The 72,089-nt window shown below is 44.3% G+C and overlaps 1 long non-coding RNA gene across 1 annotated transcript; it reads left to right on the forward strand.

The window, feature by feature from the left end:
* The first annotated feature begins 7,724 nt into the window (after positions 1-7,724).
* On the forward strand, positions 7,725-25,380 carry LOC118501916. Its single transcript, XR_004904569.1, has 3 exons — positions 7,725-7,979; positions 20,782-20,786; positions 25,371-25,380. It is a non-coding gene; the product is annotated as an uncharacterized LOC118501916 (long non-coding RNA).
* The last annotated feature ends 46,709 nt before the right edge of the window (positions 25,381-72,089 follow it).

Consider the following 72,089-nt stretch of genomic DNA (forward strand, 5'->3'; position numbering starts at 1 on the left):
CAGTGCAGCCCTACAGAGCCTTTGTGGTCTTGATGATGAGTTGCCTGAACACAGTAGGTCAACATCCATTCAATTTGGACAGCCCCGCATACAGTGGAAGCCACTGGGGATTAGAGGTCCAGAGCAGGGCCTTGGAGATGCACAGAAGACTTGAAATCCTAGCTCTTTTCTACACAATAGTTACGTGACTCTGTGTAAATTATTTCATCTCTCAGCCCTTCAGTTTTCCTCTCTATAAAGCAGGGATGAAAACAATGTACCTACCACACACGTTGTAATAAAGCTTACATACCTGGAAGAATATAAAGGCTTGGGAGCACATGGCATGTGCTTAATAAGCATTAGTTACAGTATCTAAGTTAGCATTTAAGTATGATAAGAGGAGGAAAAATTGGAAGAAGTAGTGGCTAGGTACTTTGGTCTTGTTGGAAGCTGAGAAAGTATATTTGAAAATGATTTTTAAAAAAGAGAAAACAAAAACCCTTCAGAACATGAAAAGGAGTGAGACCCAAGGCTGTTATGGTTACAGATTATGTGCAAGAAGAAGTTTCCTGATCTATAGCAATACAGTGAAATGTGTTTTTTTATGAACATTTAAAAATTTCTGTGATTGAATCAGTCATCCATTAAATTTTACATTAAGAAAAGCCTTATAGAAAAGATAATCATCTGGACAACTAAAGTGGGGATTTAAAAAACTATTAATCTGATTCTAATATCGCTAAAATCATACTTTAGAGGAAAGTAGACTAGTCTATGTAAATCAAATTTTATATGTAAAAAATCGGGTATTCCTAACAAATCAGCAAAATTGTCTATGTAAAATATAATATGGCTTTCATACACAAGCATATCTAAAGAGCTATTCCAAAAGAAAAATGTTTGCTTTTTATATTCACCCCAAGGTAGCAGTAATGTTATTAGTTCCATTTGAGATTTATTTCCATATTCATTATATGTCTGATGCAAATAAGTCCATTTTCTCATTACCATATTAGGATTTGTACAAACCAAGAGTATTATGGAATTTGAGGCATTGCAAATTGTTGAGCGCCAACCCTGATGTTCAAGTTTTAAAACTGAGGACAAATTTATACATATATATTCATGGTTCTACAGCCAGAAGTCCAAAACCAAGGAGAAATTTGCCTATTCTTTCTCATTTATTTACTGATTCAATTATTTACTTACATCAGTGTGGACTCATGGATGTTTATTTGCTATTTAGATTATTAGATTTCCACTTACATCTCCTTGGCCTTATGGGTCATATCACGTGCCCAGCCCTCTACCAATGGCAGGTAAAAAGATCCACAACAGATTCTTACTGATCATGATTCTCCACAGGGCTACACGCATGCCCATCCCCCACCCTACCCCCCCAAAAGAAACTTAAGAAGAGGCATGAACAGTTTGCTGTTTACACACGACTAACAGATAATCTATTTTTGTTTTAATATGAAATGACTTCAAGACACTAGTGTTCCAAATCTATCAAGCGGAAACACCAGATTAATTTATCATCACATTTGAAAATAAATTTCTTATGGTCTTGACACATCTAGGCAGCTGAAAAAACAAAAGCACACTTTTTACATTGAAGCAAGTTTTTTTTTCCTTTTCTTCTTAAGCGAAAAGGCTTAAAAGGAAAGCTGTATATTTCAGGAGTTTGCCGAATTCCTGAGTTTGTACATATTCCAGTAAAGATTCCCAGAAAACAAATTCACAGGGCAAATTGCCCGTCTTCTTCACGTGTCGTCCTCACTGGGCCACAGTCCCCAGGTATTGGATCGAACAGAACACGGTTTCGGGGGCTGCTGAGAAGGACCCCTGCAGCCGTGCTTAAGGGCCCTAACCAGGTGACTCTGAGTAAGGTAGATTATCCTGGATCACCTGGATGGGCTTAATTGAATCAGCTGAAAGAACTTAAAAAGCACAGCTGAAGTGTCACAAATAGAGAAGAAATTGTTCCCTGTGGACCTACTACCACCCATGACCACATTCAAGCCTTTCCACGATCGTCCTCATTCCCTACCTGATGGATTTGGGACTTGTTTAGCCAGCCCCCACAGTCGAGTAAGGCAGTTCCTTGTAATAAATACCCCTGCCTGCCTACTCCCTCCTTCCTATCTGTCTGTCTGTCTATGTACCTGCCCATCCACCTACCCATCCATCCATCCATCCACCTACCCATCTATCCATCCACCTACCCATCCATCCACCTACCCATCCATCCACCCACCTACCCATCCATCCATCTACCTACCCATACAACCATCCACCTACCCATCCAACCATCCACCTACCCATCTATCCACCCACCTACCCATCCATCCACACACCTACCCATCCCTCAGTGCATCCACCCACCCCACTGATTCTACTTCTCCAATTGAACTCTGACTGGTATACACTTAGAGACAAAAAAGTTCAGACCTTCTGCTTAATATTATAATAATCCTTCACCTTACTATTTATTTAATATTTTTCCTCTTCAAATTGTATCAACTCTTACAGATAAAGAATTAAATGGACCATTGTCTGTTCAGTCAGCATTCAATGCGCTTTACATGAGTCACATTCTCGAGAAGGAAATTTCTCCTGAGCCCGGCTGAATTAGAAGGGAATCACTGAGATGGGGGGAAATTAGGGCAGAGCACAGATGCGCTCTCAAGATGAAAAATAATACATGTTGACTTTTGACAAAGTAAATATATCGAAAACATCTGCTGGTCTGGGGGTGCTCTGAGTGCTCCCCGGGAGTGTTGACACAGAGCTGGAAATAAACAGGAATCCAGAGCTGACTGACTCCAGCTCTTGCCTTTCAACAGGGGCCAGATCTTCCCATTCCTTCGCCGCGAGATGCTCCAACCTTTTCCCTCTCCGTCACAGTTCTCCGATCCTCATTGCCCACCTGGATAATAATGAATACACTGCAGAAATTCTCCATTCCCATGAACCCACCTCAGGCGAGCTCCTCAGGCAATAATGTCAAGAAGTTGTCATCAAAGCTGCGCAGGGTTTGAAGACAGAACCCCTGAGTTTGGGTCCAGTCCAGCCTCAGTCAGAGCATTCTTCTCCCTTCCCTCCATTTTTGTCACGATACTCACAAGCTCCCTACGTTCAACAGCATTTGTTTACTCCTCTGGTTCATCGTCTCTCCCCAGGCACCTTCTGGGGGTCACTGCTGGGCTCCAGGAAGCAGCTCAGTACCCGGCGCACCGTGGCTGCTCACTGCATATTGACGGAACAATCCTCGCTCTTGCCGAATCTGCCGTGCGGACAGAGTCCCACACTGCCTAATTTACCAGACTGTTACGAGAGGAAATACTAATGCTTGTGACGCTCTGCAATATCCTAGTCGACCTGAATTCAGAGACTTTCCATAGGGATTCCAACATCTGCTTCCTCCCCAGCAGAGTACACAGGAGATAGGGAAATAGCGGGCAGAAATAAAGCAATCATCGACTCCACTCGTTCTCAGGATTTACTCCTCTGTCGCCTATAACTCTTAGTTCTTTACCTACAACACTGCCTTGCACTGGAATCCGTCGAAAAGTTTGCTTCACACTGGTGAGGTGCTAAGTAGCGGGGACTCAGGAAGAGTCTTGCTGCTCATCATCTGGTCGGGTCAGACAACCACTCGACAAAGAGGGTAACCGAAGCCCGGCGTCCGCTGCAGGCGGGGAGTCTTAAAGGTCAGTGAGGCCTTTGTTCCCATAACTAGTAATAATATCGAGACATTTGTCTTCAGACGTAACCCAAATACCTTATGCTGCACTTTGCACTTTATCCTTACGACTCTTTCGCAATAGAAATGGAAGAAAACGGATCTCCCTTCTACAACAAAACACTGAAGAGAGCTTGCCAGCAAGTTCTTCTGAATATTCCACTTTGAGCCGCGAGACCAAGGAACAGCAGTGTACAAGGCTTCGCTCTCCAGCACGTGACACCGAGAAGGAACGATCGGCATTACATAAGAAACACCCCAAACGAAGTCCTCAGGGACACACGAGAATGTTAAGAGCAGTCCTCCCTGGGCCACGGGGAGTTTGTGTTGATGTGGATATATTTATATTTCCCACAGCGAGCATTCATTATTCATACATGCACAAATTAATTTTTAAAGGGTTTTTTTTTCCCTTTAAAATGGCATTTTAAATCTTGGAATAATAGAAATTGTGCCAATGTCTGCAAAGTCTTATTACCATTAACTAAATAAAATGGGAGAAAAGATAAAAAAAAAACAAACAGGAGTTTGAAACATGAAAAATAGGTAACCACAGGCCACATTAAAAAAAAATGCAGTCAAAAGTTCCGATACAGAGCAAAACATTTCGCTCCTTCCCTTGGCCCTGTGTGGGAAAAACCGGGTTGGATCTGAAGTTCCCCGGGGAAGCCCCTGAAAAGTGACACCAACATCCTCAAATTACTATTCTGATCCTGAGTCCCGAGCAGACCGGCAGCGAGCTGCGAGAAAACCTTAGCGAACAGGCCGTGAATGCAAATGGCCAGCTGGAAAGGAACTGAAATGTGCAATCTTCCTACCGAGCTCATAAGGAGCAGCACAGCCCAGGCCGGTTGCCGCGACTGAACTGCCGCTTGGAGGAAAGGCCGTTAGCCGCCAGCTCTCTGAGTGGGAATGGGGACTGTACTTGGTTGCTTCTGGGTTTTGCCAAGAGCTGGATTCAAGTTGGTGAGCGCTTTGGGGCACGCTCCCAAGGGCACAACCCCAGTCCCGAGTCTGTCCCGTGTAATCATTCACACCCTCTGGACTTTATCTTTTCTGCAGAAACTTGTCATAAACTCTTGATAAGATTTGGAGGTGGGGAGACAAGGGGGAGGGGATTTCAAGGGAATTTCAGGGGAAGAAGGGAAGGGTTTGCAGGTACACGTATAAAGGACACACGGACAAAAACTAGGGGCAGGTGGAGATGGGAGGGAGGTGGGGAGGGCTGGGTGGGCGGGCAGGGATGGGAGTAAAAGATAGAAAATTGTACTTGAACAACAATTGAAATAAAATTTTAAATAAATAAAATAAAGAGATTTGGAGGTGGAATGAGGAAGGCAAAAGACATCTACTGTGCTCTTGAAGAGACCCCACGATCAAGGGTATAGCTCTATCCATCAGTGCTCTCCTCCTGGATAACTGAGGGCGAGCAGTAAGAGGAGGGTTTGGAGAGCCAGGCGGTGACACCGGGAAACTGAATCCATGACTTAAGGAAAGCAAAGCAAAATAGCACATTGAATGCTAATTTGAATACATGGTATAATTGATGGTGCATTTTCTTCACTTTCTGAAGCCTAAAAAAGCTGCCAAGAGTTACATCACCCTTGCTTGGCCTTTCAAATCAAAATCGTTGCTTCTCTTTAAAATCACGTATTCCCCACACAGATGTGGGTTCTCCCGACAATCATTCACTAAAGACCAACCTAAGTTACTCACTTTTCCGTTCAGCCATTCAGTCCTATTATTGGTCCACCTTTCGATGAGGTTTGGGGTTTTTGTTTGTTTGTTTGTTTATAGGAAACAAAAACCACTGAAATATTTTGCCATCTCTGACCAGTCCAAACACACACAGAGAAGAAGGGGAAGACCAGTCACCTTATAAAGCAGGCATTTTCCTTCAGGAGAGACTAACCCCACCTCTCACTGCCTTCTACTGAAGGAGGCATCACAGCTTGGGAGGGACGTAAAACTGTAGGGACCTGTCTTGCAACAACAGGGTCACAGAGGTGACAGCTGTCCCACATCCCCACTGTCCTGCTGGTGGGGTCCTGATTTCCAGGCCAGCGAGGGTTCTTCTCTGTGTCCAGTTGGCTATGTTTACAATTTTGTACCCCAAACCTTGAGTACCTGCCACAGTGTCACTTTAGGTGCCTGTCCCTCGCCACCACCTCTGGTCACCTTATTTCTTCAAGCTCAAGGCCCACATCCGCTCCACTTGTTCACGCCAGTCCGGGAGCACGGGAAGGAGGAGGTGTGAAAAGAGCGGTGCACGCAGGGTGCGGGGAGGCCCCTGCCCACACACCCTGACCCAGAGGGTCATCTGCATCCCTCCTCTCTGGCCGTTACTGAGTTCCAGATCCTTTGAAGACAAAATGGTGATTCCGTGAGGAACATCTCTCTCTGAGCTGCTCCCACAAATTAATCAAACCCAAGGAGGGGGGCATGGAAGCCTCTAATCTACAGCCAGGGGTCAGAAGTACAGGTAATAACCTGAACTTGTGATGGGCATCTGATTTGGAGGGAGTGGTTGGAACCTCCAAGCTGTATGTAGCCTGTTGGTCATTTACTACAGATAAGAGCCTGGACCGGTGGCTGGCTTCCGCAGAGTGTGCGTGGGGAGCAGAGGGCCCTGGCCCCGCAGGATCTGAGGCTGTCTCCGGGTAGACAGGGTTGGAATTGCGTGTGGTTCTCATATACCCTGCTGGCATCCTGAGGATGGTCGGTTGCTGTTGAGGGAAATGCCCCTCCTCCCTGAAAACAGGCCCAGGAACCCAGCCCACCCCCTTTCCTCTCTTGGCATCCTCAAGGGGCACTGGTCACTTGGTGCTCCTCTAGAGGAACACTTCGTAAAGTGAATCCCCGCCAGCAAGCCTGTTGTTAGCTTTTCCTGAAAGGCCCGTGCCCACTCCAGCCCCGATCCTCACCTGGCCACCTTCTCCTCTCCTCTCGCTGCGGGTCTCAGTTTGCGTATCACTTCTACAGAGCAGCGCCCCGCTCCGGCCCCGCGCCCCACCCCCCTGTCACGCCCCGAGTGATCCGGTCTCCCTGGCGTAGGCTCTCCCAGCACAAGACACATTTTAGTCACAGCGCTTGTTTCATCTATAATGAAATAACCTTTTCCACAGTTATCGATGTCCGCCTCCACCACAGACTCAATGGTAAGATCTGTGACATCAGTGTTGCTGGTATTATGTTGGTGAATTGCTAATTATTTAATGTTAGATTCACAGTCATTTCCGGGCTCACCGTTTCTGTGATAGGCTTTTTTGAGGCTAAGATATTCAAAGCTACAAGTTTAGATTTAAATCATATGTATAGTCTCTATTTCTCTATCTCTACACTTTAGAAGTATACCTAAAATAGTTCATGTATAGGTTTGAGATGAGGATGAGGTGAAAATAAAAATGTGGGGAATTGTAGGGGAATGGCATTTTTTCTTCAAAGGACATGTCAATCACTGACAAGGACAAGATCCTCCACCCACAGATGTCATCCTTGCACCTCTAGAAATAACGAAGTAGTATCCATTTTAATTCAAACGTCACTCTTATTGCTGGGAGCGCTCAAGAAGAGTTCATTAGTGACACCAAGGGTGACAAGCTTACGCATCCATCAGTACTTCTGCTAATAAATGAACTGATGGTATGAATCAGATTCACTGAAATCTCTGTTCCCCTTGAACTACACTGTAAAAAAAAATCTAAGTCAAGACGATGTGCTCCGTAGCGTTTCAGATGTAATAAAGCCTAAAGCTCTCCCGGCAAAATGAGAATTAGGTGCAGTGAGCTATGTTATTTAACCCAGAATGCTTTGGGGGCTAATAGCCCATGGCATACTGCGCATCAACGTGGCCCAAGAGAAAAGACACGGTTGAAATCCGAGGGCTGAGTCCGTTGCCACTTGCGACTGCCCCCGTCCCTGAGAGAGCCAGTGGAAGCACGTCCACCCACAGATGTCATAGATGTCCTCCCCGGGAAGCCACTTCGGTCCTCCCCTCCACTGGACACCCACCGCTTACTATTCTTGATTCCCTCATTTGTTGAGAACTTCGAGTGCACTCGATAAACTGCTCAGGACTGCCTTAGGCTCTGTGGAAAACTGCAGTATAAAATGAAATCGAGGGGGTTCAGCACACGCCTCCCCAAGACGGGCTACTTTGGATCATCTTGAGCTCAAGCAATCAAGACCCCATGAGCTCAGAAGCAAATGTTACCTCTCCCCTAAAGAATTTAAATGAGGGGCCTTGCCAGTAAGAGTCATTGCCAGAAATAACTTTTTAGAGGCCTCTCTGTTATGACAGGGAAAACACCTAATTAGGGAACATCTGCCCCTCTCATTGTCTTGCAAATGGCGTTCCTCCGCTCTGAACCCCCAGGGCATCCCATCTCAGGATGCCACATACACCTCACTGCAACTTTCCGTGCCCTGCACTGCCCACCCATGTGGGGTCTCTCACTCTCTCGTGAGTATAGGGGTTCCAAACATGTGCATGTAATTAAATTTGGCTGTTTTCTCTTGTTAGTCCATCCCATGCAGATTCCACTATTAAGCCGGCTGAAAGAGCAGACAAGGGTAAAGGAACATCTCTTCCTCCCTGACAAAGTGGAGCCGGAACTTTAAAATAATTAGCAAGGTGACATTTCATAACTTTCGCATACATCTATAAACAAGACTAATGGACAACTATTTTAAAAAGTGGAGAATCTTTTGATAGAGATCACATGGTGGGTTGAAAGTGAATTTCAAAATAAAAGAAAGGTCACTGCGAGATCGGTCTGAGAAATATTCTTAGCAGAGCATAAAAGAGGCTAGGATTTTACGTGCGCTCCTACCTACCGCGTGCTCGCCGGGGTGGGTCGAGGAGAGTTGAAGGGAACGAGCCGGCTGATGTTGAAAGCGCAGAGAGGGAATGTTGATGAGGTGGGGCCACACTGAGAAAGTTTCTACATACTGACATGAGAAAATCTGAACAACTTGGTAAGGGTGAAGGGAGGAGTACATTCTTAATGACAGTGACAATAAGAATGGTGCGACAAGGAAAGTGTCGATGGAGGGACAGATGTGCAAAGCCCAGGGTACCACAGGTCTCAAATGACGGGGGCCTGGATGAGCCTGCGGAGAATGAGAATACCCAGCACAGTGACGAGAGTGACACTGAGAAGTTGGAGTCTGGAATACAGCGACCGACGCGAGTGTGAGCAGGGAAAGGTGACCGGCCTTTACGAGAGTTGCAGTGGGGATGATGGTATCTCGGTCAACACACCTGGAAAAGTGGAAGGGGACGTGTTTGGGGACTACTCAAGTGTGGGGTACAGGGTTTTGCAGTAAAGAACAGAGATTTAAAGGGGAAAATGCCAAAATTTTAGACTCAAGAAGCCCTTTGGGTCCCGGAGTTCAAGTGCACAGGAGAACTCAGGAATCCTTTCTGAAATATTCCTAGCAGACGTGCAAATATTTTCTGCATTTAGAGACATTACCAAGAAGCCCTTTTGACATTGAATTAAAATGTACTCTCTCCTGTAAGTTGTACCTAAAATTTCCATTTCCACCTCTGGAGCAACACCAGACAAAACTATTCCATGTGATCATTTTTCAAACATATGTCAGTCATTAGCTCCCCCCTTAATTCCAGCTTTTCAAGAATAACCATCCCGCAGTTCCTTCAGGTACAGCTCTCTAACACAACTTGTAAAATAAACTTATTTATTGACAGAGATTTATAAGGCGTCACCACTCTCTCCCAGCTATGAGAACTGATTGCTACTTTAGTCTTATGGCTGGATTTTATAATACTCTCCTACAAAAAAAGGACAGGCAACTTGCTTTTCCCTGAGAGTAAAAAATATAAAAACTACACTCAAAACTAAAATATCTTATGTCTAATGAAAACTCAACACCAGCGAGTCTAAAGAATTTATGGTTGGGCTTCTAACTTCAACAGAAGAGTAAATTAAAAAGAATAAAATTCAATGTCCTTAAAGATTGTGATTTTTCTACTTGTATTCATGCTATGAATTTGGCAGGTCATAAAGATTTTAGAAAAATTATTGTTATTATTGTCTGAAAGTTTTAACAATGTATTTGCTTCTAAACCTTGAGGTGCATATACATGAAAATGAAAAGTCAATTTAACTCTCTATTATCTCCAAATGGAGACTGAACTTGAGGAAGCCCCCACACAACTAACAGATGTTGGCCTACCCAGATGACTTCTGTCTGCTCTGGCGTTATGCCTCAGAAAATAAATTATTATTATTTATAATCATAATAGTGTGTATTTACATAATAAGTTTCTCAGAGGAGTTGAAACCAAGTTTGCCTCCTCAACAGCACCTCTCGTTTACAAAAGTCAGAAAACCGGAGCTTTGTTGTTCCAAGAGGGAGAATGTGTTAGAAAAACAGGCCCATCAAAGCAAAGTCCCCGCAGGCTGCGAACCAAAGTGTCGCAGGTTCGATTCCCAGCCAGGGTACATGCCTGGGTTGCAGGCCATGACCCCCAGCAACTGCACATTGATGTTTCTCTCTCTCTCTCTCTTTCTCCCTCCCTTCCCTCTCTAAAAATAAATAAATAAAATCTTTAAAAAAAAAAACAAAGAAAGCAAAGTCCGGATTCCCTGTGCCAGCGGAAGAAGATCCTTGTGAATCTCATGAATCAACACACATGGTGTTTAATCTTTACAAAATAAAATCTCAGAAACTTAAACACAAGTGCCCAATGCTGTAAGCACCTACTATGTGACCAGTGTTAGACAATATGGAAAAAGGGGCCCAGCCTCAGGACCGAGCAGACAAGACACCAAAATAAGAAATAGCCTAGACTCTTCCAAGAGAGAATAGGACTTGTTTAGAGGAAGCAGCAACATCGCTAAATTACGGGATAGGAAATAAAAAGAGCTCTTGTTTATATCCTCTATTCTGCAACCAGCCTGAATGTAGTTATTTATCCTGCTTGTAAAATGCAATGAAACTGCACACAACCATCTACCCCAGAAGGATAGGTAAGGATTAATCACCTGTAGGTCTCTGGGGCTTCACAAATAGTGTTGTGCTATTCAAATTGCAGAACTTTCATTTTGCTACTATATCACATTCATGGCCTTTACACACCAGAGGCCACCTTGAATTACTACATCAACATGCATCCAATATCCCTCCTCTATATCTCCTAAGGGTTAAGCTGAAGACCAAGATAAAAATGATTCAATGATTCTACATTAAATTACACCAGGTTGAGATGCACAAGGACTCAATTTACTTTCGTAATACAAAATTAACCTTGTTGGTAGAAAATTACAGTATTATTTTATAATTATAGATATACCCTCTGTATTTATGAGACATTACAAAACACTCAACCTTCCTGATGTAGGTTAGCTAATTATTGAGTTTCTAGCAAGAGCAATTTCATTAAACCTGTATTTCCACATAAGTGTGACTAACACTTCTTCATCCTACCAGTCTTTATTACCATTGTTCATGACACATTAATGAAATTTCATACTCAAGTATGAATTTAGAGTTTAAAAATTTAGGTAAGTGTACCCCAGTGACTGTTGTTTATGGTATCAGGCTCTCAGTGTAGAAAGTGCCATAAATGATTTTATATTTACTTACTCATATATTTGTTTCATCTCTTTCTACTAGACTATAAGCCAGTTTGGGGCAAGGAAATTTATTTTTGTAATTCATGACTGTAACCATAGCTCCTAAAAAGGCACTTTGCACATGGGAAGCAAATTATAAATATTTATAACATGCTTGAATAATATTTGGATTGGAATGCAAGATATGACTTTCTCGGTATATTGTATTACTAGTGAGGGGAATGTTGTCAGTTTATAGTGGTCATGTTTTGACACTGGTTATATTCTGACTTATATGGGTTTTAAACAATTGAAAATGTAAAACCCAAATTTCCAACTAATAAAGCTGTAATTTACATGTCTTCCCCTTTGGTGATAATTTCTAAAGAGCCCAGCATTTTGCAGGCATACGACATTATGTAATATTCATTGAGAAATCGAGTCTTCCCAAAATAGATAGAATCAAGGCGTGGACTTGTTTTTAATTACAGCAGATTTGGAAAGATATAGGAATCATTCTTTCTCATACTTTAATTATAAATATGTATTTTAAGAAGAAACAGCTCAGTGCACAAATGTGCACAAAAATGCTTTAGTAAATAAAGATGGAACCTTGAAAGTCATCTTGTGAGTATAAGACTAAGAAAACAGTCAACACACATTTTTGATATATGCATTCTCTCTGACCATTACACTATCCTTCCTTAGGTTTTCTCAACCTGCAACTTTCTCTGTCTCTTTCTTCTCTGGAAAACATGCAAAAAACCATTTGCTTCCCACCTCCTTCCTCTGAGTGGAACTCATAGTAAATCTGAATTTTTTAAGTTTGATATCTAATATATACATCAAAGAAGTCCTTTATATAAAGTGGGAAAAAGCAAGACCACCATATTAAGACATAACCAGGGAACTGGGTAAGATGTTGGGAGACAATCCCCATCCTAACCTATGTATGTCCTGTAGCACGGGTGCACACTTCGATGTTAATTCAGGTGAGCTGCAATGCTAGCTATTTCCGTTAATTTCCACGAAGAATAGAAAACTAACAGAAGCTGGTAGAAAGGCAGGTGAAAGAAAGAAGCTTGACCTTGAAGAACTTAAAGTAAATTTGTAGGGGAAAAAAACATAGATCCAAGGGGTAAGAATAATTATAAATTAACACAGCAGTAAGTGCAAGCCGTACACTACTCATTGAATATGTAAACCCTTTGCGGGGGAACAAAGTCACTAATGGTTAATGATGGAGGTGGTCCCACAGGCTAGCGATTCTCACAGCAGAGTTAGCAGATTACAACAGATCAGGATCAGCCTCATTTCCCAGCCACCTGTGCCAAGTGGAGAAGCGGGGTTGCCGGCCACAAACTCCACGCGGAAACAGTGAATGAGTAAAGCCAGGGAAACGCCAGCTATCAGGCTGCAAGAGCTTTCCCATAAATGCATCGGCTTTGATCCTGAAGCACCTAAGAATTCAATCTCCCTCTGAAGACCAAAGGCGAGAGTTGGGGAACACATGGATGGCATTAATATTAAACACGTGTGGTGGGATCATCTGGCAGGATGGCTTCAGATAAGGAGGAGATTTTCCCAGAGGCAGCCGGGGAGCTTATCTTTTATATGTGAGAAAAGAGGACGCTAGGAATTGTGGGAGATCACCAACATAATGTATAGCATCAAAGAGGAGGGGATGAGTAATATCGGGGCTTGAGGTGGCATTTCAACAGGAAAATGTGTATATTCTATTCCAGGACAGACAAAGCCAGACTCCCTAGCCTTTTGTTTTTTACATAGGACTGAGAATAAACACAGTTGCTTATGATTGCTAGGACCTATTTCAAAATTCATAAGAAAGAAGAAAATAGTAATAAAATCGTTTATATAGTTAGCTAGCTGCTCTTGCCATTTAAACAGCCTGTAAGTCAAATTATCAACTTTTTATTCTTAAATTGTAAAACGTAAGCTCCTAGAAAGCAAAGACTGGAAATATTTATAAAGCTACCATAAAATTATAAAGAGGAGAAAATTTGAAAGAATATCCTTACATTTCCCTGATATGATAATGAAATTTTTAGTGCAAAAAAGATAAAGTTGGAATGTATGATAAATGAAAACATAAAATGAACAGAAAACTCTATACGTAAAAATGGCATCGCGTTCTTGGTTTCTTCTCTATTTTATATAAAAATCTACTGTGTTTCTAAGTAGACATAAGTGAAATAGCGTTAAACATTAATCGTTAAATATAAATTTCAACTGTAGGATGAGTTCAGCAATGAGTGCCCTTGACTTCCCATTATCTTTTCCTGCCACTAAATAAAAATGCATTCTTTTTTATTACTATTCAATTCACGTCGAACATCAGAGTGGGTCTGCGTTGCTTTGTGATCACAGGATTTAATCAAACTGTAAGAAAACAAGCAACAGATTTGTTTTTCCTTCTGGAAGTTAAATCACATGTGGAGAGAAAGAGTTGCATTTTTTTTTCTTTCTACCCTCCACAGTTCAGTTGTAACTTAATTTATTGATTCTACTTCATGGTGTTTCATCCTTGATGAAGCACCTCTCTCGGGGGCTTCGCGCCTGGAAAACCAAAACAAAATCAAGAACTAAAATTAGGAACCACCACTAAAGATAAAAATAAGAAAATTCAAAAGTGAACAAGCATTGTCGAGAGGCATAAAGCAGACACGATTGAGCTTGTGCACTTGTTTTTTTCCAGAGAACTTAAAGTAAAAGGGCCCTTCCTCTCCACTGTAACAGCTGTGTTTCTCAGTGGCGGTGTTTGCTGGCTGCTGGTCCAATATGGTGGACAGAGAAAACTCCCAGTCATATCTGTCTCTGATAATGCCATCCGGGAGTGGGTGTAGGCTAAGGCAGTGCTCCCCAAACCTTCAATCGCAGCTGCTTCCCAGCTACCTGGGGTCTTGTGAAACAGACCGCTGGGCCTGCCCACCTCAGAGTTCTCTATTCATAGATCTTTCAGAAGAGGAAGGGGGAAGTTCTCAGATTTTGTTTTCCAGTAAATTCCTAGAGACCACCCTCGATTAACACTGGACCAAGGCAACTGGGACAAAGGAGACTAAAGAACCAAACCATGTAAAGATTTAGGCTTCTCAGAATCCAACTGAATTGAAGAATTCTAACCCAGGAATTTAATTGCTGACGAACATGCTATGCAGAGGGTGTAAATATTTTCAGATCCTTCTAGAAACTACCTAATAAATGCTTCCCACATGGCGTGTCTAAGATTAATCCCATGCACCTAAGAACCAACATCATCACCGCAAAGAACTCAGGGTCCAGAAGCAGGAACAAGGCTGAATAACGCACCTGTCTATATCACCACCCGCACACTCCTCTCCTCGTGGTGGACTTCTTCAACACACACACACGTGTGCGTGTCCACCGAGGGGCACCCTCGGCCCGGCCCAGGAGGAATAACTGCAGGGCAGACACAAGGACACAAATGAAGGTCCACACACCGTATGTCTAAAGAGTTACAAGTTACAAATCCACCCACAAAAACCCCATTAAATAAAATATATTCTATCCATCTACCTTGACCAATACGCTGTCCTAACAACTGGTTCTAATTTAGACTATGTAGACGCAGGCTTTCATGCCTAAATACTGAAGCCTTGAGAAGAAGTAGTCCCCAGCCTACAAGAGACTCTCCTTCTCTCTCCAGCCTCAGCTCTGGGTAGTTGTCTATACCCCACAAAAACAACTGCCAACCCCCGGGTCCCCCCATGTGGACACTGTGGCGTGGTCCATCTCAGCAGGACAGTCCCTGGAAGATGCCTGCACAGGTCCTGAGTAACAAACAGCTCAGGGACCAAAGTCTACTCTAGAAGGGGGAATGTGGGCTCTAGGTGGGGAGTGTCCTTGATCCCTGCAGATTCTCACGCAATCAGAAGGATGTGGAAAGAGAACAGTCAGAGTGCGCCCTCGAAAGAACAGACTCCCAGGAAATACGATGCTCCTCTTCAGAGACCTAGGATGCTCACTGATGACACAGTTTTTCATCAAAACCTCGGAGTTCAGTCATTGTGAATTCACAAGTAACTGACCTAACAAAGCATAACGTGGCTTTCCTCCTAAAGACATTTGTGCTTGTACAAACTAGTAAATACTGCTGAGAAACAACAGAGATGCCTAAGGGAAGCCTGGGAAAGCCGAGACTGTCAGCCCTGAGGGCCAAAGGCTTTGGCAAGGTAGAAGGAGTCTTTGGATTGTTCATGGATTTGTGTTAGATAGATGCGTGTGACCCTTGAGATGGTACTTTCAAAGAATGATTAAGAGCTCAATTCATATTCTGTAACTCAAAACCCTTTTTGCTTCTGAAACTAATTAAATCAGAAGTTAACTTACTGAAACTAAAACAACAGGGCTGTCCACCAGGTGCCAAGTCCCACCACACTCCCCGATCAGTACCTTTCCTAGGTGTGTATCCACAGTAATTGGAGTAGTTACAGGGTAGCGGGGCAGCTAATGGCCAAAGTGCCCACCCTTGTAGGCCTGGGTGCATGTATGTGCGTGGGGGAGTGGGTGGGGGTCATAGAGCTGGAACTTTGAAAGCAGTGAAGGTGACAACAGAAAGGATTTTGGAAATTCCATTTTATCCTGGTGGGTGGACCCAAAGCTCTGTATGATTTCAAGTGGGTGTCGGCCTTCCCGCATTCTTCAGGGGGCACCTGAGGACTGAGCCCTGGAGGAAAAGCAGCAGCCACGCACCACCCGAATAATCAGTGCAGCGACCCCGGCCGGTGGTACAGACCACGCTATAGAACGGAGGTCGCTTCTTCTAAGACAAGCACCAGCTTTACCAAATGCACTTGAAGAATTTATATAGTAAGCCTGAACGATAACAACATGTTAAATTGGTAAAACTTTGGGTTCAAAAAGCTCTATTTTATAAGCCAGTAGATACGGCACGCTGCTCCCACTCCCTGCTGACATTTTTGTCAACACAGTCTGCTAATTACTCAGGATAACATTTTTTGTAATTGGCAAAGCCATGACCCCTGCATGAACTTTCTTGGTGAATGCTGAAAATTGCTAAATACGCTTGATGTCACTTATTTCTGTCAATGACCTTATCAGAGCCTCCTCGGCTGAACCGTGTTTGTGGGGGGGACGTGTATACGAAAACGCAGTCTTGACTTTCGCAGAAGAGAAGTTACATAACTTCACACTTCATCACTTTAGCAACCAAACTGTTATCTGTGACGAGTGTTTCTGGGAAGCCCTGTTTCCCCACTGACTGGCGCCATGAGAGCCGATTAGACAACGGGTTTTCCTCTGTGTGCCGCTGTCGAGACTGGCCCACTCTGCCCGGTCGCTACAGGCAAAAATCACCCGTGCAGCCTGTGACGGGGTTCTCCGGGTTCACAGCTTCAGACCACCGCGCATCTGGATGGGTCGCTTCAGCCGAGTGTCTAGTGTCACATCCATCCCGTGTGAACACGACACACCTGTCCCTGGCACACGGACGGTTGCTGAAGCCGAGGCCTAGGTTTCCTCCCGGAGCTCAGCGGCAGCAGCACCTCGCTTCCTGGTGTTGAACCCGGGAGTCCCTGACACAGGCCAGGGTTTCCACCCTCTTATTTTCAGATGCAACCAATGCCCTTTGCTTAAATGTGCCAGCAGAAAATAAAACAGCTTTATTTTGACACGAAGGGGGGAATTACAGGGACACAAGCTGACAAGCAGATACTTGATGATTCCCAGGTGCCGTTAGAGACCCAGGACAGGGATCTGTCACCACTCTCCTCGTTCACGCACTGAAACCCACTTTGCTGTCATCGGTACAGAAGATTAATCACCCGGCTCTCTGGGAGCACCAACGCTGTGCAAGGCTCTACATAACAGAATTACTAAGTCACAAAGAGGAGTGTGTCACTGTGGTCACGCGAGTCCAGAGCAGCTTACACCCCATTTAGGTGGCCAGGATGGATATGCACGACAATACACTGAACTGGGCAGTAAATGGGTGTCAATCAGGTGCCAAGTGGGAATAAAGCAAACGACGGGAGGCAAGTGCCCATGACCGTGGGAAGCAAGGACGAAGTCTGCCCTTTGATTTAAGCCTGTGCTGCTACCCACGGAGTCAATCACTGGTGGCTACTCTGCCCCTCACCTCAAAACCACTGATTTCAATGAGCCGCTGCTCCAGCGTGGGCCTCGGGATCCATTGCCGGCAATGGCCACACCACGTACATCGCATTCTCCGCTCTTCATCCCCGGCGCTCTGCTAAGCCTGCGATACGAACGCTCATTCCGAAGGTACCCATTCATGCTTACACTCATCTTTTCTGTTACCGGATGTGCCAGCCAAAATAGTTACACTGGGAAGGAAGCACAGAGAGCAATACTTAAACACAGCCAGGGTGCTTGGGGTTGGAGGTCGAATAATTTTCAGAACAAACCCAGAGGTGTATCTTCACAATGACGGTTCACAGGTGACTGTTTAAGATGCCGTGGCCCGGAAAGCCCCAGCAGGCTGGTATGGCTGCAGCACAGAGACGAGCACAGGGCCCCCTGAGGGTGGGCCTGTGGCCGTGTCACAAAAGGCAGAAAGCAGGAAGCCGGGAGGTCTCTATGTTCTATGCCTTAGCGCCCACCCTGACCCCCGCCGATCTGCTCCTACACCAAATCCAATCACAGTTTTGATGTCAGGAGTCCTGTGCCTAAACACTGGTGTTGTGGTCCATCTGTGGGAAATAGACATTCACCGGAAGTCAGCCGGCTGGGGAAATGGCTAAATGGCAGAAATAGTGCAAAGGTTAGTCAAGGTTCGTCACCAGAAGCAACAAATCACCCCTTCTGCCGTCTTTTCATTTTTATACCTTCCATGGTGTTGCTCTGAGAGTCCAGTTGTATAGCGTTCCAAAAAATTATTTCCTACATCTAAAAGCAATCATTCACAAGAGTCTACATGGACATATTTTTTTCAGTTTAATTATTAACTACTTTGTGAAAGATGAATTGTACCAAGACATTTCCTCTTAATATCTGCAACATCGAGATTTCATTTTGACCAACAGAAACAACTTTCAGAAAGAACGCCAGTGTCATTAAAACAATTGCTTCTGATTAACTCCATTATTAAGAAAAGTACTCTAAAATAGTGTCTGGTTCAACTTGTGAAAGATCGTTTGACAGTCAAAACGGCGATGAGATGAAACCTCCGGCCTGTTGGAATGGCCGTCGTCAAAGAGGTGCCAGCAGGAATGCGAGGAAAGGGAACACCCGTGTGCTGAGGGGGGAATGCCGGCTGGCGCAGCCCCTGGGGAAAACGGCAGGAGGAGGCTCCCCAACATATTAACACTAGAACTCCCATGTGACTCAGCAACCCCACTCCTGATACATAATCCAAGGAATGAAGTCACCGCCTCAAAGATACATCTGCACGCCCAGGCTCATCGCAGCACCATTTACAACAGTCATGCCACGGAGACGGCCCAAGTGTCCATCAACAGATGAATAAAGAAAACATGTGGTATGTACCCTATACACAGTGGAACGTTATTCAGCCATAAAAGGGAGGAAATCCCGCCATTTCGAACAACAGGGACAGATCTGGAGGCCATTATCGTAAGTGAAATAAGTCAGACGGAGAAAGACGAACACTGGATGACCTCACTTTTATGTGAAACTGGAAAAAACAAACTCATAGAAAGAGAACGAATTGGTGGTTGACAGAGCTTGGGAGTAGGAATGGGAAAAAGACACAAACTTCCAGTTATAAAATAAATAACTAGACTAACTCTAGTGGTGACTAGAGTTAACGGTAATACTGTATCAGGTCCTTGCAAGCCGGTGAGTGAACACCTCTTAAAGGTTCTCATCACAAGGAAAAAAACTAACTCTATGAAGTGATGAGTGTTAGTTAACTAAATGTCTGATGATCATTTCTCAATGTGAACATATATTAAACCATTATGTTGTACAACTAAAATTAATATGATGTTATATGTCAATTATATCTCAATAAAACTGGAAAAAACTTAAAAAGGTAATCTAGGTCTTAACCAAAACTTATACACATATATGTATCTATGCTTGTGTGTATATATATAAATATGTGTATATACAATGCCTGTCCAGAAAAAGTGCAGCCATTGTTAATATAACAATATCATGGTTTACACAACATCAGTGTAGCCTGGCAGCCCAGGAGAGTGGACTGGAATGCACATGCGTGAACAATCATGGCTTCACTGGACTAGTCAGTGAGGGTGGTAGACACCACTGAGTGAGCACGTGTACTGTGTGGCCATCGCATTCAAAATGACTGAGCAGGTAGAGCAACGAATCTGCATCAAGTTTTGCATTAAGCTTGAACACTCCTACAAGGACACTATTTGGATGATTCAGAAGCCACAGCTACGGGCGACTGGTGATTGGCAGCTTCATCAGACGAGTCTGTTCACGCATCACGTCTCATGCAGAGAGACTTTTGGCCAAACAGCAAATCACCCAGGTGACTCAGCACCCACTACAGCCCAGATTTGGTGCCCTGAGACTTCTGCCTTTTCCCAAAACTAAATTCACTTTTGAAAGGGAAGAGATTTCAGATCATCGATGAGATTCAGAAAAATACAGGACACCAAAAGACAGGGTGACCGATGGCAACTGGGAGAACTGTGTGAGGTCCCAAGGTGCCTACTTTGAAAGGGACTGAGGTGTCATTGTCCTCTGTACAATGTTCCTAGTATTTTGTATCAGCTTCAATAAATGTATTTTTTCATATGGCACAGCTGGCTACCTTCTGGACAGACTAGGTACGTCTGAGACACCATAAATTGTTTTCAGAACAAAATAAGAGCATGAGTATAAATACATATACAAGAACACCAAATAGGGGGAAAAAAATGTTTCTAGCCACGGTCCCCTGCTGTTTCTCCATCCACTGAACAAAAATTACATCAGCCTGAAGATTGCTCCTCTACTGGTGCCCAAACATCCTGAACGAAAAACAAAGGAAGGGTGCCTCTATTTGCATAGTGTCACCTCGCCTGGGAAAACCCCTCCCTTGCCTCCCGGTCCCCTGCTTGGCCGGTGGAGGCCTGTGGTTCCCGCAGCTGCTCTCTGTTTGCTCTCAGCATTGTTTGATCGCCGGAGGGCACTGCACTCAGCGGGTAGCTGTTGCCTTTTTGGCCCAGGCCTGACAGTCAACAGTAGGTGGTTTCTCACCAGCTTGGCTCTTGCTTTAGAACAATGAGTGACAAGATGTTAGTTCACACACCAAGGCTTATGTAACTTACAAAACAAAAAGATCCGGCTGGGGGTCTGTTCTGCAAATCAGCAAGATTTCCAAAAACAAGAATAAAAGTCTTTTTTTCCCCCAAGATAAAGATGGCTTGGCCAAACTAATAAAGGGCAACTCAGTCAAGAGAATGAGTTCCTGTGGACAATGTCATTTTTAAGCGAATGCTATTCAAAACAGCCAAACTGGGATCCCTGAAGAAAATGTTTTTCTTTGGGGGGACAGGCACAAGTGGTGGAGGGGTTGAAAGCAGAAAATATCATTTATAAAGGTGTTTACCTACTGAAACAATGATCATGTTAATAGAAGAAATGTACCCCCCAAAAAAATGCCCCAGAGTTTCAAGAAATCAAAAACCGCACAGCAAAATTTTTCATAATGCCGATAAAACTTTTGTAAATGCTTTCCTTTTGCTTCACACACACAAAAAAATGGTTGTTAGAAAGTCAAACATCCCTTAAAATGGGTGTGTTTGAGGTCTTCCTGAGATAATTATACAATAATTGTCACAACTCAGCGTGTGGATTCCTCAGTGAATTGTAAGCCCTGGCTGCCCAGCAGTTTGCAAACAAAATTCCCACGACCTTCCAATGTTTAGTTATCACGGGTTTGTTTGTTTGTTTTCCTGAATATAAAGAACAAAACAAATGAACAAACAGAGTCGTACATCCTTCCAGAATCTGGAATGCAAATTTCAATATATTTCCAACAATAATGTCTGAAGGAGGTCGTTTTCCCCCAAATTTAAGGGGGCAATTAGGCGTTACCAGGCAGGTTAGGGTCCAGTCCCCCTCCCATCCGTCGTGGTCATGGCCCTTTTTAGATTGCTCTCATTGCAATGACAGCCCCATAGGATTCCTTTCACCTCTACCTCCCAGAAGTTCCAATTTTTCACATATCCCTGAAAATATAGTAAAAACAATCTAACGTCTATAACAATTCTACAATCTAATTTTTAAAATATGACTAGAATAGAGGTCAGAAAACCAACTGGAAATAGTTTCATTAAGCTGAACTAAAGTAAGTATCCCACAGATGACAAGGTTCTATTTTTTTAAGTCTGGAACGTTATTAGAAGGGTTATTAGCAGTAAATGAGGCGCAGAGGTATAGTTGTATAGCGACCAGTTATTGTACTCCTGGCAAATGGGTTTATGTTTGCTCAACCACTAACCACTATGACCTCTCCAACTTGACCTTTCTGAGCCTCTGGCCAACAAGAGCTGCTCCATTCCCCCCACACACTAGGTGGTTGTGAAGTTCAGACCATACGATGTATGTACAGGGGTTTGATACATTGTAACATACCCAGAAAAAAGTTAGGTGTTATTGTGCCAACGTACTATGTCAGGATTTTGTTAAAGTCAGGTGACAGCTTCCATCTTGTCTTCTATACCGACTTTTATTCTTTCTAAAAGAAGATGATAGAAGAAAAATAAGGGGTCTGACTATAAAGTTTCCGTGCATCAAAGCAGCAGAGCTAACTACTCATTTCTGTAACCCTCACTCCCCTCCCGTGGCCCAGCTTCGTCACACAACCCTGTGCTTTAAATGTGGGAAGGACTTCCATCAACTCTGAGTCCCAAACCATAATGTGTAGACAAGAGGACTACGGCAGAGATAGGAAACGAGGTGACCAAGGTGGTGCCCAAAATGACCAATTTGCAAGCATGACAAGTCAGCTGGCAGTGGAGACTGGGGATTCAGCCAAAGCCTTCAGCCCTTTTGACTACCTCTGTGGCTGATGGCAATCTCAAAATAGACTAATTAGCCCTGGTCAGTGTGGCTCAGTTAGTTGGTGCATCATCCCACAACCAAGAGGTTGAGGGTTCAATTCCCAGTCAGGGCACATACCTAGGTTGTGGGTTCGATCCCTGCTCTGGACGCGTGCAATCCCCGGTCCAGGTGTGTACAGGAGGCAACCAATGGATGCTTCTCTCTCCCTCCCTTTTTTTTTCTTCCTTCTCTCTAAAAGCAATGAAAAAAAAATATATGTCCTCCGGTGAGGATGAAAAAAATTAAAATTAAAAAAGAAAAAGAAAGATTGATTAGTCCTGGGGTCCTTACTGGCTAATGGGCATATCTGCCAGAGCACAAGTGCTATAAATAGCATTTCTCTGTGAGTTAAAAATAACAATCAAATGTGATCAACTGCATCATTTGTGGCTGAAAAGTGTGCGTGCTGACTAGACGAACACAGTCGGACACAGCGCATCTGTGGTCTATAGCATCACAGGGACTGCACTGCGCGAAGCCCATTGTTTGCGAGACGCCGGCCTCCTGCTGGACTCAGCGTGAGAACAACAGGGCAGGACACCAATTAGTGGAGACATTTGCACCGACTTGACAGGACCACTGTGCAGGGAGGTTTATTGGACCCCAAGCCACGGTGGAAACGTGTCCTTTGGCAGCAAATAAACTGGACATAAGAACTTTATCCTTCACAGATGCAGCTTTGATTTATGTCCAAGGAAATCTGTAACCTTCAGGAAATCGGATCAGTGGCCAACCCCACGTGATCTTGACAAAGCCACTCGAAATTGCATTGTTCTCCTGTGCCATACTTCCTGTGTGATCTAAATTCTTTTTTTTTTTTTTTTTTTTGGTCTTCGGCAGACGGGCAGGGAAGCACAGGTCATGGAGCACAGGACCTGAGCACAGGTCACAGGTTTAGCATCAAGCAGAAGCTGCCAGGACCTCAAGGCCCACTTCCTGGCCATAAAAAACAGCCACAATTATTTGCCTCTCTGCCACCTCATGCTATTCTACTTTTCGAGTTCACAAGTTTCCATTTAGCTGTAATTTTTAAGTATCATATTTCCTAGGGTCTTATATCATGAATTGTTTTCTAGAGATGAGGAGCCACACGTTGGCTGTATTTTTGGTAGCACAGGTTTTGCTTTTAATCCCGATTTCCAGATCTAATTCCCACTTGGTCTATTTCTGTTCAGACTGATTGGCTAGAAAATACGAAGAAAAGATCACAAACTAAATCCTATTGTAATGGCCTCAGAAATTTTAAACAGCTCTAAGAGGTTTGGCCTCCGACCCAAACATTAGTGCGATCACTCAATTTTAATGAGGTCACACAAGCAGCGGGGCGCCTGGCTGGCGACCAAGGTCTCGGCCTGAGTCGGGAGGGCCGTCTGGTTCTTACAAAGAATGGTAAGATGTAGTGACAGGTGATAATGTAATGCACGAAGCGGCTGCCCTCGGCCACTTTATCTTTGCACCTCCCTGGGACCCCAGAGGCCAGATATAAATGTTGCCGAGGATCTGAGGAAGAACCATACCTTTGCAGAGGAAGTTTTAAGGGATTTAAATAAACCCCTCACATGTCATAATGAGTTCGTCGGGTCTGAGGAGAACAGAAAGAAAACAAACCTCCGGAAGGGGTAGGCAGAAAGATGAAGGCGAGCAAAGAGCCGAGTTAATATAGTTATCTTTTCATCTTCATTTTCACCAGTGAACTCCAACGCCTTAAAGACACATCTGAGATGATCTATATCTCTTTACAATTCCCTCCCACTAAATATCTCTGAAAAAAAATTATTCTTGGACTGCTTTTCTTTAAGTGCCAGCAATGTACTTAGGTCTGAACCATTTACTAATTATATAGGGAAGCTCATTAGAGGCTAAGATCAAAAAGGAAAGAAAAATATCGGAGCCTGACATCACAGAAGTGACTCCCTTGACAAATAATTGCTCTCATTTTTCCCTCCACCAGCTCACGTGGAACCCTCCTCGCACTGCCAGGATCAGCGCAGAGGCGCCACGGGACCAGCAGCGGCCATGCCACCAGACACGGGAAGGAGAGAAGCACCTACGAGCAGCTTTGACTCTTACTTTTGAAATTAAACACTGAGATTAACACACGTATACGGCAAGGCAAAAGCACAAGGGCGAAGTCATTCTGTATTCATATTATGCTACTTTAGAATCTGCAAAACTCTGTGATTTGAGTGATACATTTAAAGGGTGATGAAAAACCAAAAAAAGGTTTAAAATCACAGAAATCAGCTTAAGAACCTGGGACTTGGACCACCTGACCTATAAACAACATTAAGCTACCTTATTACAGAGGTTGTGAATGTTCTCTAGTAAAATTTGGGAAAGTACTTCATCAAAAAAAAATGAATGAAGAAAATATCACTCAAGAAAAGTGGAAAACCCAACGGCCTTTCCTAATTCCCAGTGAGAGAAACAGCATATGAATACGCAACCCAGGGTAGAAACGACTGTTTTCTGAGAGCAGCCCGGCTCCCTGAGTGGCCCCTGTGTTAGGTGAGTCCTCCTGACCTACTGTTAAGAATGCGTGTACACGAGGTAGTCATTATTTCACCAGCCTTAAGGGTCTATTGCTACGCAATCCACAACCTAAAATATTGCCAAAAGTCTTTGAAAGGCACTTTTCTGTGTCACTGTGAGCATGCAGGCAGGAAATCGGGGTGCTCTACACTAGGGCACACACCCGTTGGTACTTCCTGTGATGATGGACATGTTCTAGACCAGGGGCGGCCCACCCGCAGCCCGGCGGCCACATGCAGCCCGGGATGGCTACGAATGCAGCCCAACACAAAATCGCAAATTCACTTAAAACATGATGAGTGTTGCAATGGTACATAAAATAATTGTATGTACAATGACGTTTTATTCCTTAGCTATGCACATTTTCTATATTAGTGATACAAACTTGGGACTTGCTTGGCAATTTTAAAAGATTATGGAAAGGGCTGCTGCATAATTAGGGTTATTGTGTGAGGAACTTTTTTTTTGCTTATCTGTGGTAGCAGTTATCACGAAAATTATGCACAGACGTTTTTTTTTTTTTTTTGCCCATCAGTTCTTGTTACTGTTCGTGTATTGAATGAGTGGCCCAAGACAACTGTTCTTCTTCCAGTGAGGCCCAGAGACACCAAAAGGTTGACCGCCCCTATTAGCCATTAGCCACAGGTAGCCACTGAGTACATGGAATATGGCTACTATCACCAAAGAACTGATTTTTAAATTTTATTTTAACTGATTTAAACTCAACTAGTCACATGTGGCTAGTGGCTACCTCATTAGATAGGAGACTTGTAGAAAGCGAGCAAAAAACTTGGGTGATCAACTGGATGTACTAAAAACTTGCATCCGCCCACATTACTCTTCTTTTGGGCAATCTGTCTGAGCTCCATCACCACCACGGTTTCAGTTCTCTAAGATCACCTGCTGCTGAGTTTCTGAAAACTGGGAAGTGAGAGGCCAGGGTAGAAAACCCTACGTAAGCACATTCCAGGTGATAGAAATATTGGTAACATGGCCAATTATGGACACGCCCTATGTGTAATGATTACGTCACTTGCTGCATTAGGCAGCCTACTTGTGCATCCAGCAAACAAGCACACCTGCCACGAGGCATGATGTAAAAAGAGTCCTCACATCAGTAGAGGGGTTATTTTAAGCATCAGCTGCTCTTCCCTCCTGTGCAAATACTCCAAGAAGAAATAGCCTGACTTTGGGTCAAGGGACATACAGACCACACGTGAAGAGCTCTCTTCAAACTTCAATATTAGGCTGTGGAATGGGTGTGCAAAGGGCGATTATAGAATCTTTAACACAGGACACTGTCTCACATGCCGTGTGGTTTAACTCACTGGTTTGTTTCAGCTGAACCTGTTTAGCTGAGTTTCTCCCACAGAGTCTTACTATGTTTTTTCTAGACTTTCAGCTGCTGTGCAGTCTAGTATGTCTAAATGCATAATTATTTCCTGAAATGCATATGTTCAGTTAAGGTTAAGTCGTTCAGTTAAAGTTAATAACCTCCTGTATATGTCGTCACTAAGGTTTCTGTTTGGTCGCCAAAGATAACAATGTGGTTGCACCACGCTGAGGTACAAACAATGCAATCCTCAACTTGAGGTAACAATCTAAAACTTGGCCAAATAAAAGACAAAGAGATAGCTATGATTTGATTATTCAAAACCTCTATTGGTAGGTTAAACTCTAGGGAAACAGTTTTAGAAACACTAGGGAACAGCATAAAATGATATTCATTTCAACTTTAAAAAACGAGGGTAAACAAAAAAATAAGAGAACAGATTGACATACTGGGCAAGAATTGAGAGCATAGTAGACTTCGTATGTACTCATTAGCACCAACAATACATTTAGAGGATTAATTATTCACTGAGATGCAGGGAAGTAAATCCTCCTATGGGCTGCATTTATTAAATGCAGTGTTGACAAGCAACAATTATGCGAGCACAACATTGCTTTTCAGAGTTGGTTTTCTTAAGCTTTCACCATTCACTACTTGCCCCCAAAAATGGGAACTGTAAATGCGATAACACAGAAGCAAGACCTTCAGGCGGGTTTCGGGATTTTGCAAACACGTACACCGTGTTCTCAGGAACCAGTGAGCGTTTGAGACAAGCCTACCCCACTGCCCACCTCCACCCCAGGCAGCGAGGGAAATGAAAGGTGAAAAATGGGGTGATCTGGCGGGGGCGGGGGTGTGGCGAGAACGAGAGCTTTGGGTGGTGAGCAAAGAGAAGACAGGGTTGAGGGACTGCAGGCAACGAAAGAATAAAAAACTTGAGGCAAAGAGCAAATTAGGGGGGTTGCAAGCTCAGGAGCTCTGATCTCATCTCCAGTAGTACTCAACGTGGCCAAAACTGTGAGCAGAAGTAATAGCAAGGGCTGTGGCAGAGGACTTCCCTGCGCTGCTTTCTCCTAGAGATCAAGTGGCCCCTACCGCCAGCGTGCCAAAGACCACAGGAAGGCCAGCCTCTCGCTGCTGTTGTGGGTCTGCGTGAGGACCACTGGATAGTTTTATGACGGGCCATTCGGCAACTCGTTGGTAGGAACACAGGCTGCGGAGTCATGCTGCCTGAGCTCAGGTTTTCCACCACTGAGCAGCTGTGTGACCTTAGTTACTCTTTCCAGGCCTCAGTTTCCCCCAGATGTGAAGGAGGAGGCAATAACTCTGGCCTGATAGCTTCGTGCATACTAAAGGAAGTCACACTCAGGAAGTCTATAGAACAGTGGCTGGCTTGTAAATTTAAAAAAAAAACACTCCACAAATACTAATTATGATTATTATTTGTAGCTTTCCTGCTGTGTTGGAATCAGTTTAACTGTATTTGCCACAGCAAACAAAGTTATTGATATTTAACGGCTACTTAACAGAGAGACATGGTGGCTTTAGTGGTTGGTAAATCTCATTAAATAGGTTTCTAATAGCCAACTGGTGTTTGGTGAGCATGTTAATGATCTTGTTACCTTTAAATTAAAGCTTGATTTCAACCACTTAATTTGTTCATAACTCAGACACACTTTCATCCTCTTAAGAGAAGTATATAAAGCTTCTCTTCTGAAAGAATGATGATGGCCATTGACTCCTCTTCTCCCCTCTTGATTGGCTACCTAAATCCTCAGAAGCATCTGGGCAAAGATGCTTTGAGTTGTTTAGTCCTGCTAGGCCCTGCGTGGTCGTGAAGTTATTTTCTGCCTAGCCACAAATACATTATGCCTGTATAACTTCCTCTTCTGCGTCCCAACAGTCTCTGATTCATAGGAAACCTTCACATTGTGGCGTGAATAGCATCACATGAATGTCTCTTCCCTTGCGGATGACATCAATCCCATCATTTCTGTTCCCGTTCCATTGCAAGATCAATTTATTTTACCACTGCTGATCTTCACTTTCTTCTGCCCCACACTTCCTATCAGTATAAACTCCATCAGTATAAACTTCCTATCAGTTAGTCAACCCCTAGGTTGACTAACCAGCCTGGTGTAAGGTTCTGTTTCTTCACCTATCTTCCGCTGATCATCGACACACTCAGCAGGCACTGGGTAAAAATAATTTGTGCCACGAAATGATCATGGATCCCTGGCCACAGGAAGAAGACATATGACTCAATCGTTTGGCAAAGCGAAAGCGGACCCTTGCTTGAGGTCTTGTAGGGAAGTGCAGAAAACTCACAAAAATCCCCCTCGAAAGAGTCCACGGTCAACATCCGTCAAGTTGTCAGCGTTAACACATGCCCAGATGCTAGACACCACACAAGGAGCTCTGCAGCAATACCTCTGCTGCCTTCCTTGCCTCTTCCCCCTCCCTACTCCCAACCCTTGAAGAGCCAGAAACCACTGTCGGGGAGCTGGAGACGAAGGAGCAGAAAATGAGGTCATAAATCCTTCCTACTCCCAACGTCAACTTCAGGCTTCCCCATGAGCTGCCAGCTAGCAGGAAGCCTCACCTTTAGCTCCTAATCAAAGTTTTTATTAATGCATGCAACTGACGGTTAAATTACTAAACGAAGGCAAGTGACCTGACATTACCAGAAAACCCTGTTGCCCAAGAGGGGCCAGGTGAGCCACAGAGCTTGCCAAACCCCTCATGCAGTGGTGAGAAAGACTAATCACACAGACCACATTTCCAAAGAGAGAGGGTGACAAAAATCGAAACTGATTCATGACCACGGTCTGCAAGTCTTCTCTGTGTCAGTTGCTTTTTTTTTTGACAGAGAAAATGGTGATAACAGAGGCCCTAATGGCTTCCCCAGAAATAAAGATGCCACGCTCAGGCCAAAGCGCCGGGCGGAGCTTCGTGCAGCCACATGCCTGGGAACCATGGAAACCATCCCGGGCAGGAACATTTCACGTGTCAGCACTGGGATCAAGATTCATCTTTCACATGTACCTGGGGACGTGGAAAGGCACAGAAAAACTAGAAGTATCTCCATTTTCCTGAGCTTCTGAGAAGGAATCATCTAAAATGGCTCTCCCTTGCTTCCCAGGAATGTGTTATGAAGTATTATAATTATCTTTTTAAATAACAATGAAGGCATTAATGGAAACATTATTCTTTTGCATGATAATATGGCCATCACTTACAGATATTAATACAACTTATGACAGCATAAGCTACCAGAGGTTCTAAATCAATGAATGCACAATAACAAAAGGACAAAAACCTATTCCCAGAGACACAACAGGAAATGCATTGTGTTTACAAAATGCAGATATAACTATAATGCAAAAAATGATAATATTAAACCAAGAACTTAAATTATGTAGAATAATTTATAAGATTTTAACGTTGCTTTTTGGGGGGAAAGAAAGGGTAGGAAATGTAGTTTCACGTGTCTATTCATTGGTGATTTGAAGGCATCTAGTACAATATCTCCCATTCATTTTATTTATTTATTTACTTGTGTGAGAAAGAGTGAGAGAGATACATTGATGTGAGAGAGAAACATCAACTGGTTGCCCCCTCCCCACTCCACCCTCCTGCAAATAGAAGGGGGGCTGAGGGGGCTAACGCCAGGACACTTCTGGGAGACTCCGTATAAGGAAGAATATCCCTCCTCCCCTTGGAAGGGTGGAATTAGAGAGTCATCACCTGCCATAAGAATAAGAACCCAGCAGAAAAAGAGGCCAGCTCCCCTCCCATAACCAAGGACAAATAACAACCCCAAAGACAAAAACCTTCTGCGCATGGCTCACTCGCAAGCACACCCATGTTCCTTCAAGTGTACGCTTTTGCTTTCTTCCAAGGTTTCCAGTGAGACTGGAAACCAGGGGAGCGGCGGGCTGCTCATCCCAAGTGGTAAGCTCACCCCAGGCTGACCCCCTGGTCCTACCTCCGGGAACCCCCGCCCCTTGCTTCTCTACCTTAAGCTTTAACAAACCTACTTTCACCTCCACCTGGACTCACCCTTGAATTCATCCCTGCAAGAGTCAAGAACCTGCAAGGCCTGGACCCTGCTGGGTTAGGGCCTGCCTTGGTTCAGACCTGACCCAGGAACATTCTTCACTCCCTGCCCCTTTAGTCTCTCCTCATTGTAGTTACACTCACCTAACACATGTTTACATCTTTGTTCAGCATTCATTTTCCTCTCCTCCAGCCTGCAAGCTGCAGAGGGTACGGTCAGCATTTAACAGCTCTCTGGGAAATGACCAGATGAACCCTATGAAACAGGGGTGAACACCACAGACTCTGGAGTCAGAAGGGCCAGATTCAAAACTCAGTTCGGCCTCAAACCACTGTGTGACCTTGAGCAGGTTACCTAACTGGACTTCTCTGGGCCTCAGTTTCCCCACAGGTAAAGTGAGGTTAACAATTGCCCCTACCCCTTAAGGTTGTTGCGAGGATGGAACAACGTAATACATGTGAAGCCCTACGAGCAGTGCCAGGCGTGTGATAAACACTCCATGAATGCTACTGTTTTTCTCTACCGTTCCGTTCACTAATGGAGGTTTCCCAACATTGCACTAAATACAGGCATGTGTCCCTGGACCAGTTTAGGGCAGCGTGGTCCGGGACCTCCAGGCTCTTGATTGGCTCAGGAAAGAGTTCAAAAACAAGTCACAGCGAGGACAAAAGCCAGTGTGGTTCAGGCAGAGAAGACAAAGGCCAGGATGGGAGTCCTGGACACAGGATCATAGGTGTGGCCCAGGACCGCACACCACCCCTCTGGTGGCAACAGGGTGCCACTGTGCAAGAAGCGGAAGGGAAGTGCACATCTGAGTGGATGTGGGCGAACAGTCGCTTCCTGTGGTTTTACATGTTCCTGGTTCCTGAACTTGGTGGCACCAAACTCTGGTTCCACCTTTGGGCTGGGAGGGGGTCTTGTTCCCCTGTGGTCGGTCTCAAAGTGTCACTGCATCATCATCCCCTTGGCCCCCTTCTACTTGTGGTGTCAGGTCTCATTACAATGATGGTATAATGAGCCAGGGGTTCCAGCTCTGGTCCGTTTTCCTCCATCTTGGACTGAGCTGGTGTTAGCCAGCCCTTGCTGTTGTTGACTCTTGTGACCACTGCAGGAGCTTTCTGCCAGCGCGGCTTCCCTTCGACCGTGAGTGGAGGCGGGGCCTAGGGGCTCGCTGGTCTGCGATGGCCACTCCTCCTCCCGTACTCACAGGTCGGGAGCTCTCCCTGACTTCTTTCTGTCCTGCCTCTCTCTGAATACAAGTGCTTGAATAAACGAGATCACCAAGTGGCAGGCACTGTACATTGCTATTGAATTTTGCAGACTTTGTTCTGAAGTTTTTTGAATGTCATACTCTCTCAAGGTGCCCTTCTTTTATTTTTTAAAGAAGTTTCCGTTTCATAATCGTGACTCTGCTTTCAAGAATCTGCTAACCCGACACTTTGAAGCCGAGTCGTGAGTGACCATTTTACCACGTGCTGCAGGTTCCCTACGATGGCTGCTCTTGGGTCTGCTGCGTGCGTTTTGCGTTGGGAACAACATTTGTATTGGGAATGGTTGCTTTAACTTCTGAAGCATTTATAAAACCAGTTTCCCTGAATAGGATCATTTCCTGGGCCATAAGGCATAGTACCTGTGGTTTCGCTGGGAGCCATAATGGAAGGCTTTATCTGCCTTTACAGCACGTGTAAGTCTACCAGCAGCACATTCTTATGGCTCGTCATCAAACTTTTCCTGAAATGTTACGGGGTCGAGCAGATGGTTCAGCTCTCTGATAATGTCCAGGATGGCCTCACAGAGCTTTTGATTCTATTTGCAAAATTTGAATCTTTAAACAGTGAATCATGAAGGGAGGGGAAAGCAAAACATTGAAATGAATTTTTAAAGATGATTCAATGACACCATCCTTTTACGTGTCCTTAAATGGTGGGAAATGCAGGTCCTCGTTTACAGTCTTCCAACCTAATGGATTCTAAATGTTTGGCGAGAGAAGCATGCAGGCTCGAATTTTTAAATGTGGCTTTTGTCACTTGCTGAAAGGAGAAACGAGGGGCGAGACGAACAGCCAAGAGCTAGGGGACTGCCACCCCTCAGCGCTCCCCATCAAGGGCGGCCGCCTCTGATGGAAGGCAGATGGTAACCCCGCCCCTCTCTGCACCGCTGTGTGGTCCACAGGGAGGAAAGGCCTTGTGACATTCAGATGGCCCTGGAACTCTCCATCTAACACACTTCAAATGTCATTTGAAAGGGAAACCAATGACGCACATGAGAAAGAGGTCACCAGACTGTTTGAAGATCTGTGCAGGAGTCACGACCCCTGTTCGAGGAAGGAAAAGAAGGGAGGAACTTCTTGTGAGGTGGGCTTCAGAACTGCGTTGTGCTAGCAGGTTCTCCTGATTCTGGAAGCTGCTTCCCTATCCAAAAATAAAATAAAGTGCTCTTGATATGCAAATGATAAAAATATTCTTTCATATCAAAGAAGACCTAAAAAGCAAACTTTGCCAAGTGTCCTCCCAGAACTGCTTACCGAAGGACATTCTGTCCAAACTCCAAGGTGGAGCCCATAGGCAAATATTGACTCAGGTTATTTAAAAAGGGATTTTTACTGATTCCATCCTCCAGATTTATTTCATTGATCTCTATCATTTAACTTTACTTTTTAATCATTTCATATTCCTGCCACAAGGAAATACTATAGTTGAGATCAATCATAACATAAGAGAATCCAAAATTTTCTAAAAGTTGATAACTCTGCAACTAACTATAGTGAACAATCTTTAGTATACAAACAGTCACATAAACTGTTATTTTCCCAGGTCACATCAACCAAGACAGCATAACTAACAATCACGAAAAACTTCTTGGCTTAGACAAAGAGCAAAAGCAGCTGGAAATTTGAGTGGTAAAACCTTATTCCATGAGTTCAAGAAGGTTGCCAGGTTTTCCTTTTATAATTGAGTTTTTTTTTTTGAGAAAGCAGGAAACATTTGTTGTTCCACTTATTTATGCCCTAATTGGCTGATTTGTACATGTGCCCTGACCGGGGATCGAACCCATAACTTTGGTATATCAGGACAATGCTCTAACCATCTGAACAACCCAGCCAGGGCTGGTTGCCAGGTCTTCCACCTGACATCATGTGACTGGACCACAATCACTTCTTACTTACACTCTCCATACCCTCTACTGTTCCACCAGGTAGCTCCCTGTGTGCACCACTGTCACCCACTGCAAACTGTCGCTTCTCTCGGTGGCCCAGTCAGCCCAGGTGAACCCAGGAGCTCTGGCTTGCAGGGGTATATTCTGTTCTGAGGACACAGCTGCTCTCTGACTCAGCCCAAGTTGGTGGTTGAACTCTGTTACTAGGCAACAACGCTGTCTGGCCAGGAGTGCTGTTTCCAACGGCTAAGTCTCCTCCCCTCAACTCACTTTCTATGTATACTAGTCTCTCCCTGGGATCTCCGTGAGACCACTCTTTGGAGACTGGTCCAGAAGATAATTAGAGTGATTAACAAAGTTCATACAAAATTACTAACGATGCACCATGGCCATGCCCCCACCCCACATGCTAATTTCCATCAGAGGAAAATCGTGAACCCAGAGAATTTATTCAAAGCTGGCACAATTCTGTCACAGAGAAAACTTAAGTGCACAAGCTAGCAACTTTCAGACCGAGTCCAGCCAGCCAGCTCTCTGGTCAAGACACCAGCCACAGGCAAAGCCTGAATGAGCCGGTTGCTCAGCCGCCCTCCACCTCCAGATCCTAGAGGACAGCGATGCCCACTCTGCAGACGCCCGGCAGTGGGCAAAAGGCCAGCCCAAGCAAATGGAAGACCTGGGCTTGCGTTCCAACCCCCTTCTCCAGACAGGTTTGCAACCTCTTGGGGCTGGGTTAAGTGCCTGAAGGACAGGGGACTCTCCCTCTCAAAGATCTTTAAAGTCGAAGAGATCAAGACATACAAGTTATCAGTCATAAAAGTAGTGCAGCACAGAGAATGTAGCGAATAATATTCGCCACGCAATAATATTGTAAATACGGTGCGTGGTGTCAGGTGGGCACTGGACTTATCAGGGTGTTTCATCACCATGTTGTACTAGTATATAATATTGTATGTCAACTGTGATTGAGAAATACTTTTTTAAAATCCTCAAAATAGGGTATTGTGTAAGAATGGAAATGACTGTCTGAAGCATGCTAGAATACAGAAGAATGGGGAACCTTTGAGGCCTTCAATGATAGAAGCATGATTTAGAATAAACCTTGGATTTTCATAGTCTCATGTTATATCCCATATTCTGATTTTTATTACATATCTGTGAATCAGAGCACTTCCAAATTCATTACTTGCTGGTAAGATTTGTTTGATTTGTTTATATAACATATCTTTAAATACTAAACTTAAAATGCCACCCCTCCATTTTTTTTTTAATTTCTCCAGAATGAGCCACAGAGGGCAAGGGGCTAAGAGGTCTGTCCAAGCTCGGCCACTAATGAGCTGTGTGGCTTTGGGGATGTCCCGTGGTGTTTCCTGGCCCAGGTCTCTTCTGCTGCAAACTGGGCAAGGGGACCTGTGGTTCCATCCAAAGAATTCCTCCGCTCGGCTCACAGGGCCATGGTCATGGACTGGGAAGTTTTACTGTAAAATCCATAGGAGGCCAGAACATAAAACTATAACTTACAGGGCTTTTCTATTTTAAGCATCGTTATATTGGAGGGAATGCAGTCCCAAATGTTTTTACACTAATTCTTCTTAGCAGCTTTCTAACGGTCCCCAAGGTTTTCAAATTAAGCAGCCAATTGAGACATCCTATAGCAGATATACATTTAGTCTTAAATTGCTGCCTTCATATTTTACATATCATTGAATTTTCAAGGAATACAATTAGCAACGAGGCAAAAATATAAGTGAATTTAAACAGCGAGGCTACGGGGATAAAAGTTTTTAATCACTAGGTGTTCTATAGTGTATCTGAATCAGGTTGTTTATAATAATTTTATTGCCTCAGCCCCCTGTTTAATGGAGTTACTATATTTCCTCATGACGCATAATATCCCACGTTCGAAGCCCTTTCAGTAATTGGAACCCCATCAACCTGGCTTCCAAGGCTCATTAATGTGAAAAATGATCTTAAAAGTCGAATACGTGTATTCGTTTCAATTGGGTTTGGAACTCCCCATTACGGAAGGTGTTATCTGTATTTATGACCGTATTTCTGATTACAGACCGCCTCTCTTTGTCAACACTGTACCTGCATGGATTTCACCTACCTCAGACCTACGGGTAACAGCAGGTTTTTCGTTTCTCAAAGTGCTAACATCCATGTGTTCATTTTACCCAAGCCGCACATTTTCTTCCAGAAGCTGTACAGCAGGGGGGTTAACTTTGTGGTGCCTTAGAATCACCGCGGGAATTTGGGGGGAGATCGACAGCCAGACCCTGCCCCACAACACTTAAAGCTGGTGGTGGGCGGCAGGTTTTGTCATATTTTAAAGACCCCCCCAAGGATGGGGGTCAGGTCGGGACCGACCTGCTGGCCTCGAGTAACGACTTATCTCACTGCGTTCACGTCAGTCTGCTGCGCTTCGTGGCCAGCATCTCCCTGCCCGCACCTGCCCCACCGCCACGCCCTCTGTTTCTCCTGTCCGTCACCGTGCTTTTTGAAATGCTCTTGAAACAGTAGTTGACTTACTTTGCCTTTCTATATGATGATGGGGTAGCGTTGGCAGCACAGGGGTTGCCCCATTTTACAGATGGGAAAGTCAGAGGGTGCCCAAGGGGACACAAATGCAAAGAGAAAGAGCAAGAATGAAGACTCGGGTGTTCCTACATCAGGGCTGGCGCACTTCTGTGGCCGGATGCCCAGCGCTGGCTTTAATCGTGCCTGCTCTGTGTGCGTGAGTCTGCTGGGGGGCGGGGGGCAATGCAAAAAAACAGAATTTATTATTAAAGATTGTGTACTTATTCTTGCATGTTTAAATTTTAATCACCTTCAAAGTACAATCTATTGGATGCGATATACCTATTGAGACATTTTTTCCACTGCTGAAAACAGTTTTGAACTCATCAATTTTGATGCCTTTCAGTGCTTCTGATGTTTTTTATTTCACTTCTTCCAAGAAGTGTTTCTCTTTGAGGACTTTTTCCATCCAGGAGAGAAACAAAGTCACTCAGGGCAAGATGGGGTGAATAGGGAGGGTAGCTGTGCAGTTTGGGTCAAAAACTGCTGGACTCTCTGCATTGGGTGGGGGGGCAGGCGTGCTCAGAAATCACCCACCATGAAATGGGCAAACATGTTGACAGAGTCTTCAAAAAAAGTTCACTAAAGCCGAACCCAGCCTCTCACAACACCAGCTGGTCCACTGATACAGATAGGTTCCTAGAACACTCACCTAGCAAGGGAAGCCTGTACTACAAAGGGGCCCACCCTCCAGAAGATAATTCTGTTTTTTGGGGGTCTCCCCTCATATCTTGAGACTACCCAAGAAAATAGCAAAAAGGAAATAGAGGCAATTTATGTTGCTGTGCTTGAGGTCCACTGACTGCCTTTGATAATAGTTTTAAAGGTTTTGGCAAGGCCTTCAATGTTTTGTTGTTGAAATTTTATCTTACTGAAGATGGGTCTTTTTAATAAATAACTCATCCACTAGTTTTTAACCAGTTATCAAGTAGTTGAAAATTATTAGCCAGAATTACATTCTAGAGTGTTTTTCTCTGTTACTCCTCGTTCCTAGCTCCTCTTCTCTAATTAAAAAAAAAAAAATCCTCACTCTTTTAGCAGCTTCTCCTCCTTAGCTTCCAGATCTGAAAAGAAAAACATGAAAACCTTTCCATTCTGGTAATATATTTTAAATGTGCATAATAAAATGTTAAAATTAAAGAAAATATTACATCACAAATATTTCCGAGCAAGGTATCTTGACTCCAAGATCTGCTGACACAGAATCAAGTGAATATAATGACTGCTTTTGACTTCCATAACTCAGTTGACAATCTCAGCCTTTTTTCTTCAACAATAGATGTGTTTTCTTTTGCTTCAATAACCTGAACTGGTCCAACTGCTCATTTCTCTCTATTTCTGTACAGAAGCAGCCCATGATGATACTATTTAAACAATGCAGCTGACCTGAAGAGCTATCTAGGGAATTGAAAAACAAATTATATTTTTAACTAGAAAAATGATCATTCTTGCAGGTTGATTTTCACTTACTGGCCAGTGGTTTGCGGAGAAAGGACATGTCGACCTGTCCAAACAAACAGAAAAGAGGCCGGGCTTCCCCCGCGAGCACCACACAGGAGAGGTAGCGGGCGACATCGACAACAAACCAAGACCCAGGGCCCATCCCAATGCTTCTCAGCACGGCCTCGGTCTCCTTATCTCGAAAAGGGATGAGAGAGCTTCTGCCTCATAGAGTTGGCATAATTCAGTGACCGAGTGTCTATAAAAGCCTCATAACCACGCCTGGCACTCAGATCAAGGCCGCCTAACTGAGTGTTAGCTGGGAGGTGTTAGTCGGCAGACCGTTGGCTGAGAGGTGGTTTTAACTTCTGCTCCTAATTCCTGCTCTCTCCAGGGTTGTTTCTCCATGAGAAACCTTTGTTCTCACCCTGAAACCCTTGTCAGAACATGTACTTCTAGCAGCGAAGTAGCAGTGACTGCATCTGGGGTTCCTATCACCAATAGGGGAGACTCTGGACAGTGCAGGGTGCAAAGGAAAGAGCCAGAGCAGCCCCACGGGTCTGCATGCCGAGCCCCGCCGGGCAGGGTGTGAGGAGCACAAATCCACCAAAGGTGAAGCGAGTCCTGAGACGCCCACCATGATTTCAGAAGTCCTCAACCACCCACACACACTGCACGTGACGTTTGCCTTCCACGCTCTCTTTAAAATCTAACTGTCGTGAGGAAACTGCTGGCACTGAAAGGGAGCACTCACACACACCACTCGCACACCACGCACACACCACACACACACACCACGTACACACACTGCCCAAAACCCTTGTAGCGACACCAAGAAAATGGACCGAAACCTGAGAGCGCAGGCCTATGGCAGAATTTAAACAACACATCTGCTCTGGCTTTCTGCTGCTGCAGAAAGCTAGTATTAACGAAATACCCTTCAAGGCACATTCCTTCATTTGATATTCAGACCTGTGTCTTCCCGCTTATAATTTCAGAACACTGTGACCCTAACAAATCTTTCTGACATCAAGCCCCAGGGGATAGAGACTTTGAACCTCCTTTAAAAAGGTGACAGTTGATGGAGCAAATAAAAAGAAATGATAATAGTGACTAATATTTATGAATATTTTCTTAAATGCTTTACAGACACTATTGGCTTTACTCTTCATAATGAACTTTCTAAGGGCTCTTTAATAAATCAAACAGGTTTTGAACTCAAGATGGTCTGACTGTGGAAGCCCAAATTTTTATTCATTGATAATATTTTGCTTTTTGATAGTGCAATTAGTGAAGAAAATAGTACAAAAGAACAGATCCCAAACATGATTTGGGCTGTACAGAACTAACCAACAAAATAATGAGAACGGCATTTGAACTTGATACATTAGTCCTCCAAATCCTGTAACACACTTCTCTTCCTAGCAGAATAAAATTCTATCAGTTGTATCTCATAGCCTTTTTATTACTTAAGATGAACAAAATAGACTTTTAAGTTTATAGGAATTTAAAACCCAGCAATAGAATTACAGTCCTTATACCTTGGGCAATGACCCTGACGCCATCTACATGCCACTAGTGAATGAAAACTAATTACAGCTCTTTCAAGCCAAAAAGCAGCAGCTGAATACCACTAATTATGCAATGAAGCTAACAATAATACTGAAAACACAGCAACAAATGTATTCACAGGAAAGACAAATAAAAAATAAAGGCAGCAAAGCAGTTCTTGGAGACAAAAAAAATGGCAAATGCTGGAATCTTCCTGCACCACACAATGGATACTTTTAAATGCTTAATTACCATACACTAATTATTTCTAGCTCATCACAAATTTTCATAGCTGTCCCCTACCCTCAAATGCATCTTTACCACATATTGATGATCATGAGCTCGGTATTTACGAAGCTCCGCCTAGGCTCACACGGCAAATGGCTACAGCGGACATTCAGTTACGCCAGTAATCATAGGCCAGTTTATAAGACCTCAGTTATCCAAATGAGTGAGAAGGGGGCAATAGCATTTTGTTTGGATTTGGGGCAAGTCATTGCAATTCAAACTGTGTTAACCTAGCCAAATTGCCTTCCGTGTGAGACTGCTCTATTCTCGTCAAATTAGATGCTCCATAAAACCCTGAGGATTCAGCTGGGAACATATGTCACCGATATCCTTAATGTGGTCCGATTCAAGGGAGACCTCCTGGAGAGAGACTGATAATGTGAATGCAGACCTGTTCTGACGAGCACCTGTGTTAATAGTGCCGTGGGCACCCCCTCCGTTCTTCTCCGTAAGCGTTTGCCCCAGCGTGAGCGAGAGGAGGCACCCGAGTCTGCTCTCCCGCTGCCTGGCTTCGGCTTTCCTGGGTCTCTCATGGGCTGAGCCCCTCACTTGCTTATGGGCTATGAAAGGAACTTCCGAGGGCAATTTAGTAAATTTGGCTTTGTGTAATTTTTGCCTCCCGTGCTCTCTGTAGAATATAATTGTTGTGAGGAAACTGTTAACACTAAAGGTGAGCTTCTCTATGATACTGCATAGTTCATGTAAATGAACTAAGGATTTTAATAAAGTCTTAACAGTTTGAGCTTGGGTAAATACTGAGCACTGGAGAAAGAGGCGTGCATACATTTGTGACATTTCAGAGGAGGAGCCAGAAGCGCTGGAGAAATATCAGAGAAGAGACAGCAGACTACATTCTAGAACTAACTCTGAAATTAAACACGTGTGACCTTGAAAAAGTCATTTATAGTTTATTTACTTACAAAATGGCCTATGATTCTATCATTTTTAGCATTCTTAGTACTAGATTCATATCCACAGTATTCTGAAACTTCTTGATCACTGCAAAGAGAGAGGGAATAGGAAATTTAAAAAAATTTTTTAAGGAAGTTAAAGATCCCTGACTGGTGTAGCTGGGTGGATTGAGCGCCGGCTCGAGAACCAAAAGGTTGCTGGTCGAATTCCTAGTCGGGGCACGTGCCTGGGTGGCCCGCCAGGTCCCCAGTAGGGGGCGCACAAGAGGCAACCACACTGATGTTTCTCCCCCTCTCTTTCTCCTTCCCTTCCCCTCTCTCTAAAAATAAATAAAATCTTAAAAAGGAAGTAAAGAAAAACAAAGGAAAAGTGAAGTTGTGAATATAACACCATTTATATGTCAGTGGGAGTTAAATAATGGCCAGGGAGACCTTTCTGATTTCACAGCTTTTAAACATTAGATCTCTACACCGCATCCTTAGGCCTTTCCTCATGCTATCATTCCCCCCAGCCTCCTCCCCTACCCCTCTGCACCCTAGTTCCGGGCACCAGCACCCCCCGACAAGCACGGTAACATCCTTCCTCTGCTCCCATGTCCACTTCCCCGGTCTCCCCACTCTGCACACAGCCTCTAGAATCCAATCTCTGCATTGAAACCACAGGAGCCATCCCAAAGGGCAATCAGATCATACCTCCCGTAAACCCCTGATTGGACTCCCGGTACCTTTAGGGTGCCAAACTCCGGACTACGGCCTGGAAAGCTCTGCAGGGTCGTGCTCCCCTGCCTGCCCTCCAAACAGATGACAGGACACTTCTCTCCTGAGGGAACCAACCCAGCCCCTCTCCCTCGACCTCCCTTCCCCGAACTATTTCCTATTCATTTTCCAAATCTCAACTCAAGCATCATGTCCTAAGGCAAGTTTCCCCTGACCCAGACCAAGCCTGATCTCTGCATTAAATGTTCTATTAGAACCACATACCACTCCTCCGTAAGACTTACCATTTGGAAGTGCACATTCGGGTATGTGATTATGGGATTTGATGTCTCAAGCCCCAATTAAACGGTAAGAACTACGAGAACGGGACCTGTTTTTGGTTGCTGTTCACCTTCCTATTCCAGTGAGTCAATAGTACTACACACCAAAAATGTGCAATGAACATGTTGAAAGAACAAGTGGGAAAAAGTTCAGTGTTTAGAGAATGTAATACTAGTCTGTTAATAACACCCAGTTCTCCCATCGCCCCATGCTCCCACCTGGAGCTGTCACTGCGTCTTCCTTTCCTCCCTCCCCTGCTAACCATGTGGTCTCACCGTTCTTGCTTGGAGACCTCCATGTTCACTTCACGTTCATACCCCCACATGCCAGCACAAACACAACGCTCTCAGAAGTCAAGTCTTACCGTTGTTGTTCAACGGGCTTGAGGCTCTCTGTCTTACAGCACCCCACCTACCTCCAGTGACTTCCCACTGCCTGCTGAGTAAATTCAGATTACTGCATCCACTCCCCAAATTCTCCCCCTTCTATCCAACCCTCGTGACCTCATTTCCCATCACTCTCTTAAACCTGAGTTCAAAAACATCAGAAGACGTTGCCCATAAACGATCTGTCGCTCTATCATTTCCTAACCACCAACACTGGCCCTTGCGCCGGGAATGCCTCTTCCCTCATCCCAAGTCCAACTTCTAGCCTTCATTCAAGGCCTACAGACACTGCCGCGAGTCCTTCCAGGAACCACTAACTGAACAATCTCGTTTTTCTCTTCCCGGAGCAGTACAATATTTATACTTAGACGGTGGCACTTGTCCTTTCCTATGTGACGCTACAGATTTTTACACCACTCATACATGGTGAGGCTGGCCGGCACAGGGAGCCTGTATATGGGCCTGCCTTAGCGTCAGGCAGTCCGAGTGTGCACCCTCGTCCAGGTGCTCACTAGCAAAGCGACCTGAAGCAAGGTTATTAACCTCAGGCATATTATCAGTACAAGCAGGGGTACAATTAACTTCACCTATTATTTTAGTGATGAATCGTGCATGTAAAGTGCCTGTCACACAGCTGACTTTCAAGTAATAGCAGGTGCTTTTTTAAACCTTCTTATGTACCAGCAGATTTCACAAGCTCATCTCACTCAGTGCCCACAGCAATGCTACAAAATACGCTTGATGCCATTCAACATTTGAAAACGCTAAGGGTCGTGGCACACAGGTACTAAGTCACAGAGACTGACTGCGCGCTCTTTATTCATGGTTATTGTCCTCATGGCAAAATGCTGTGTACCTAATAGGTGCTCAGTTATCAAAACCAGTGAGTGATTCACACTGTTCAAAAATGAAAAAAAATTTACTGACTAAAACCAAATAAGAAAGGAGCTCTACTCATAAGTCAATCATAGTTTGTGTTCTACGTTACATTTTTTTACGATGTGACAAAACAGTAATCAGGATTCTAAATTTGAGACATCCTGAAAAAAGAAGATGGGAGCAGCAAAACAATATCCTGCCGCAGACAAAACAAACGTAATTGATCTTAAGTAAGATAATCTGCAACACCTGGAAGGCAGTCATGACCAAAAAGAATTTAAAAAGACCTGGAGGAAAGAACGGGTAACAGATGATGTATGGGCTTGCATTTCAACGGAGAGACGGAAAGATGAAAGAAAACACCCGAATGTAATTTTGCTGTGAGCTCGGAGGAATCAGGACACTGAACAGCATTTCGCCTGGAACGTTCTGGTCACTTCTGGAGAGCACGGCGTGCAAAGGCTGTAAAACACGGGGGGGGTGGGGCCTTCCGAGGAAAGCCATAAAGTGTGCCCAGGAGGAGCTGGGTGTGGGCTGAATCTACAGGATGCCGCTGGCACAGGTGGCCTGCAAAATCCAGTCCCGGCCATGCATCTCCATGAACACAACGGCAGAGAGCAGATCGGCTTGAAGAGCCGACCAGTTTCGCAAACGACTGCATGCGCGCTTGCAAACTTATTGCGTCTCTGGAAAATCAGGATGTGGTCTCCTTTCAGAATGTAAAGCCTGGAGAAAACGGGCCACTGTCTGATCTTCTCTAGATATAAGGTGAGTAAACCCAGGCAGATTTTGTTTCTAAGGAAAGTTTCCACTTCCACACGGAGTGGGCCAATTAGGCAAATTAACATTAACCAGGAGAAAATGGGTGCCTTGGTAAAGAAGAAGCTCGGTCCCCTAATTGGTTAAGAGACTGGGCTCTCCAGCTGTGTACCTGGGTTCAAATCCCAGCTCCGCTAGGTGCTTCGCTGTGTTAACCTCGGGCCAATTAGTCAACCTCATTGGACCTTAGCTAACTCAAGACTAATAACAGCACTTACCACCAAGAGAGGCAATAAAGAGTAAATGAACTAATATAGCTAGTGCACTTAGAACAGCATCCAGCACACATTAACACGCATTGTTAGTTACTACATGTTATTTTTCCAAAAGCAGGCTTGGAGTACGATGATAAAGGGAAGTGGAGGTTAGAGAAAACTGTACAGAAGTTATAGTCAGAGATTCTGGCTTCAAATTGGAGTTGTAGGAGGTGTGATTTATGACGTGCTCTTGCCCTCTGTGCCTCAGTTTCCTCCACTGTGATAATATTTTTTTAATCATATCAAATGATGTTGTGATACTCAATTTATATAAAAGAAGGAAGTCTGTGGAAAGTTAAATAAAAGTTATGGTTAATATCAGCACAGGTCAGAGGGCATGGCACTTAATAGATGCTCAGTAAATGCGGATGTTAGATGAACCTCAAAATAAACAAATTGTTTTAAGGCAATTACTTGAGGAATTATTTTGAGGTAATTATTCAGAAGAGAAAGGAAGAGAGAAGAATTCGCACAGCCGACAAAGAACAGTGTATTTGGGTGTTAAACCTATTAATAGATTTATTGTAAGTTTCCAGATAATTATCTCAAATCTCACTTTTATATGTATATAATGAAAGATTTGTAAATAAAATATTTGACAAGTATTTTTCACATTAAGAAAAAGAAAGCAGCCCTGGCTGGCATAGCTCAGTGGACTGAGGGTGAGCTCAGGTGTCGCAGGTTTGATTCCCAGTCAGGGCACATGCCTGGGTTGCAGGCCACAGCCCCCAGCAACCGCACATTGGTGTTTCTCTCTCTCTCTCTCTCTTTCTCCCTCCCTTCCCTCTCTAAAAATAAATAAATAAAATTTTTTAGAAAAAGAAAACAATATGTAGAGTTACTAAACTTCAATGATATCTAACATGTTATGTATCAAACTATCAGATCATAAGTTAGTTATTTTAGAGGTGAGCTCAATGTCAACAGATCTAATTCTTTCCCCCACAGACCTTTCCTGGAACTAACTGCAAGGAGCGAAATGGACTAATTTTAAAAGGAACATCTCTGCTATGGAATCTTTTTTTTAAGGTCTTTTTCTTTTTGAGGTACAGAGAAAGAAGTTTTGACATAAAGTCACACCTCGCTTCCACAGCAAATGGTAAATATACAGAATTTGTTTCACCGAGAATAGACTGAAATGCGGAAAGATGAAAGGACACACACAAGGTCTGTCCAGAAGGTCTCCAGCCATGTGCTACGAAAAAGAGAGACATTTATTGAAGAAGACACAAGATACAAGAAACATTGTACATAGGGCAGGGATGCCTCAGTCCCCTTCAAAGCAGGCACCTTGGGACCTCGCACAGTTCTCCCACTCGCCATCAGCTGCCCCGTCATATTTTCCTGAGTCTCACTGATGGTCTGGAATCTCTTCCCTTTCAAAGGTGATTTTAGTTTTGGGAAAAGGCAGAAGTTGCAGGGCGCCAAATCTGGGCTGTAGGAGGGCTGACCACCTGGGAGATTTGATGTCGGGCCAACAATCTCTGCATGAGATGTGATACACAGCAGCCACATTGTCATAATGAAGCTGCCAATCACCAGTTGCCCATAGCTGCGGCCTTCTGAATCATCTGAATAGTTTCCATGGAGGAATGTTTAAGCTTAATGCAAAATTGGATGCATATCTATTGCTCTGTTCACTCCGTCATCTTGAATGCAACAGCCACACAGTACACGTACTCACTCAACAGCATCTACTGCCCCCACTGACTAGTACAGTGAAGTCGTCATTGTTCACACACGCACATTCCAGTCCCCTCTCCTTGGCTGCCAGGTTACATGGATATTGTGCAAACCATTCTCGTTATATTAACAATGGTTGGACTTTGTAAATCCACAAAGGACATATTCCTAAAGCAGTTGTGGGAGGAAGAAAAGCAACAAAATGCGAGGGGGAACCTTCTCGATGACTAAATTACATGCATGGCGATCTAGGCAACACCTGGTCGGTAGTTGAGGTGAACTGACCGTCCATCCATCAATCAAATGCATAAAATAGTTGATTGACCATGGTCTTACATATTTTCCAAACATGAATTTCCGAGTGTCCCATTCCATGGGAACTATCTGTACTTCAAAATTATCACTTATTCCCAAAATTTTTATTGCTATCACTCTCTTTGTAGTAGAAAACATCTATTTCTCTTCTAACTTTTGGCCCTAATATTAAGACCAAAAAAAAATGTTATTTAGTGATCCATTAGATTCAGACAAGTATGGTTTAGTTTTAAATAGTTATGTGGCACCTTCCTATTAAAACTAGTGCATTTGACCCTCCTAACAACTATATAAAACAAATTTCATTATCCCATTTTAAATCTGAAGAATCCCCACAGTCAACACCATGCTTAATAGTAAAACGGTAACAGCCTTCCCATTACAGTCAAGACAAGAGAAGAATGGCTTTCTGTTCTTCTTGTGTAGTACGGTTGTGAAATCTCCAGCTAATGAGTTATCAATGCTGCAATGGAAAAGAGAAAAATCATTCCATTTGCATGTGGCTGTATCACTCAACACATAAAATGCAATGAAATGAACTTATCACCCTAAGCAAACAAACAAAAAGGAGAAAAACCACTGTAGCAGTTAGGCTTGTGTTTTGGTAAATAGCAAAACAACTCTACTAAACAACGGCTCACCTATGCTAAAGTTATTATTCTCCTGTGTAAAGATGTGGATGCGGATGGCATTCCCCCAAATCACGCGAGAGCCAACTTCTCCCAGCTTTGTGCCGGCCTCCCCTAAGAAATACCCTGGTGGTGCCCGGGTCGGGGATGGCTCCCTTCCATCCAGCAAGGAGAAAGAAGAAACGAAGGCCATACCTCCACCCTTAAAGAACTGCCGTCTGGAAGTCATATATGACGTTTCTGCCCACGTGCCATTGGCCACAACTTCCTCACGTGCTGCCCCTCATGGCCAAGGAGGCTGAGAAGCATCGTCCTGCAAGATGACCGTGTGTACAACTCTAACACCGGGAGCTCTGGGACGGAAGACGAGGAGAGTGCGTCCCGGTGTCAACTACAACATCCCCGCCTCAGTACAGTTCAAAATATCCACTCTGTTCCTCTTTTAATAAAAAAGGGGTGTTCATGAAAAATAAAGTTAATAAAAAATAAGTTAATAAAAATTATGAAAAAATAAAGTTGATAAAAATTACACTAGAAACTAGCAAAACCTTGGTGAATTTTCTTTACATTTGAGATAAATGAAAATAAGTCATATTTTCCTGGATTGAAAGATTCCATAATAGAAATATCCAAACTTCCCTAGATTTGCCAACAAACAGTGCATAATTAGAAAAAAAAATCCCAAAGGAATTATTTGGAAGTTAACAAAATGATTCTAAATGTTAGGAAATACATGAAGGAGGATTAGGGAGAAATTTTAGGGGGGGAAATGAAGGATGGAACCGCCTCAGACTGTGATTTGTTTACGTAGCCTGCCAGGGCATTAGAGCCGTGAATGATTTAAGACATGAAAGATTCAATCAATACTCATTGGCCTGGAGAGAGAGAGAAGGGAAAACGAGCAAGCAGCTGATTTTCATAGCTCAGGCTGCCTCTCGTTCGTGGTATGCATCCCCCCCACTTCCTGGCAGGGAGCGTGGTGGCAGGAAGATGTGACTGCCATACCGACTAGAATTCCAGCAGCTGCCTGGCTCCTCTCCCCAGGAGCTGAAAGTCCTCCAGGCCGAACCTGGAACTTGAAAGGGAAGAAAATCCTGAATATAAACGTCACCTGAAATAACTTGAAACCGATCTACTCATTCTCGCCGCTGCCGCAGCGACCCGTGTGCCGCAGACACGCGCCCCAAGAATCACCAGGCCGTGTCTGCTGCGTCTCTTTGCCACAGGCCCTTCGTCACTCTGAACGCTCCACGCCATTACCAAAGTCATCAGTGTCACCCTGGGCACTCTGCATCTCCTCCCACACTGCCACTCGGTGAGCCTGCGGTTCTAAAAACATGAGAAATCACTGCGGGATGCGTTTCAGAGATCTGGGTGACAGTCAGCGGTGCCTCTGATTAGTTTTACCACTGAGCAAGGGGGATGAGACTATCAGAATTAAGGGGGACTGCTCAAGCTGAATGTTTACCGCGATCTGGATACCCTTCTCTCCTCCATTCTCTTGATCTACCAATTTAAAGAGAAAGCACCAAGGAACGTTGTCTTGAAACAATGACCAAAGATTCACATACTGTCAAGATGTCAAGTTTCATGTGTGCATTCCAGCCTGATTCCAGGGGGAAAAGAGTTGTCTAGAGGTTTTAGGGGAAAAAAAAAACTGTGATACATTATACCTCAATTTATTGTCTATTGAAAAAAACCTATTTTGCATTCATGAATGCTTTCAAGAGAAAGCAGGTCACCTAAAGACCTTAGTCAAAGGATTGAATCATTGGTCCCAATCCTTCACCCCCTGAAATAACAGTGCACATCACACCTGTAATATACTGTGTAGAGTATCGGAGGCTGAATAGTTTACCAGAAAATGTCAGAAACAGGATTTCTGCTTAGGTTTTCTGGTTCCAAATCCCGTGTGCCTCCCGTGAGTAATGCTCTTCCCAAACCTTCCAATGAATAGAAAAGTATACAAAATGGTCTCTAACAGTTTCGAAAATACTATTCATCACTCTGAAATTAAATGAGGATGCCTTGGGTTCATTTCAAGTTGCTACGGCATTGATGAGTTTCTTCCCTCAACAAAACCTCCTAGAAGTGGAGTGAAAGGAATTTATACAACATTTTCAAAGAGAAGCTCCAGAGACCAGAGGAAACAGAAATGCCTTGTTGAGAGAGAGAGGGGTGAAATTTCCATGTCAAAGCATCCACCTTTAGGACAATGAACTATTTTCCTTCCAAGACAGAAATTCGAGTTTTCTCGTGGATACTCACTTGTTTATAAAAACTCCCTTTTATCCAAACATATGCTCCACAGCTGGTTCAGAAATGAGTATCTAGCCTGCCATTGCATGTATATCATTATGTAAAACTCCTGACCTTCACATCCTCAGAGCCATCTAGCATTTTCTCTTTCATTCTCGAATCTCAAGGGGGAGAACACAGCGCCATTGCAGGAGTTACTTTTTCTCTAGCTTGAACGTTTTGCAGGGATAATATCACTTCCAGATGCTTTCCTATTTTTCATCTGTTGAATGACCTTACTCGTCACAGAGTCGGAGGGTTTCTGAGCCTGGCTCCACCTGGGTACTGGGGGGAAGAATGTTGAAAGCATTCTCACCAGCAGCGTCTCCGTTACGACTGCCAAAGGACACTTCCAATGTGTAAAATGACTCCCCTCTTCCCACCCTGTTCAGTTATGAAATTATATATATGTATACATCAGATATATGATGCAGATATAATTATATATTTGTATAACATCATATATATATGATGTTATAATTATTAACGTCTGTCCAGGCCAGTAAGAGGGAGTTAAATCTAAGCACCACTTTGTGATTCTGTGGTCCAGGTTCAGCTAATTATTTCGTGGACACCAGAAGCTGTTTTAGGGACAGGGTGTCTGCAGACTTCAGATGTATAAGTCATTGAAAATACATAAATGTTGGGTATATCCAGACTACTCCAGAAGACATGTTTGTGAAATAACTTTCAGTATGGCTGATTTCTTCACATTCTCCAAAGTGATTATAATCTCGATTCTGTTGAAGGTTGTGCAAATAACATTTAAATACCTTATTTTTACATATTGGGTGAAATTTATTTTCAATAAAGTAATAGAAAGATACGTAGACTAATCTAACTGACATAAAATACTGCAGAAACAATGTACCTATACAGAACTCAGGTATGCCTCGGTCTCATTGAACTAGAATAGCTAACAAAGTTGGCCATGAGCAGAAAAGACCTAATTTCAGGGGAACTGAAATAGGTGTGACAAAATTGACCCTCTCTCGGAGACCCTTTATTCGTATTTTCAAACAGGTGCAACAAGCCTGATTTCCCGTTCTCTGTAGCCAGAGTTCATCTTCTAAAATGATTTGAAACCAAATTTGGAATGCCTTATCTCTTTGAAAACTATAACTTTCAAAATTTGGTGTGATCGTTTCTTTGAACTTGTAAAACTGCACAATAGGAGACAACGTCCTCTTATTCAGAAGACTTTAGAGACTTTCATTCCAAAAGCAACATGCCTACAAACTGACTAATTTTAAAGGACTCAAAACGCCACTCCGCTTTTCTTCCTGTAGACAGGGGTGACCTTGGCTGGCCCACACCTGCGCGGCGCCAGGACAGCGAGGGCTGCACAGACACCTGCCGCAGTCTGTGCGCGCCGTGCTCAGCACTGAGTTCGTTTAGGTGTCTACTTCTTCCATGCCGGCGCTAACGATATTAGTCTGGGATGAACACTGTAGCCTGTTTATGTCCTCTCTAGGGAACTCCTGAGATGTGGGGAAAATCACATCAAATTACCCTTTCTCCATGCTTTCACTTAAGTGTAATACTATTCTGTTTATACCGAAGCATTCCTCTCTCAGATTTTTGAGAAATGTACATAACTTTCACATCACGGGATAGCCGTGCCTTTATTGGGAGCCCAGGGGCAGGGTCGTTACAAATGTGGCATATGTACTGGCTTTGACACAGGATGCTGCAGGCATGGCTCAGGACACCTGGAGGGGTCAGCTGGAAGTCCCTTTCCCTCGGTCCCCTCACTCCCACCCTCTGCCCCCTCCCGGGTTCTGTCTCTGTCCTGCAGCCAGCCCTTTGATCCGTTCCTAGTTCCAGCCAGAGAGGAGTCCAGTGCATCTTTCTTCTTCAGAGACTAATATTTACAAAAAGGGTACATCCTACTCATGCTGATGGTGTTTATGCAGCAAAGGATCCCTCTTCACCAAGAGCAAAGTGGGAAGGATTAAAGAAATGAAAGGGAGAGATGACCATGTTCCGTTCACAGGCATTTTCACCCAAAATCACAAGGTATAAAAGGCACAAGGATCTTACTAGAGGCGAGCCTTTTTGCATTCGACGAGGTGCAGCATGAATCTGGCAGAACTTTCACCAGCATCTCTTCTTGTTATTGCTCGTTAAAGAGAGCAAAGCTGTACTTAAAACCCATCTGATCAAAACTATCAAGCTTAAAAATTTCTAATTACTATACAAGGCTGAAAGTTAATGGGCAACCTAACTTGAAAAGGGCAACCTAACCTTTTCAGAAAGAACTCCTAGTGTGATCCATGAGATAAGGCGCCCACTTAGCAGCCCGTATTTTCCCATGGTCCCGTATATGATAAGCCAAGGGAATTTTTCTTTATTTAGAACAAATGAGATGAAATACTTGTTATTCTTATTTTGATGCTCTTGAAGGGCAGATCCAATGAAGCTGATCCACAATAATCATGACTGATGAGCTTCATCTCATGATAACCCTTAATGCCTCAGAGAACAATTCCAATAGATGCAAACAACAGCAAAATTTCTCTCCAAGAAGCGCATCGTGCACGCACAAACATGTGCAACTTGCAACGAGTGTCGTTGGGGTGTTTTTTAAGTATCTATGTTAATGCCAGCATGGCATCAAAGGAAAGAGAAGTAACATTGTGGTTTTTAAATTCCTGCGTGTTCGCCCCTCTGTGCCACTTAAGAACAATGGACATTGGGGGATTTCACTAATTTCTGTGAACTTTAGAGTCAAAAGTGTATAAGATGGGCACTTGCTTAATTGCTCCTTTTCTCTCTTGGTATTCTATGATTTTTCATATTCTGTATTTTACGTTCTGTGAGGTTAGAAACCTTGTCCTTCTGGTTCATTTTGCTTTATGAGTGCCCAGCATAATGCCTGGCTCTCACTAAATGCAGAATAAATATGTGATGACTGAAAGAACGAACACACCCGTCATTGAATGAAGACTGTGCACCTCACGTGGTCCAGGCACTGTTCCGGTTGCTGGGTATAAGGTTGTGGGGATGGGGGAGAGAAAACAGACAAATTCCTACCTTCGTGGAGCTTACATTCTAATGGGGAAGACAATGAACAAAGCAAGTAAGTAAAACTGATACTCCCCCAACGTAATTAAAGCTGGAAAGGAAAGTATGCAATGTTCCAGGTTGGGGAGGGTGATGAGGTTTTAGTTAGGGTTGCAAGGGAAGTCCTCAGTGAGAAGCTGACCCTCACATTGTCTACAGATGGCCATTGGTACCCGTTCAGCGCCAGCCAGAATCCCCAAACTGGGGCGCAGTGAAGGAGATGTTATTTAGTGTAGCCAGCTGCACAGTAACTCAGCACCTCACGGCTGTGAAAACAGCACTGCTATGGAAGGGTGTTACCCCGAGATGGCGCCGTTCATCTTGGTCCTTTGAAGATGGTGGAAGGTAGCTCCCTAGCCGGGGTAGGGAGAGTGGTGGGGGGCAGGTCGGGCTGGCTTGTATACAGGTTCCAGCAGAAGTAATGCCTGCTTCTTGAGTGTGGTTGGTAGGATAATAACATGGGTATAATACTTTATAGTTTGATTTGAAAATTTCACCTAAAACGTCCTATGGTATACTTGAGTGTGATATTGTTATGTTACAGAATTACATGCTTGTGATTTTGTAATACAAGATTTTGTAACAAAAGAGGGTGTTATGTGGACCCTCTGTAGAGAAGTCCCCACCCCTGGTCTCTGATTGGTCAGAATAGATCCACTCTGATTGGTCGGACCTGCACAACTCTGATTGGATGGGAACAGCCCTAGCCCCTTTGGTTGAAGCAGAGTGCCAGGAACTGCTTTGTAAGGGCTGCTCAGGTGGCAGGACACAGCATGGGCAGGCAGTTCCTCGCAGAGACTCCTTGGTGAAGTGAAACTTGTGTGAGAGGCCAGTGTGCAGAAATGGTCGCTAGACTCTTTCTTAAAACTTTATTTATTTATATATTGGCTCATTCGTTCACTTATTATTTGGTCCCAGTTAGCTCCCAGGAACCCTTCTTAGTCCTTAGGGTCCACAACGTCAAGACGTTGCAGAAGTGGGCTGCTACCCACGTGTCTACCTTGGAAGCAACCATTCCAAGCAGCAGGGACAGAAATTACAAAGAGCCTAAGGTAAGGGTTTCAGGAAAATAGCACGGGGCTCAGGGTATAGTTTATGGAACAACATGAACGAAAGGAGGGAGGGTGAGGTCAAGTGCTGAAGGAGAGACAGCAAATCACAGGACTTGCAGGTCATAGCAAGGACGTTGGCTCCTGCCCTGAAAGAGACAGGAAGCTGCGGGAGGTTTCTGCACAGAGGGGTGAAGTGGCCTGCCTTACATTGGAACAGGGTCGCTTTGGCTGCCGAATTACCGACAGACTGCAGGAGGGCCAGGGTAGAAGTAAAATAAACGCCTACCTCATATCCCGTTTGTCAAGATCACTGAGCAATACCCGTGCAGAGCCCCGTGCAGCCCTGACACGAACCGCCCTCACGCGCGGAAGGAGAGCTGTTGCCCTGTCCATGGACAGTGGTTGTGCTCTGGCTGCAGACACACACACACACACACTGAGGCTCTGTGTCATCCCCAGGAACCGTCCCAAGAGACCGAACCTCCTTTATGGTGGCCTGGGAACTGGGATGCTGAATTAATATCAGCCACAATTACCAATGGGCTTCTGAAAGAAAAAAAAAATGAGCCTAGCATCTAACAGAGTTGCTCAGGCCACGTGAAGCAGCCACCCTACGTACCGCCCCTGCCCGAACCAAGGGCTCTCCTTCACTGATGGGGCGGCGCCAACAGGCTGCGTGACGCTGGGGATTTGGCTTTCGTCACGATGTTTGTACCTAAATTCCACAGACCTGGCGTTCAAGGGCAGCCATTCACATCAACGTCTTCAAACAAAACACGGAGGGTGCGTCCTCCCTACTCCCTGCTCCGTATGTTTTGTCGAGAAAAAGCCCAGAGCTCCATGAAACATGTCCAGATCCACGAACCCTAAGTAAATTTCTCCTTATAATCCCATTATTAGACCTCAACCAGGGATGTTTAGTTCTCTGGAGGAGTGGCTGGTTAGTTTTCTTTCTGCCCAATAAACGAGGACCCGGTCACTTGAAAGAGGTCGCCCACGCAGCCCTGACCTTGTAACCAGCCAACTGCACAGGTGGCACAGCCCTTGCTTTCTCCCCAGCTCTGCTCACAGATGGTGGAAGTCTCCGTGTTCCCACGGCGGCCTGCGCCACACCGCTGCTCCCGGGAGGGTGTGCAGGAGTTGACTCAACAGTGTGCGGGGCGTCTGTTCTGTGCCAGGTGCTATTCTAGGGGCTAATGTTACAAGGCACTGCTCTCTGGGAACTTACCCTCGAGGGCGCATGGGGGTTCAGAGAAAGGGGTGAGCATGAGAAAGAACAGCCCACCTGCAGATCCTCCCTTCCCCGTGTCTCCCTCCCTGGCCACACTCAGCAGGTGGCCCTGGCCAGATGCCGACAGTAGCCTTCCTTGGGAAGGAAAACACTTGAGAACAAACCTGGGCTTTCTTCTGAAAGGCAGATGAATCACGGTTTACTTTGCAGGGCTCTAAGCACACACCACAGCACCTATGTGCACCCGTGTTGGTACATGTGATGCTGAGCAGAAAGGAGGAGAGGGGACATGCGTGGCAACTTTACTCATAGCCAACAAGTAGAAGCCAGGAATGTGAGCTTTCTATTTTTAAAGTATCTTTTGAAATTTCGGGATTTCCCCCCTTTAATTATTATTGCTAACTATTTTAGTTTTAGCTTCTACAGTAACTGTTTTTCAGAGGGTGTTTAGAGCTACCCACCATACAAGACACTTTTGGTTGCCTGCTAAGTACCCTTTTCCCTTTCTACCATCCCCTCAGAATCCCAATTTTATTCAGAGATCCCATTCCCACTTGTGATGGCTGGCTGGGTGGCGTTCCTGACTCCAGGGGTAATGTAATACGTGATCAGTCTCAGCCGACCAGCTTAGGGCACCCCAGGGAGGTGCCAGTGCTTTGGAATGGACATGTGACCTAAGGTGGTTTCACTACACTAAATGGAAGATATCTGTGGTTGGGGAGAACTTTCTCTCTTTCTCCAGCTGGATGAAAGCAAGAGATTAGAGTTAACACTGTGAACAGCAGAATCTGACCCCGCCCCCCACCCCCACCCCCCACCCCCCCCGCCGCCTACCACCAACTAAGCTCTTAAATGAATCAAACCTGAGGCTGTTGGAGATGACAAATTTCTTCATCATCTAAGCCAATCGGAGTCAGGTACTCTGTTACTTGCAGCCCAGAGCATTATATCAGATACACACTGGAATTGTCACAGCTCTGGGCAACTGCAGGATTTATTTGCAGTTCAGATTTCCAGCAGAAAAAGATTCTTCACATCACAGAGTCATTTTAAACCACTCCTGTTTTTATGGCAGGAAGAAAGAAAGTTGTGCCGGCGCACAAAAATGCGACCCTGGCAGAGAACAGACCCAGAGCTCCCGGGTCAGGTTCAACACCGCAGGCCCACTGCTCTGAGTGCTCGGCTACGGCATCGTAAACAGGTGCACAAGGAGAGAGCACCGTAGCGACAGGGCTCTGAAACGGAAGTCCTACAGATGGCTTAACCGTGCGGGACAAGAATGATGGAGGACGCAGGGAAGGGAGTCCAGATGGGCCTGCTCTATGTTTAGTGGAGAGGAATGGGAGGCAGTAACAGAAACAACTACACATCTTGCATATTCTTTGCCTGAAAATATCTCCAGCATAGATATGTAGTAATGCCATTGTTTTTCTCACGGACCGTTCAGTCATCCTCAGCGGATCCTATTCTTAAACCCCACAATGAACTCTAAGTATTGCTATCTGTAGGTATATTTATTGATAGATGACAGTTAGTCCTGATAGGTCGCTTGCAAAATGGGCTGCATCCATTCCAACCTTGTTGGAAGCATAGGCTTCTGTAAAGTGGGTTACTGCTCTCGTTCCCGGGATGGACTTTCCCTCCCCTTAACATTGCTGAGCTCGTCCCGGGACTTGGCACAACCCAGAGAATGCAGCAGACGCAACGCTGTGTGACTTCAGAGCCTCAACTTTAAGACGTCTTGCAGCTAGCGTTCTCTCTTGCCCTTTTGCTGCCCCGAGTCTGCCATGAAAGAAAGCCCGTGGCCTCCTTGGGGAGAGAGTTTCTGCAGGTGGCTTTGTATTCTCCTCATTCGTCCAGCACACAGTTAAGGAGTGTCCATCAGGAGCACCTGTGGCTGTCGCAGATAACAAGCCTGGCGAGGTCTCTCTGCTCTTGTGAAGAAGAGGCTAGCAAAGGACTAAAGGCAGTAAATAATGCAACGCCAGACAGGAATAAATGCCATGGAAACAGCAGGGCAGGCTGTGCCACGGAGAGTGATTGGAAGAGAGTGGGGAGGGAGTACTGGTTCGGGCCGAGTGGTCTTAGAAAGGGTTCTTCGTATAGAAAACATTTCATTGGAATCCAGACTAACAAGAAAGAGCCAGTCCAGTGAAGACCTTGGGAGGTAGAACTCCAGGGAGATGAAGGGCAAGTGCAAGGGGCTCTGGCAGGAGGGGGCTGAGCATGTTCCAGGGAGAAGCACCTTGGAGCAGCAGGTGGTGACTGTGGGGGAAAATGCTACTATGAAGCTGCACTCCTCACAGACCGAATCTGTTTCATACACATGTGCGCTATTGTCCCAGTGCACACAAATCTTAGAAAGGACATTGTCACGCACCGCATGTGTTGCTGGATGTTCAGCGACTGTCTCTCATGAGTAGAGGGATGTTGAATCTGTTGACGTTAAAAGTTCTTGGAACAAATTAGCAGCCACTACCTGCTCTGACTTTGTGATATTGGATTCACGTGTTCAAAACTGACTTTCCATTCTTTTTTTCTCTTCTGAGGATAATCAAAATTTTTCAAAGAAGCAAGTGTTTACAGGTTTACTCTACGCCCTTCTGGAAAGAACCAAAATCCATATACAACAGATGAACCTGAGGGTAGTTGGTGACACAAGCAGAAAAACCAGCCATCACCTCCAGGCAAGTATCTCTGTATTCTTGCTACAAATCCCTTCCCGTACAAACACGATTTGTTATCTCCAGAGATTCTGCATATTTACATTTCAAATAATTCCAAGGAGAACAAGGACTGTATACTTCATCACCTTCACAGGCAAAGGTTTTTACCAATAGAGATTATAAATAGAGTTATTCATAATGATATAAATTGAAAGCAGATTTGCTTTTAATGGCCGATGCCAAAATTGTCCTGGAACTATCTCCAGCTTACTCTCAGAGCCTTGTTTACCGTAATTGACTTTCTCGCTGTTTTTACCTTGTCTTTGACCCTGCACACCCAGCCTGGTTCTCCTGAATTTAAAAGAGAAAGTGATGAATGTCCCCAGCGCACAGTCAGTAGAGCTCGTCCAGGCCAGTGGGGACCGGGGAGAAGCCTGATAAATAATAAACACCCCTCTCACACTCCAACTCTCCCTCTCCCTGGAGCTTTCGGGCAGCCCTTTGAATGAGAGGTCACTTATTTTAAAGCCAAATATTCCTTGGTGCTATTTGAAACATTTATGCCGTGGTCAGGAAAAAAATATTTACATCTAAAAATGCTGAACCATGAAACTCTAGCCACAGGAAAGGTTACTTGTATAAAAAAAAAAAAGTTTGTATCAACATAATTTCCATAATCATTTTTTTCTTCTCACAAAACTCTCACCTCTGCTGTGCCTTGAGAGACGACTTGGGTATCCAAGTTTCAAAGCTCAGGTTTCTCTGTGAGACAAACCCACAATCAAAAGCCTTTAGGTTGAATGTAAAATTCCTTTAATGGTGAGAGGGGAAATCACAAAGAAAATCAGTCCTGGGAATATAGATAACAGGAGAGGAATGGTTTTGCGAAAGTAAAGAACAACAGTGGATTTCAAATGCTCTCTGTGTTGGATGAACTGAATTAGAAATGGCATATCCGGTTTCTAATTCCATGCTAATCAAAAGTTAATGAATACTATAACTCAGTTTTGCTTTTAGAGATCCTTTATATCTCCTCCCACTATTACCTATTATCTTTCTATCTTATTGCTCCTTGGGTCTGCTCTGATGGCTACCAGCTCACCGGAAATTGCACTCTCTCTCTTTCTCCTGAGCAGCCAAGGAAGTCAAGGCACAGGGACCGAGGGACTGTGGGAAATCCGGCGATCCCTGAGTGTATGAACGGAGAAGAGTCATCAGTGGGATGTGGAGAAGAGGCAGACATGGGAGGAAGGAAGAGGTGACATTGAACCATTAAAAGGGTCTCACTGGCACTTAAATTACTGGGCCAGAGGTAGCGCTCGGTCCTGCTTCATCCAAGCGTGTCAAGATTATTCTATTTTAGTGGCGGCTCCGTCGTCATTTGCCTCCTCCCTGTCCCCATCTAAAGCGGCAGCTCTGAACCTCGGCTCTGACCTGTGATACCACACCATGCAAACCCCTGCATTTCCGTTTCTTCATCTGTAACAGGAAATCATGATGTACTAAAATAACGCGGGCTGCAACCCCTGCCACAATGACTTCACCAGGACTTGAGGGCGATCCTGGAATATTTTATGGGTCTGGGGAAATTCTTTCATTCATTTTTTCATGTATTCTTAAAGTCACTGCAAAATTTACTGCATATCTGTTAACCGGTATGTGCCTCGATGCAGCCCCTAACCTGAAGGAACTTGCAATCAGATGAGAACTCAATGGAAAGACGCTCCCCAAGGGCCTCATTTGCACTTCTGGTCTCATTTGCATCCTAATACTTGAGCCTGGTGGGTCACCAGAACGGATTTTAAGGTGACAGTCACTTTCTCCGAGCTATGAAAGCCACAACTTAGTTTTTACTCCATAGTAGCCAATATAATGAAACACGCAATAGAGAACAAAGGAATTTAATATTCAAACCGAACAAATAGGTGTATTTATGCTCACTTTTTCAAATCTTTAGCTACATTAGAAAGGAATCCCACTCTGACAGACCTTCCATGAGGCAATAGCCAGTTCCTTCCAGCCCTCTGGGGTCTGATCAAAGGCTCATCCCCAACGGAGTCGATATCACCAAGGCAACGCCAACAGGGGGAGATGCCAACACCATGTTCTGTCGTCTGTGGTATAAGCGGAAAAGAACACTGCTTATTTCCTTCCATGTCCTTTGGGTGCCTGAGTTCAGGGTTAGGGATTTACTGCTGATCTACTTATTTTTTGCTTTTCCTCCATAAAATAGATTGGCATGTGGATTCCAGAAAGGCATCGTGTCTGGCTCGACGCTGACTGTAAAGAGAAACAAAGAATCTGAAAAGAACAGAAGCAGACCCCTATAAATCCAATCAACTGGTCTTAGATAAAGAAGCAAAGGCAATACAATGGAGCAGAGACAGTCTTTTCTGCAAACAGTGTGGGAACAACGAGACAGATTCATACAAAAGGGGAGAGAGAATTGAGACACAGACCTTACACCCTTCACAAAAGTTAACTCGAATGGATCACAGACCTACATGTAAAGTTTAAACTATAAAACTCCTAGAAGATAACACAGGAGGAAATCCAGATGACTTTCATGGGTATGATGATACCTTTTTAGATAACACCAAAGACACAATGCATGCAAGAAAGAATTAAGCTAGACTTCACTAAAATTAAAAATGTCTACCCTGCAGAAGACATTGTCGAGAGAATTAGAAGACAAGCCACGGACTGGGAGAAAAATATATGCAAAAGACACACTGGATAAAGGGCTGTTACCTAAAATATACAAAGAACTCTTAGAACTCCACAATAAGAAAATGAACCACCTGATGAACAAACAATTGGCCGGAAACCCTAACAGTTACCTCACCAGAGAAGATCTGCAAATGGCTAATAAGCACATGAGAAGATGCTACACATCGTGCGTCCTCAGGAAAATGTGAATTGAAACAACAGAGTGGCACCACTACACACCTCCTAGACTGGCCACAACCCAGAACACTGACGGCAGCAAACGCTAGCAAGAAGGTGGAGCAACAACAACTCGTATACATCGCTGATAGGAATATAAAATGACACAGCTGCTTTGGAAGACAGTTCGGCAGTTTATCGCAAAAGTAAGTATACCCTTACCATAGGATCCAGCAATGGTGCTCCTTCGTATTCATCCAAGGGGATTCAAAACTTATGTCTACACCAAAACCTTTACGTGGATGGTTACAGCAGCTTTATTTACAATTGCCCAAACCTGGAAGCAACTAAGATGTTCTTCAGTAGGAGAATGGATAAAAAAAATGTGATATGGCCAGACAACGGAATATTTATTCAGTGCTAAAAAAGAAATGAGCTATCGAGCCATGGAAACTCAGGGAGGAACCTTAAATGTGTGTTTCTAAATGGAAGAGGCCCACTGAGAAGGCCATACCCTGTGTGATTCCAAACACGGGATGTGTTGGGAAGGACAAAACTCCGGAGACGACAGAAGGATTGGTGGTTGCCAGGGCAGGATGGGATGATAAGTGGGTGAAGCAAGGGGGCGTGTAGGGGAGTGAAAATACTCTGTACATGATGATGATGGAGCCTGTCCTTACATATGTGTTCAAATGCATAAAATATATAACGCCAAAGTGAACATTTAGGTAAAGTATGAACTTTGGGTGACTATGATGTGTCAGTCCATGTGGGTTCTTCCTTATTCAGAAACGCACCACTCTGGGGAGTGGCTGAGGAACACCTATGTACAGCCCGTGAACAGAGACAACAGTGTGGCGATGGCCAGAGGGGAGGGGGGAGGTATCTGGGAGGAGGGGACAAAGTGGGGGAAATGGGGGCATCTGCAATAGCCTCAGCAATGAAAATAAAGGAAACAAGCACCACTCTGGTGAGTGATGTCGATAATGGAGGACAAGACACAGGAGTGGAGTCAGGGGTGTATCAGAAAATCTCTGTGACTTCCTTTCCATTTTATCGCAAGCCTAAAACTGCTGAAGACAACAAAGTCTTCAGTTAAAAACAAAAGAACATAAGCATGACCAATCTATTTGGTTTTCGATATGTTTAACAAACTCACTACATATTCTAAACTTTCTTTATTCAACATAATTATCAGTATTTACCCACTTTTTAAAAATGAGTTATTAATTTTCAATGAAATGACTGAGAAATTACATTTAAATATGTACATTTAAGGAAGAGGGCGTGCAGGGGAGGACCTTACTGAACCTGTTTTCTTGATTTACTGTTCTAATTATCGTGCCACTTTTCACCCCAACTACTCATTTTTAAGTGCTGTCCACAGGTAAGGCCGAGTGATACCCAGCACCAGCACACTTACCCAATAATTTTGAGTCATGAAGACAAAGGAAGATTGTCTCAAGGCCACAGAACTAGAAAACTCATTGACACAAAACTCATTGTTCCTGAACTGAAAGACCAGCATAGACTAGACTGCAACAAGGAAGAGAGGGATTAAAGAGAGGAAGGCTGAGCCCTGGCTGGCATAGCTCAGTGGATTGACCGCGGGCTGTGAACCAAAGTGTCGCAGGTTCAATTCCCAGTCAGGGCACATGCCTGGGTTGCAGGCCACAGGCCCCAGCAACCGTACATTGATGTTTCTCTCTCTCTTTCTCCCTCCCTTCCCTCTCTGAAAATAAAATAAAATAAAATCTTAAAAAACAAGAATTTTAAAAAAAGAGAGAGAGAGGAAAGCTTTCTCTCTGCCCCCAAAATAGCCAGCTAACTCCGTCCATGAGGTGGTAGACAAATCTTGCAGTGGTCTATTGATCTGGAACAGAGTCGAGTCCATCAAAACCATCATTTGGGAAGAGAGCAGAGTCATAATCAGGGACTTTACATTAAACACATGTGACAGCCTGGATGGGGGTGGAGAACTGTATGCTAAGTGAAATAAGCCAGCCAGAGAGAAAGACAGGTACCATCTGATTTCACTTACATAGGAATCCAATGAACAAATTAAACTAACAAGCAACATAAAGCCAGACTCATGGATAGAGAGCAGGCTGATGGCTGTGGGTGGGTAGGAGAGGGCAGGGAATGGAAGGATCGAGCAAAAGGCAATAAGAACTCATGGGCACATACAATGGCGTGGTGATTGCGAGGGAAAGGGCAGCAGGTGGAGGTGGAAGGAGGTGGGAGGGGGATAAATGGTAATGTAAAAAACACAATAAGAAATGAGCTATTCTAAAAAGAAAAATGAACTTCTGTTCTGTAATGCATGATTGACATTTGCAAGTATTGTTGGCCTGGCCTATTCTGAATCATGCATGCATTCCCCACCTAAACTAGAATAAGGCGATGCAACTAGGCTACCAGTGAACACTTCTCACTTTCATCTAAATGAACTAGGTCGCTTTTATCCTTCCTTTTCATCACACACACACACACACACGCAATTACCTGTGTCATGCTTAGGAAAAATTAATCATTCAAATGGATGTTGTCCATTCAGTTCAACAAACTCTTATTCAACATCTCCGTCAGGGGTGCTTACCCTCCCCTTTTGAGGGTCATAGTCCACTCTCAGAATCTGAAGAAATCTGATGGACCCCTTGCATAGAAAAACGACACATACACATTGATTGGCATACACACGCTCTCAAACACACAAAATATCGTATATCAACTTCAGACATTTCACAGATTCTCTGCATCTGGGCTGGGAGCCACTGTCCCATGGACCTGGAACTGAGGTAGATACTAAAATCCTGAAGTAAAGAAGACAGGGTCCCCTGTCTAAATCAGGAAGCAAAATGATGTGACTGGGAAAATAATAGCCTGATGACCCTGTCAGGCAGGTAGAAAAGGAAGTCAGAAGGCAAGTGGTGGGCAGGGGTCAGGACACTAGAGATCGTATACATCCTGCTAAGGAATTGAACAGGATGCTCTAGCCTAGTGTTTCTTGGTGTGAGCCAAAGCCATTTGCAGAGAATCACCTAGTGTTATTTGCTGATTTAGCATCTTTGGGGAGGGGACCCAGAAATATGCATTTTGAGGTTGTTACTAGATTATGCTGATGCATATTAAGATTTGGAACCCTGCGGTGGGCTGGGAGAGGGGACACGGTTGTTGAGAAGGTAACAGCAGTGCATGAGATTCTAAGGAAGGCCGGAAATGGTGACCAGGGGCTCGTTTTAGACAGAGCACTCTGTGGGCTGCTGACGGTGGTTTCCACCAGGCCAGGCTGAAGGGTGGAGACCAGTCCTGAGATTCCTACTGTGGTCGCCCTGGGGAGCAATGTTGCGACACAAAGCAAGGTTTCGAGGAAAGCACAGATGCGGAAGATTTTCAAGAAGTAAGACTGACAGACTGCATCGTTGAGAAGTAGAGAGAGGGACCCAAGGGCCAACAGAGTTATTTGGCTTGAGAGACTAGTGCCACCAGGATGGGGAACCTGTATAAAGAGATGATTTAGGAGAAAAAAATCAAAACATAAAAAGCTGAGGTTTGGGTTTTAGATACGAAGCTTAAGGAACATCCAGGTGGAGATCCACACAGACCCGGACTCAGGCAGAGGTGCCGGTGCATGAAGGACTTCAGGTATCTGTGCAGGCGAGTCTCTTCTCCCAGGATGGGTCTCCCTAGGAGGACCACCCTCTCCTCGGGAACCTGGTGCAGGAGATGGTGGGGACCTCATCCGTCACTTAATTCCCTGTCTTCAGTCCAGATCTCACCTCCCCTTCCACTGGGTCCCCAAGTCTGAGCCACCTTGCCTCACTTCTGCTGTGGTGACTCCCGAGCCTTGCCAGGACTCAGCTCTCTTCCTGCGACTATCTCTCGGCCAACACTGTCTTCCTCAACTCCGGCAAGGCATCTCCCACCCCTTCCCATCACCTGTCCACCGCATGCATTGAGCTCAGGTCCCAGGTGTCACCTCGTCTCCCAGAAGAGAGGGGTGTGTTTTTCTCTTCCCTCCTCATTGTTACCTGGGAGATGGGTTTTGGAAGGAAGCACGGAGCAGGGGCAGGCAGAGAGGTCTTTGTCATCTGAAATCTAACACAGGCTGTACTTAAAATAACATGGACATTTACCTCATTAGTAAAATAACATGAATGTTGTTCCTTCAGATTTTGAAGAATTCAGTGATTCCATTTCTAGGAATCTGTCCCAAAGAAAATCTCATTTGAAGTTCACAATGATGTATGTACATTGATGGTTACTTTATCCTAGTTTGGGGGAGGAGGAAGAGGAGGAGGAGGAAGAGAGGGGGGGGAGGAGAAGAAGAAATAATCATAACAATCATGAAAAAGGGACTAGTGAAGTAAATCATGGAACATTTATACCTCATGATACATTACAGAAGGCAAAGAATAAGGTGAATCTAAAAATCCAAGCTTAGGAAATTATGTTTTGTGGAAAATGTTCCTGCTACAACTTACCACCTAAAGAATCACTATTAATTCATTAATATTTCAACAATAAAAGGCTCACCCAGAAGAGAAGAGGCAACTTATACCCATTAGTACCAACCTGACAAGTAGGAAAACAGGAACAAGGTTAAGCATCAGTGACAGTTGTGTAAGACTGGACCCCATTTGCTGAAAGCCAGAAACTCTGATAATATTGGAAAAACTAAAAACCCTGTTTTGAGAACTGGGGTATAAATACAGAATTAAATCGAGAGAAAGTCTAAGTTAGTGCTGAGCATCTGCAGAGGCTGCCCCACCAGACAGCAAAACCTGCTCACAAATCAGGACCGCGTGGTGTCGTGCACAGACAGAAGGAAGCCCCCAGAGTGGAGTCCAGAGGTATACCCACAAATACACGGGGATTTTAGCTATAAAATTTACAATGAAGTTGACCTTACTAATTAGCAGGGGAAATGGACCATTCAGTAAGTGGCCTAGGGAAAATCAGCTACTGGTAAGGGAAGAAAGTCCAGAACCATGCCCCTCAGCTGCAATACTGAACACGGCACTTACACCCTGCGGATGAGTTAAGGAATTAAATTTATGTGTGCATGTGTTAGAAGAAAATACAGGGAAATATTTTTTGTTTTATAGTTGTAGAATATAAAAGGCCTCCCTGAGCAAGCCATGAAACAGGAAAGTCCTAGAGGAAACACGGACAATTTTGAGCCCATGGAAATTAAAAAACCTTTTCATTTTGTTGATTGTTTCCTTTGCTGTGCAGGAGCTTTTTAGTTCGATGCAGTCCCCCTTGTGTGTTTTTGCTTTTGTGGCCTGTGCTTTTGATGTCACGTCCAAGAAAGCACTGCCAAGAATAACGTCAAGATGCTTTTCCCCTGTCTTCTCCTCTAGGAGTTCTGTGGTCTTACGTTTACATCTTTAATCCTTTCTGAGTTAGTTCATGTGTATGGTATAAGATAAAGGTCACACTTCCTTCTTTTGCATGTGGGTATTGTTCGTCCACCACCATTTATGAAAGAGATTATCAACAGCATCATTTCCTCATTGTGTATTCTCGGCACCTTTGTCAAACATTAGTTGACCATGTCTGTGTCCGTTCATTTCTGGGCTCTCTATTCTGTTACATCGATGTCCGTGTCTGTTTTTATGCCAGTACCATGTTGTTTTGATGACTGGAACTTTTTACTATATTTTGAAATCAGGAAGTGTGAGGCCCCCAGCTTTGATCTTCTTGCTCAAAATTACCTTGGCTATCCAGAGTCTTTTGTGGTTCCATGTAAATTCTAGGATTCTCTATGTCTGTAAAAAGTGCCATTGATATTTGGATAGGAGTTGCCTGAATACATAGATCACTTAGGGTGATACGGACATTTGAACAATAGCAATTCCTCCAAACCATGAACATTAAACACCTTTCCACTTATTTGTGTCTGCTTCAATTTCTTTCACCAGTGTTTTATAGTTTTCAATGTACAAGTCTCTCACCTCCCTGGTTAAACGTATTTCAGAGTAATTTCATTTTCATGCTATTGTAAATGTGATCGCTTTCTTAATTTCCTTCTTGGATAGTTTGTTACTGGCATATGGAAATGGAACTGAATGCTTCTGCCGAGCGAAGGAAGCCATCAACAAGATGACCAGGCAACCTGCTGAACGGGAGAAAACATCTGTCAATTATATGTCTTATAAGGGGTTAATACCAAATATATTACAAGAAACTCTTGTAATTCGACAGTAAAAAACATACACACAGACACACAGCCCAATCAAAACTTGGGCAAAGAACCTGCGGAGACATTTTCTTTGAGACAAAGATGACATATAAATGGCCAACAGGTGCATGGAAAGGTTCTCAGCATCACCAATCAGGGGAAAGCCAATCCAAACCACGATGAGACACCACCTCACGCCTGGTAGAAAGGGTGTCGTGAGAAAACCAATACAACATTGTGCCTGCGCTAGTGATACTGCTATACTGTGCCCGTGAAAAGTTGTTAAGAGGGCAGATGTCATGTCAAGGATCCTTACCGCAATAAAAATAACTGCGTGCATGAATCTGGGGAAAAAAAGGCACCTTTGTTCCATGTTGATAGGAATATAAATTGGTGCAGCCACCATGGAAAACACTCTGGAGGCTCCTCAAGAAATTACAAATAGAACCACCATAGGACCCAGCAACCCCACTTCTAGTTGTGTCCCCAAAGCACCTAAACTCAGGACCTTGAAGAGATGTCTGCACGGCATGCTCACCACGGCCTGACTCACAAAGCCCAGGCGCCGAAGCACCTAAATGGCATCAACGAACCCATGGTTTGTTTAAAAAATGTGCTATGTACATAAAATAAAATATGATTCAACCTTTGAAAGAAGGAAATTCTGCCATTTGTGACAACACGGACAAACCCGGAGGACAGAAGGCCAATGTGAAATAGGCCAGACGCAGAAGCACCATTGTACATGATGCCACTTATATGAGGAACCTAAAATCCTCAAACTTACAGAAGCAGAAAGTCGAATGGTGGTTGCTAGGGGCTGGGAGCAGGGGGGACAGGGAGGTATTGGTCAACGGCACAGTGCCTGTAGTTAACAAAACTGGATTGTATAGTTAAAAATTTGCTGAGGATAGCCCTGGCTGACGTAGCTCAGTGGACTGAGCGCGGGCTGCAAACCAAAGTGTCCCAGGTTCAATTCCCAGTCAGGGTACATGCCTGGGTTGCAGGCCATGACCCCCAGCAACTACACATTGATGTTTCTCTCTCTCTCTCTTTCTTCCTCCCTTCCCTCTCTAAAGATAAATAAAATCTTTTAAAAAAAGGCTAGTTCTTTATAAAAAAATTTGCCGAGGATAAATCTTATGTTGCATTCTTATCACTAACAATAAAACTAATGTTTAATTTAAGAAGTCACGTAAAGCCTTGCAAGTTGATGAATATGTTTATGGCATAAGTTATAGTGACGGTTTTACAAGTATACACGTGCATTTATCTTCAAACTCATCAGGTTGAATACATTAAGTACATACAGCATTTTCTACACAAGCATGTCTCAGAAGAACCAAAAATGACCAATCTACTTATGAAAGAAAACCACCTCACTAGTAGTCAGGAAACTATGAAGTTTTAGAATACGATCTCATGTTTTCATTGTGGTGAGAGTGCTTGACAGGAGACCTGCCCACTAAACAGCTTTCTCAGTGCACGATGCAGCAGCATCACAAGTGCGGGCACGACGGTGTATGGGGGATCTCTGGAACCGACTCATCTCACAAAACTCACACTCCCTGACAGTCACTGAGCAGCAACTCCCTCTTTTCTATCTCCCAGATGGGCAGCAATTAAAACAAGATATATTAAGTGTGGGTGAGGAAGACAAAAGACAGGTATTTTTGTATACTTTCGGGAAGAGCATATATTAACAAAATCCCCTGGAAGGCGATTTCAAAAAGGAAAGTCAAAATATTTAGCACCCAATGTGGCACAGGCCCTGGCTTAGCAAAACAGAAGCCGCGATGACCAGTCGGGGATGGGCTGCCAGTACACTCTTCCCAGTACAAACCAGCTGAATTTCTACCCCGGCAGACCTCTCTAGTCGTAAAGTGTGCATGCCCTATTGACCCAGCAACCCATTTCTGGGAATCTAACTCAAAGAACTTCTCTTTCAAGTGTGCAAAGATGCATGCACATCAATGTTTATTTTGTCGTTCTTTCGAATATCTAAAAAAAAAGAAGCAATCTTAATGACCACCAGAAACTGGAGTAGTTAAATGCATTAGGTCACAGTCATGCTACGAAATACTCGACAGCCGTTAAAAGGAATGAAGTCAACCTAAGTGAACTATAGAAAATTTGGCACAACATTAAGTGAAAAAAAAGCAATTTGTGCCCTGGCTGGTGTAGCTCAGTGGATTGAGCACGGGCTGCGAACCAAAGTGTTGCAGGTTGGATTCCCAGCCAGGGTACATGCCTGGGTTGCAGGCCATGACCCCCAGTAACCGCACATTGATGTTTCTCTCTCTCTCTCTCTATCTCCCTCCCTTCCCTCTCTAAAAATAAATAAATAAATAAATAAATAAATAAAATCTTTAAAAAAGAGCAAGTTGCAAGTCACAGAACAATGTGTATATTTAATCCCATGTTTTTTTAAAATACACATATGTCCGTATGCACAAGCATGCCGATAGCATAACGTGCACGAACACAAATTCACGTACAGAAGAGTGAATGCAAGCATATGTAATGTTAGTAAGAGGAGTGGTTCCTAGGATTGAATATAGGAAAGATGGAAGGTGGGAGTGGGGATAGCACTTCGCTTTGTGTACTCTGTATTAAAGTTTAAAACATCTCCAATGAGAATACATACACAACATTTTAAAGGTATAAAAATATACAGGAAGCCCTCCAAATACTAAGTACATCCTTCAAAACCACTGCATGACTAAACTGCACATTCACCTTTAGAAATGAAAGTTAATGTCACTTCTCAACACATAATCGGAAATATTCAAAGCGCATGGAATAAGCCACCTCTCAGGGGGAACATTCTGCATGGAATTTATTGGACCGTTTTTAAAGGATCTAATTCTGAGTTTTAAATATTTGACCCCTGGGTTTTATCCACTGTCTTATTCGCTCTTATATTCCTAATTCTGTGCTTTCCTTTAAGGAGAATTCCTAGAAGCACCCAGGGAAAACAGGCCAGCTCACTTGTTAAGCACGGGCTCGTCTGAACCAAAAGCCCAAATGCATAATGGTCTCCGTATTTTTTAGAGCAGAACATCATTTGCAATTGATATTCCTCTCCGTAGTTAAGGTATTTTATTTCTCACTCTGTGTCACTAACTCTACAAGGTGAGCGGCCACACTCCCAGTTACAAAATGTCAAAGCCTAACTCTTTAAAGTCGACTGCATCTAGTGCACACTATGCCACAAATGTGAAACTCAGTTCTTAAAATACTGAGCGGCACTGAAAGACAACTCTTAGAAATAGCTGACAATAATCTGTAATACAACTGGATCTATCTATGCCTTGCCATCAAGAGTGCAGCCAACCACTCCCAGGGTATTTTCCTGAATTGCCTTCATCAGGAAAGGACAAGCCATCTAGGCTGGAAGTGGGAGGTCCTTACCAGCAGGCACCTGGAACTTCTCCACCAGGTGGGTCCCAGAATGGCCAGGGCCCCCAGAGCTCATCCGCTCTGAAGGGCCGTATTCTTCACCACCGACTCTGTTCTCTCTAAGGCACAGTAAGCGCTGGAACCTCGTTCCAAGTGATGCTTATTACATCTGTACCGTTTTTAGCACCACATATGCACCGAAGAATTTCATCGTGGAGGAAAAGAACCTCAAGACCACCATCTCGACTCTGTCACATTCGCACCCAGCACACCTGCAGAGCCGCACAGTGATCCGAATCATGTTCTCCTTGGGTAACTAGACTGTGCTTTCATTTCACTCGTCTGATGCGTATTCCTCTCAGGTTCCTACGAGACAAATGGACTGTTGTCCTCGAGTGGACAAGAATATTCCATCAATTGGGGCAAACCTAATTCAAATCTAAATACAAAAAAAAAAATGAAAACTCCGCTATCCTTGCAGTGACTTGGGCCCATTGATTTTGCCTCCAGTTTTCATTGAGAATTTGACTCCTGGGTGGATTTACTGTGCGCGGTTCCAGTCATTCGGATAAAGAAGTTCGAGTGGTACTAATCCAGACACCGTCACGTCCCTTCCCTTCGGGGGGACGCAGGCCCTGCCATTGACTCTGATGGGGCTCCACGAGGCAGAGTCCGACACTTCTCCTTCCCCAGCTGCCACAATGACAGGAAACTCAGACAACCGACTGCTTTCAAACCAGGAATATTTACAACTTGGTTCGAATTTTTACTTTGGTATTTTGTCGTTCTACCTTAACCCTTAGGAGACCTTGTCTAACTGACATCCAAGCTCACCACATCTCCTGAGAACAGCATGCACCATGACTGCATGCCAGAAAGAGGCAGCTGGCTCCCACTGAAAGTTGAATGAATTTCTGTTTCAGAAATTAAAACTACGCAACAGAGCGAATATTCACACACTCTTGGCTGTTTCGGGTGATTTCTTTCAAGAGGTCACAACCTTGAACCCTCACAGGCAAAAGCAAGATGCCTGCTTGGGTGGCCAGCCGGAGAAGGGCCAGGTCCAGGGACACCGCAGCACGAACCGCAGCTCTCCCCCCGTTACCCCGAAGAGGAGTAAAGGCTGCATGAGCCACCACGACAAGGATGCTGCCGTCTCAGATCCGCCACCAGTGCGGCCACTGGCGGTCTACGTTTTGTCCGGTGTCTGGGCGACACGACTGGCAGGGGGCTCGCCCAGTCTGGGGAGCAAAGACTTACTGTTGAACCCACATTCCTGCCACACGTGGAAAAACAGAGCACGGCGGAGGCGATTCAGCCAGCCCTTGGGGGAGCTGGTCCCCTACTCTCCTTCACCCAGCCTTTCCCCTACTCTCCTGTTCTGATACGCATCAAAGCCTGCGAAAGCACATTTGAAAATGAAAGCCCTATCACATTCCACGCTTCTTTTGAAACATCAAAACAGCCACATAAAGAAGCGGCGGGACCAGAAAAAGCTGACAAGGAGCAGGGCTGCGCCTGGGAGGACGGCGGAAATAGCTGGAGGTGAACCAATGTGAGGCCTGTGACAAGGCGAGCGAACGAACCAGAAACGGGCTGCTGACAAGATGAAACAGCCCGCAGCTGTGTCATGCTAATAAAAAAGTTAATTTCAACTTTCTGACACCCTTCATGGTACTTTGCCGTGCAGTGGCGCCAAGCCCGGCTGCGGGGCCGGCCGTGTCTCCCGTGGAGGCCGGGCCTATTTACAAGCTGAGTCCAAATAGAATTTGAGACAGCGATTTCACCCCTGGAGGACGTCACGGGGATAAGGACATTTGCGATCAGGCCGGGCAGTGACCCCAGTGCGTCCTTGCCAATCCGAGCTTCAGCCTTGCAATAATGAGTCTGAGATGCCGATGCAGCAGGGGGATCGGGGGCTTTTCCTTGGTCATAGTCTATGTCATCGCGAACGAAATCAGGGGACTAAACAACGTTTCACTGAGATAAAGAAAAACCTTAAATGTGTTGGTAAATCCGTGGGCACCCTCATGACCTACGGATTTCAGCCTGAAACCGACAACCTACAGAACTTCTTTAAAAGGCACGTCATGTAAGTTTTCTGCCATGTTCTTTCCTGAGAGCATACATCCGAGCTGTGTGTATACACAGAAGCTGCCTCCGGGAACCTTGTACTTGGTGACATTTATTACATACAAGCAGAAAACAAAAACCCAATAAACACCTCCCAGGCGCATCTTCTCAGGGCTCTCGTGCCCGGACTTCAGGAGAAGTCACAGTGGCCGGTCCGCTTTATAAAGTAGCATGAGCGTCCCATTTCTTTCAGAAACCGTGGGATTCAGAAGTGCTATGTACGTGAAATTTAAAATCCGACACGCCGGTCTCAGCTTTGCCCCTGGTTGTTCCATTGCAAGCAAAATATTTAACTCGCTCCCGAGCCACAGCCCCCTGGTGTGTAGAATGAGACACAGTGAAGGCCGCCCTGCCCTTCATCACCTCACACGGGCGTGTTGGGAGCAAATGAGAAAACATTTGCCGCAAAGCACAGGACAGGGAGCTATTATTAGACTTGGCAACAGCTTGCAGTGCCTGACACTAAATACGCTCAACGTATGTGTTGAATTCATGGAAGAATTAATTCCTCATGATACTAAAGAAAAGTTATCATATGACTTTATTTCAAAACAAATATTTGAAGTGTCACAGGTTCGATTCCCAGTCAGGGCACATGCCTGGGTTGCAGGCCATGACCCCCAGCAACCGCACATTGATGTTTCTCTCTCTCTCTCTTTCTCTCTCCCTTCCCTCTAAAAATAAAAATAAATAAAATCTTTAAAAAAACAAATATTTGATTAAATATGCTTTATGGGTTTGATTACAATATCCTTACAATTCCATGGCATATCCCTGAAGATATTAAATTATACTTGTTTTAGTATCCTCTGTTTGCTATGTTCACTCTGTTTCTTTGGGTGTTAGTTCTTCTGCTCAGTTGATTAAGTGTCTCGCTTCTATGGAGGTGCTTGTCTCTCGGTGTCTAGTGAGTCCTTCCTGTTGGTGCACCTTTGTGTTTAAGAATGCCAGTTCT

This window comes from Phyllostomus discolor, chromosome 8, assembly GCF_004126475.2.
Source record: "Phyllostomus discolor isolate MPI-MPIP mPhyDis1 chromosome 8, mPhyDis1.pri.v3, whole genome shotgun sequence".
In the NCBI taxonomy this organism is placed as follows: Eukaryota; Metazoa; Chordata; class Mammalia; order Chiroptera; family Phyllostomidae; genus Phyllostomus; species Phyllostomus discolor.